The sequence below is a fragment of the Quercus suber genome, unplaced genomic scaffold, assembly GCF_002906115.3.
Source record: "Quercus suber isolate HL8 unplaced genomic scaffold, Cork oak 2.0 scaffold_365, whole genome shotgun sequence".
NCBI lineage: Eukaryota > Viridiplantae > Streptophyta > Magnoliopsida > Fagales > Fagaceae > Quercus > Quercus suber.
The window spans coordinates 612,852-684,940 of NW_027069817.1; the positions used below are offsets into that span (position 1 = coordinate 612,852).

General features: G+C 34.9%; 3 protein-coding genes and 1 long non-coding RNA gene across 6 annotated transcripts; 3 read left to right on the top strand and 1 right to left on the bottom strand.

Moving 5' to 3' along the window:
* The first annotated feature begins 11,203 nt into the window (after positions 1–11,203).
* Positions 11,204–19,063, top strand: LOC112015376 (MLO-like protein 12). Of its 2 annotated transcripts, none has more exons than XM_024047779.2 (14): positions 11,204–11,320; positions 11,417–11,474; positions 11,657–11,877; positions 12,097–12,213; positions 14,364–14,424; positions 15,037–15,125; positions 15,681–15,755; positions 16,006–16,094; positions 16,249–16,298; positions 16,430–16,470; positions 16,595–16,768; positions 17,465–17,500; positions 17,566–17,694; positions 18,608–19,063. In XM_024047779.2, the coding sequence occupies exons 1-14, from the start codon at positions 11,204–11,206 to the stop codon at positions 19,061–19,063; spliced, it is 1,713 nt and encodes a 570-aa protein (XP_023903547.1). The 2 variants fall into 2 exon arrangements, with proteins under 2 accessions (XP_023903547.1, XP_023903548.1); XM_024047780.2 differs by having other exon boundaries at positions 17,602–17,694.
* Positions 11,314–19,976, bottom strand: LOC136061937 (uncharacterized). 2 transcript variants are annotated; one of them, XR_010623785.1, is made up of 4 exons: positions 19,833–19,976; positions 17,628–19,043; positions 15,059–16,759; positions 11,513–11,767 (listed from the first exon to the last, which is right to left on the bottom strand). It is a non-coding gene; the product is annotated as an uncharacterized LOC136061937 (long non-coding RNA). The 2 variants fall into 2 exon arrangements; XR_010623784.1 differs by lacking the exons at positions 11,513–11,767; positions 19,833–19,976 and adding an exon at positions 11,314–11,494 and having other exon boundaries at positions 17,628–17,715.
* Positions 19,977–23,826: 3,850 nt separating this feature from the next.
* Positions 23,827–24,775, top strand: LOC112015374 (fasciclin-like arabinogalactan protein 13). Its single transcript, XM_024047777.2, is given in 2 exon segments — positions 23,827–24,213; positions 24,216–24,775. Coding segments are annotated over 2 exon segments (798 nt in total). The 5' UTR covers positions 23,827–23,912; the 3' UTR covers positions 24,713–24,775.
* A 22,175-nt stretch (positions 24,776–46,950) lies between these two features.
* LOC112015378 (MLO-like protein 12) lies at positions 46,951–54,711 on the top strand. The gene is made up of 14 exons (XM_065760412.1): positions 46,951–47,131; positions 47,231–47,288; positions 47,477–47,697; positions 47,914–48,030; positions 50,047–50,107; positions 50,735–50,823; positions 51,206–51,280; positions 51,534–51,622; positions 51,781–51,830; positions 51,961–52,001; positions 52,126–52,299; positions 52,992–53,027; positions 53,093–53,221; positions 54,144–54,711. Exons 1-14 carry the CDS (start codon positions 47,015–47,017, stop codon positions 54,642–54,644), a joined length of 1,758 nt encoding a protein of 585 aa, XP_065616484.1. The 5' UTR covers positions 46,951–47,014; the 3' UTR covers positions 54,645–54,711.
* The last annotated feature ends 17,378 nt before the right edge of the window (positions 54,712–72,089 follow it).

Below are 72,089 nucleotides of genomic sequence, written 5' to 3' on the forward strand. Positions count from 1 at the left end.
CAGTTTTTGAAAAGTTTTTTCCAGTTTTCCCTCGAATTTCTGTGATTGTTCATTGTCTTCCCCAAATCTCTCTCTCAAACACTCCATGTCTCTTTTGAAAAAGCTTCCATTTTTGCATCATGTCTACTTCAAACATCAAGAAAAAGGTATGGGTTTTCCTTCTCTCACTTCAATCTTACTGTTTTGATCTTTATTTTCTTGATTTGTGAATTGCAACTGTGTTCTGCGATATAATGTGTTCGAACATAGGTTTGCCTACTATGTTGGTTATGTTTGTTTGGGTTTGATGTCTCTTGTTGCTATGTTTATTTAGTGTCTTGTTTTTGCATCTGGTTGTTAGTCTTTGTTCTGAGCATTTTTTTTGTTAGAGTTTTTACTCTTTAGGCATATGGGTTTGGGGTTTTTCAATCCTTCACTCTAAATGTGGTTTTGGGTTTATCAGAATGTATGTGTTTTACACTGTCCTTTTCTAGTTATTAAATGCTTGCTCCCGTCTGCATCTATACTAATTAAACTTGTTTGATTTGTTGTAGTTCTGATTTAATATTTCCATCCTTTGGTTATCACTGTGCTTGGTCTATGTGCTGACTTGACTCTCTGTTACTCCCTTTATAACTAACTTAATACTAATATGTGTGCATTTTCACATATTGTATTTTGCTCTTGTTGTAGATTTTTCTACTTATTTACAGATGGTTGCATCTCTTACAAAAAAGAAGACTGCTGCTAAGAAATCTAACAAAAGACTGAAAATGGACCCTAACCTATTTAGGTCGGTTCAACACTTTGAGAGATATAGAGATTCTTTCTCAAAAGGAACCATCATTCAGGAAAGATTTGTTGATTTAAGGGATTTGAAGGACACCTTCATACCAAGTTGTTTTAAGGGTAGAGGTTAGGAAAAATTGCTGAGTGACCTACCTCTTGTCTGTGAGACTCTAATCAGAGAATTCTTGGCAAATGCTGTGATAAGGGAGGAGGAGTTGAGTTGTTGAGTGAGAAGAAATGAATTCATCTTAGATGCTCATGACATTGATGAGGTTCTAGGGCTTGAAGGTTTAGAGGATTATAAATTCACTAATTACAAGGACAGAATACTCTCTCTAGAAACTGTCCAGACCAGGATTGGTAAGGTTAAAGAAAACAGATATCTCAACACTACTGATTTTTCTAAAGACATGAGGTGTCTAACCACCATAATGATGTACAACCTATATCCTATAAGGAAGATGACTACACTGACAAATGCCAAAGCTATCTTTCTCATGGAACTTAAGGAGAAAACCTTCATTGACATCAGCTCTCACATATTTGACACTATAGTGGATGATACTAGAACCACCTCAAAACCCAAGCTAATATTTCCTAGTCTTCTCATGAGGATTTTCAAAGCAAAGGGTGTTGCAATCTCTCAAGATATCAGTCCCATGGCTCCTCTATCAATCATAAACAAGTTTACTCTTACAAGGATACAAGTTCGTATTCCAGGTGATGAAGAGGAGGGTGACCAAGGAGAAGGGGATCCAATGGAGACTGAAGCAGAAGCTGCAGAACAATTAGTCACACCCAGGAGCAGAAGTAAGAGGAGTAGAGCCTCAACTTCATCAGTTGTACCTCCTGATGCATTTCAGATCATCCTGGAGATGCTTGATACACTCAGAGAGGTTTAATATCAGCATATTGAAAGGATGATAGCAATGCAGGATCAGCTTGATGTACTTTCAGCTAAGTTTGACAGCATACACACCAACCAGATGCAGTGAGCCTTTGGCCATTTCGGTCAAAAATAGGGAGAATTTTTGGGGCAGCTCTTGAGAGGGAGCTCCTATTTGAGGGGGAGCTTTCACTATCATATGTTCTTATGTTTATAGCGTTAATGCTGTGTTTTGGTTAATTGCTATTATTATAGTTTTGATGCACTATGGCTTTAGTTAATGTTTGGTTAAAACTCATATTTCATGGATAGTTTTAAAACTATGGTGGTAGTTATTTAGTATATAATATGAGCTTTTTCAGCATAATTTATTTTATGTGTTTATGGTTTGTACCTGCTACCTTTGTAGGTTTTTAAGGTTTTAGTTTTTTTTTTTTTTGTACCCATGTTGCTTTTGTAAACTTTTAGAGTTTGTTTCTATGCATACTTGTAGGCTTTTATGGTTTGTACCATGCTTATGCAGCCTGTATGCTTTGTTGTTTTGTACTTCAAGCTGAATGTTATGCATTTTCCTTAAGTACTCTCACTCTTGTGCCATTGTAGGATTTTGTTCCTAAATGCATATACTTCATGTATTGTGCATTGGTTGAGTTCTGGTCATTCAAGTGATTTGCTTTGTGCTTATCAATTTGAATGTCCTGATATTCATTCCAAGTGAGAATGAACAATGTGATCACTTTCCTACAAGTGATTGCTTGTTTGGTCAAGCCATGATTTATTACTTTATTCCATTTTTACTTGATCGCATTGTACTTGTTCCATATGCATTACAAGTTTTATACATACAATAATATTATTGTGTTATTGCGTTTCAGGAGATGTTTTGATTTTATGGTTTAAGAGCTACACCGATTCTAGAGTTAGGTGTGAGTGAGTTTTTCAACTGTTCCCAACTCACACGTTAAGTCTAAAGTTTGTTTTAGGGTTTTGTCACGGAATAGTCAAAGGGGGAGATTGTAAGGTTGAATGTAATCAACCATTTTGTTGGCTTTATTCCGTGCAAAATTTGTTTGTATTTTAGCATTTAGTAACCCTGTATTTAGGTGGGAATTTTGTAAGGGTAATGTGTGAGAGAGTGTGAAGAAATGCTCAAGATTGTGCAAAGAAACAGGGACTCACGACTGGATCTCGCAGGTGACTCGCGGCTTGTAAGTCACCAGAAGTTGCACACGTGCTAAGCATGCCAGAAGCTAAAGAGTCGCGCCAGCTGTCGCACTATAGGACAAAAGTCCCAAGCTGGCCAGGCCGTTAGCTCGCGGCTTGAACTCGCGACTCAACCAAGTCGTGAGGCCAAGTCGCCAACTTGCCCTGTTTAGCAAAAGCTGACATTTCATATTCCATTCTCACCCTAGTATAAATACCTCTCATTCCCACGAAATATAGAGAGCTTCTAGAGAGAATTTTGAAAGAAAAATCCTAGAGAAAACAAGATTGCCTCATCCATAATCTTCACCTAAGAGACTTTTCAAATTCCTCTACTCTCTTCCTCTCTATTGATACATCCTTGAGAGATTCTTAACCAAATCCTTTTCTCACCACACCCACATCTATGAGAAGGTTGTTTTAGTGCTAAGGGAAGCAGTTTGGAGGGATCAATGACTATTGGTTGATGCTATGGGTTATAGCGGAATCCAGTAAGCTAGAAAAGAAAAAGGTTCAGCGCAACCTCGTTGGAGTAGGAAGTTTGGAGCACTTAGGTACCTGGGTAGATTAGGATTGGAGGGTCTATTGCTATTCATGTATCCCAACTACATTTTCTAGTGGATTATTTACCGCTTGGAGGGCGGCGGAGAGGTTTTACGTTGAGGGCTTCGGTTTCCTTTTCGATAACACATAGTGTGTTGTCCTTGTGTTTGCATCTCTCTTCCCTTTATTTTTACCATTTAATTACTACTATGATTGTGATTATTTATGGTTTAGATTGTTTATCAATTCTGTTATAAGTTTGTTATCATTTTCCGCACATACATTGTTTGATATAAAGCTTGAATTAGTAATTTATTGTTTAGAGGTCTAAACATTTATAGTGTTTTCAACGCTATTTGAACTTTCAAACAACAACTCAAAATCGCAAATATAGTGATGAACAACTACATTTTCAAAAAAGGTAGTATATACCAGCTTAGCGTTAGAGAAATAAGGACCTGAGCCTTATCGACTAGTTGAATAATGAGTCAACCAACGGGAAGAGGAGACTCGTAAGAGAGAATACAACCATTGGTAATGAGTCCGGCAATGGCAACGCCGATGTGGTTGTCAACTGATAGGCCACAAACCAGTTAACCCTTTGTGATTCAAATTAATTGAATAATTAGCTAAGTTATTAATTAATCAAATTAACATGCAAACGCATAGCAGCACAAAAAAAAATCACCAATAAACTAATAACACAGTGGAAAATAAATAACATGGTGATTTATTTACGAACAGGGAAAACCTGGTGGCAAAAACCCCATTGGGTGATTTTCAGGTCACCACTCCCAAAATTCCACTATTATCTCAACAAGCGGTTATAAATAAATGAATCCCAAGTACCTTACCAACTTACAGTTGAACCCTTATCCCAATACCCAATTGGACTTATTCTATAGTAACAATTTTCCCTTTTGATGCACGACTCCCAAGTACATAATTAACCAATGTGCATATCCCAATACGCGACTTCAATCACCAACTAGAAAGAGTTGTTGGCTGCAAAGTTTTTCAGTTCATCTACGATGAAGATTAAGAAGATGCTTGGTCACAAAACCCAAAGGTGCACATACACAGCAACTTCTTCAGAAGAGATGAACTAGGGAAAAATTTTGTCTTCGGTCACAAATTACTTGAACAAACTTAGGTCAATATTTGTGCAACTTGTGTACTCTTTCACGGCCCTTAAAACAATCATTTTATATGTCTAGGGTTAGGAGAAAAGAAGACCCAAATACATAAACATGGATTAGAGTCAAAACAAAACTTAAATTCTGTTTTTCATAAATCTCGACAGATACCCTATATATCGAGCTACTGTCGAGCCACGGAGTTGAACAGCTCTACAGGTCTTGATAGATGCTAGCTATCGAGATTTAATGACAAACACTTTTTCAGCTTGAATCTTGGACATACTTGAAGGTTTCAACACTTGATCTTGAAATATAGTTTCTTGAAATATTTTAACACATCCTAAATCTACCCAAATACAAGTAAAATGCGTTTTCTCAAAAGATTAACCAATTACATAAAAGCATGACATATGTTCTTAACATGTGAACCACATATGTCCTAATATTAACCTTGAAGATCTTCTTCTGGTGAGAGGAGAGCTTTGAATTGGTGGCGAGTCTTCGATCACTTTAACCCATAGTGTGCTTTACCAAATCCACCATTAGAGAACCATGAAATCTACATGTAATGAAAATTTGAAGGGGAAGGGAATTTTTTTGAAATAACGGTAACAAAAATTTTGGGAAAATAAATTTGGGGAATCTAAGGGAGTGATTAGTCTATTGCAACAAATAAAATATTGTTGCAATAAATTAATATTTTTAAGTCCCTATTACAACAAAAAAAGCTTCACGGACTAAATTAGTTCCTATTGCCACTAAAGTTCCTTTTTGTTGCAATAGCTTTGTTGCTATAATTTTTTTCTTGCAGTGAGAATAAAACAAACAATATTTGCATCTGTATTTATAGAAACTGATGGAAAAGAGGAAGATTTTGATTTTTCTCGTGTGTTCTCTATAACTCACAAAAAGTGCCTATTAAAATGTGAGTCATTAGCCCCTTCTCATGCATCATATATGCATAACTGTGTGGGGGAGGATGCCCATATATCTCATGATATGGGCAGCTGTACGTAAAAGGAATTATCATGTAACTATTTGAAAATATAAAAACTTGTAAAAAGAAATTATAAACTTCATGTATTTGCTTTTTTCTTTTTTTTTTGTCGATAATTTAATATATTCAAGTTCTCTATTTATTAAATTATATTTAATTTAGGTTTCTTAATAACTCATTTAAAAAAAAAAAAAATTCTGGTGCCGTCTCACGTATAATAATATAATTATTGTTCTTATATATTTCTCGGTAGTTATTTATAGAAAAGCAAAGGAAACAATGTTTGGCACTAGTAGTTGTAGTATTTCGAAAGTCTTCAACAAAAAAATTGAAAACCAAGGACTAAGGATTAAGAAAAGCCTGCTTCGATGCCACAAATATATCAATCTTCTTCGAGATAGAATATCAAAGTTAACAGTCATTATTAATCATGTAGAGTGGTATATGGAAGAGATTGGACCATGTTTTCTAGCAATTCTGCTGCCTTCCGAGACTGAACCAGATCATGCACTGTGAAATACTCATTTGGATTGGTCCGGCCCAGAACCTCTAACAAGAGAATTTATAGATGGAATTCGAAGCTGACTTCCTATATCGGCCGTGTACGCAACAATGAGAAGCCGAAAGACAAAATTAAGGAATGAAATCGCGTTTTGAGTTTGAATTAATGGCAACGAACAGTGCCAAAAGGATCCAAAAGCCAACAGAAACTCACTTTTTTTTTTTTTTCTTTTCTTTTTTTTTCTTTTTTTAAAGGCTACCAAACAAAAAGAGGTAAAGAGAATATCAGGTGAAGATCTTGACTACCTCTTGATGGCATCATGTTGTAGAAATCAAACTTGGATTCAGAACTGATATACTATTAGCACTGATATACTATTGGTTTATTTTATTTCAAATAATTCATATTTGATCTTTTTTGTATGTTTCGAGAATAATATCATTTCCTTGTTTTATTTTCTTGAGTTTATTCTTTTCATCGATTCAGAATAACAAGATATTCTCGATTAATTGCGTTTAAACTTTAGAGCCAAAGAAAGAAAAGATGTTTGAATTTGTTGAGAGTCATTTTCAAAGCTCAACCACCAGTTGTCTGTTTTGCAATTGCATGCATCTTAGCATATTCATCATTGACCCTTATCTTCTTTTTATAATGAAATAAACTAATAATATATTAGTGCTGAAAATAGTCAAACATTAATTGGCGGCCTCCGTACATATTGAACATGTATATTCATCATTTGCATGTATTCATCATTTGCACCTCCGTAAATATTGAACATGTATATTCATCATTTGCACAAACATTAATTGGCGGCCTCCGTACATATTGAACATGTATATTCATCATTTGCATGTATTCATCATTTGCACCTCCGTAAATATTGAACATGTATATTCATCATTTGCACATGCAAATGATGAATATACATGTTCAATATTATGTACGGTGGCCGCCAATTAATGTTTGACTATTTTCAGCACTGATATACTATTAGTTTATGTCATTATAAAAAGAAGATAAAGGTAAATGATGAATATACTAAGATGCATGCAATTGCAAACAGACAAACTAGTGGTTGAGCTTTGAAAATGACTCTCAACAAATTCAAACATCTTTTCTTTCTTTGGCTTTAAAGTTTAAATGCAATTAATCGAGAATATCTTGTTATTCTGAATCCATGAAAAGAATAAACTCAAGAAAAGAAAACAAGGAAATGATATTATTCTCGAAACATACAAAAAAGATCAAATATGAATTATTTGAAATGAAAGATGAGTACAAGTATAAGGGACGTGTCTCATATTTTGAATAAGAAAGTAACATTGCTCTCTATTATAAAGGTCTCATTAGTAAGAATAATTTTAGAGAATCAATCACACACTTAATTTCATAATTTGTTAATTTATGCGATCGTAAGTACTAGATATATTCTTTCTTGTGCAACTTACTACTTTATGTTGCTTACTCACAAATTAATCACAATTACATGAGTCAGCAAGCTGTGAAATTTGATGAAAAAATAGTTGTATTCATAAGCGAACTATTAAAAACATCCAAACAAGGTTTATTAAACTCACCCCCACCATCCAAAGTCCAAACACCTTATTAATGATCTATCCTAGGAATCGATCAGGCTAAACTTTATTTACATTCATATTTAAGCCATTAGACGTAGGTGTTTAAGCAAAGACTCAGACATTTCTATTTAAAACTTTCGAACTAAATCTTGTTTTGCAAACAGCCGGTGCCGGTGTCTCCTCATCCACAAAAATATAAGGTGCGTAACGCTTCCGTTTCAAAACAGTTAAAAGAGGAAATAATTTCAACTCCACTGATCTTGTGATTTGTGACATGCTATTTCAAATTAATTAATGGACAAAACATTAAAAATCTACAAAGTTCAAATCCCAAGAACTCTTCCATTCCAACTTGACTGGCCCATATACCATCCACTTGGCACTCGTGACGTTTTCTATTCAAACTTCTAGTACTATTATTGGCAACGAGACTCACTCAATATCACCATATTTAATCTTTTATCTATGAATATTAATGCTTGGCACATCTGTTTTTTCTTCTTTTCTTTCAATGATCTATCTTCCCCCCACACAATTAGGATTATATATATATATATATATATATATAAGTAAACTGCTTCAAATCGTTACAATTCGACAAAAATGATTATAGTCAAAGATCATAAAATTTTATACTCAAAAAATTCAATTTATTAATGCATTAAATGAAAAACATACTTACCGTATAAACATTACCTAATATTTTACTATGGTGAGTTGAAGACAAGAGGTAGTAAGCACATATGATATTTGTTGGGGGAAGCATAGAAGAAATTTTGTGGTTTGTATTGAAGAAATGTCGTGGTCTTGATATATATATATCTGCATAATTTTGACCTAGTTATCCTTTATAGTATACATGATATTTTCATTTTTCTGAGGAAAATTTAAAAACTCATCGTGAAATGAAGAGACAAAAGAGTTAGCTTAAATGGAAAGTTTGGGAAAGTTTTGAGAAAGTTTTTATGGAGAACTGAAAAAACTGTCAAAAAAGTTGATTACTTTTTTGTTTTTTCATAAAAGTTTTCTAAAATGGTTTATTAATGTATGCCCTAAGAGCATTAGTAAATCCTTATATATGGAAAATTATTAAATATTTTGAGAGTACCATAAATGCGTACTCCTCCCTCTCACATGAATTGTGGGTCATACCATAAATTTAATTAATAAGACCCGTTATCTAAGAGGAGTATGTATTTTTAGTAATCCGGAAGTACCCAATAATTATCCTATATATAATCTTTGTTAAGGGCTCATATAGAAACTTATGATAAAAAATTTTATAATCCTGAAATCTAGACCTTCCGCACGGTAGCATGGAATCTATAAAATAGTTTCCTCTCCTGTAGACTCATGATAAGCCAAGTTACTTTCATCAAAAAAAGTAAAGAAGAGAAAAGAATAAGCCAAGTTACATCTTACATATTGATAAGCACATTAACTTTGATTTACGTATGCTCAAGAATTGACTTTGAGTGCAGGATTGATGTCTACTTGACATTGTTTGAATTATTGCATCTTCTTGATAAATCAAAATATAACACGTCCTCCCCATAAAAAAAAAAAAAATATATATATATATATAACACGTCCTCATTTTGGTATTCATCAATCATTATGCCCTTTAACCTTTCTTAGCCTAACATTATTAACTCATCTTCAACATGGAATTTTTTGTTGCTTTGAACTTCAAAGCAACAAAAAATTCCATATTGAAGACTTCCCACAGCGGTCAGATTGTTTTACTGTATAAAATTACAAAGTAGCATTTAGGATTACAAGAGCATATATATTGGCTTTAGATCAAATTTTAAATTCGAAAATAGTAGTGTCTTAACTATGTGAGCTCCATATTTTGTAAGTGATGGAGTCCATGTTTTTTACCTGCTATTCTGGTGATCAGTGCAGTACTCTTATAAATACCGTTGGTGGGTAATTAAGTGTGAAATCATAAACGAGATTATACATTTATACCTTTAAAACGGGCTCATAGTTGCCATTTTGTACATGTATTTAGACAATTTAAGAGTATATGACATCTTAGTCAAAAAGGTGTATATGACATCTAGGTCTAGCTATTCTACCAACCAAATTCATTACTTTGGAGTAAGGAGAGGAGTTCAAGTCTACATTACTCAGAGAAATCAAGCAATTATTTGATCAGATACACCATAGTTCCTAAATACACAACATAAGGAACCAAACATAATGAGAGTAGCTCTTCATACAGCTAAAGGGAACCGCAAAAAAGGAATGAAAAAAAAAAATTTTGAAGATAAATAAAGTTTGTTCCAACTTTCAAAGTCTCAAATATTGAGATTTTCCTACCATTGATGAGGTGAAAATTTAGGTTCACTGATGTCAAAAAAGGAAGAAAGAAAAAACTAAGTTACACTTACCAGCTACTACAGTTGTTTTGATAAGAAATTCTATATTATTTTAACCATATCTGCTGACCTTTTTTGGTTTGTTTATTTGGTGCAGTGCCAAAGTATTGCTGAATTTAGTAATTTACTTGTATAGTGACCGGGGCGGTCCAACAAATTTAGAGGTCTAAAGTGATATATTTAAATGTGACCTTTTTGTTATCACTTAAATAATATTTAAGTAGTATTTAATATCATAATTTTTTTTATAACAAAAATCTATTCCTTTTATTTTGTATAATAATATGCTTTTTTTTTTTTTTTGGGAAAAATGCTAAAGTTATAATAAATTTTACTAAAAAAAACTTTCAAACAATGTAGAAATGAATGCGATTAGTAATACTTCAAGAAGATAATAAATAAATATTTGAATAAATGATGTTAGGGATATTATAAATTTTATAACATGAGGCTTACAAAAATGTATAATTAATCACAAAAAATAATTAAAAAATGCATTTAATAGGTTATTGACGTCCACATATCATATTGATTATCACATCAATTTGTAAACTTTTCAAATAAAATTAATAATATTTTTAGTATTTTCCTATCTGAATTATTTCTTGCGATTAATGACACATATTTATAAGGAAAAATGCTAGAGATACAAATTCTTTTACAAAAACTTTTACAAACGGATGATGTAGTGAATGATTATAGATAAATAAAAAAAGTGGTGTTATCGGTGGGCCTAGATAAGAACAAGTAAGAAATTGATCACAACAACAGTTTGTAAAAATATTATAAAATAGTTTGTAAAACTATAGCATTATTCTATTTGTAAGACCCATGTATCTAAAGTTATATTGTCTCTAACAGTACTCAATACTTTGGAACTTCTTAAAAATAGAAGAAAATTATAAAACTAACTTTTTTTTTTCCTATATCTCTAAATTTGTTTTTTAGATATATCAAATTTCGCTCCAAAATTTGGGGCATCTCTTTCGTAGGAGGCCCTAGGTGGTGGCCTAGGCCTAGGCTGGCCCCGATAGTAACATGCACAACTTTTTTAAAATGCATGGCCACCGTACGGTACGGGAGTTATTCCAATCAGATTGGGATGTGTTTGACAAATCCTCTACCTAACTGATTTAAAATGCGTATATAAACTAGGTCTATATAGGCAAATGCATAGACAAAGAAGACATAGGGAGTGATGGACAGAAGGAAAGGTTCTCTTGAAGAAACACCAACATGGGCTGTCTCAACTATTTGCTTGTCCTTCTTTCTGCTATCTTTTATGATTGATGCTGGTCTCCACCATCTAACTGAGGTACAAGTATATAGTTATTTGATCATTTAATGTGTATGGGACTATGGGGTCTATAAGGGTGTACCTTAGATGATGAGATTGGTTTGCATGCTTCAGTTTCTCAGGAAAAGGAGCAGAAAAGCCCTATATAGGGCTTTGGTCAAGATCAAAACAGGTTAGTACAAGCCTAGCATCCTGGAGCAATAAGAAAAATGAAAAAAGTATAAGACTTGTCGATAGGCTTTCTATTATATTGGTTAGAGTTCAAGTTCATTTCTAGTTCTTATAAACAAATTTTGCTCTACATCAGGTTTGATTACTAATCATTTGTTCACTAATGTTTTGAACTTATCATAGAAATGATGAATTTCGGTTTCATATCATTGCTTCTCGAAATAACGGAAGAACCCATATCAAAAATTTGCATCACTCAAGCTGTGGCAAATTCTTTTCATCCATGCAAAGATCCTGTCAAGTTAGTAGAACCAGTTTTCACATCAGAGACACAAATTTCAGGATCAAATTCCAGCGCAATACTTCCTAATGAAATCATGGATGATAATTACTGTGAATCAAAGGTAAAGAATATCAATTTCTTGTACTTCATCAATCTCCAATAATCACTTATAATTTTTTTTACAAATATTTCACATGCTAAAACAATTCACTAAAAAAGACTAATTAGAGTGTCCTTTGGGACATTGATGAAGGGGCTTATGAACTTAAGATATTAATTACTATGAGTCTATGATACGAGATTCACTGCTTCTAATATTTATTTTTCTCTTATTTCATAGGGAATGGTTTCTCTGGTGTCAAGGGAAGGACTCATGCATCTAAATGTCTTCATCTCTTTCTTAGCAGTATTTCATGTTTTGTACTGCATATTAACTATGTGTCTTGGGATGGCCAAGGTATTGAAGCAATTCAATTCTTGCAAAACTTATACGTTAGCTAGTTGTTGGTACTTTTCACTGTTTCATTAAGTATATTAAAATTTTGGTTAAATGATTAAATTCACTATTTCCTAACAACTTAAAATTTTGGGACAACTAGTAATTTAATGTGGTATCAAAGCAGGAGATTCTAAGTTCAATTTCAGCCTCCACTTTACCTCACATTTAAATTGTTAAAAATCTCACGTGTTGGACCTCCCATAATAAGTTTGGGTCCACACGTGAAGGAGAGTATTAAGATTATGGTTAAATGATTAAATTCACAATTTCTTAACAATTAAGTTTTTGGAATAATAGATATTTTGTCAAAAAATATATTTTTGATCTTGAATTTTTTTTTTTTTTTTTTTTTTGGTTTTGGGGGAGTGGTTGTGTGGTTAAGAATCCCTTTGCATAGTGACATGAATTGTTCTCATCATGGAAGACAATCAATTGAAAAGCAATTCTTTCAACAAATTATCTGTCGGGCCCAACAGGAATAAATTTTGGTTGGTAAAGCTTTAATTAAGTCAAAATATAAACAACTCAAGAATCATAATCCCCAGCAATATAACAAAAAAGATAGAGAATATGAGCATATTCTTTCCTCTGCTATTGCTAGTGGCTCTATCTTTTTTAAAGCCTTAGGAGTGTCCTGATCTGTACTTTTTTTGTAATTTATCTCTTCTGATGAACAAAGACAACTGTGGAATACATGGAGGATTATAAATTGAACCTACTTTATCTTAGGAAGATAAATACAGTACTTTTTTTATTACTTGGTTTTCTGTTGAATATTTTATTTGATCAATTAATTGAATAAACCTTAATTATGCAGATCATTACATTTCCAGTTTTCCACCTTTGGAAAGGGCAAATGTATATTTTCATTATTAGGTCAATTAATTGGATAAATACAGTACTTACCATTTTACTACACCAAGACATTTGTCATTTTTTCTAACTTGACTGCAGAATTAGCTCCATTCCCTCTCAGTAAGCCTAAACCATTGTCATTTTTGTTATTTTCTTTTTTACCCCTTCTTTTTTCTTCCCTTTAGAAGAAAAAATAAGCACAAACCTAGGGCTTGGCTGGATGTGAACTAAAATTAAGCTTGAGGTATTTCATGGCCAGGCCATGGACAACAACATTCTGCTAGCCCCTCTGCTTTAGGGATGGCAATTCGTCAGATTTAATGGGTTTTCCATCGCAACCTGATCCGACCTAATGATAAGAGTTTGAGATTTTTAAATGGGTATGGAATGGGTTTGGATTCAAATGTTTTTAAGTCCACTAGGATTTGGGAACGGCTTGGATTAGTAGCTTTTTAAGTCATATGATTTCTACTGTATTGAAAGATTTTGGAGAATGGAAAGTGGAAGTGATATGCGGTTAAACAACTTAGGTGGTGTTTTGGCTTCTAATATTTAATGGACAGTTAGAACTTAATTTTATGTGATGTAAAAAAAATTAAAACGCTATATTGGATTTACAATATTTTTCTAGTGGTTTGAACATAATGAATTATGATGATGATTGAGTAGTTATAGAGCTTGATTATGTTTGGATTGTATTATTATCACTTTAGTTAGTGTAAAAGTGCTTAAATAGTATTTTAGATGTTGAATTTTAAGTTAACCCGGCCATTCAACCTGACTCATGGTAAGATATATGGACAGGTTTAGGACGGGTTTAGGTTTTTCAAATTTGAAGGGGAAGAGTTTGAGATGGAAAATTTTTAATGGGTCTGGGTTTGGAAAGGGCTTTTTTTCTCTCCCAAACCTGGCACATTCCCATTCCAACCTGCTCTGTAGCTTCTTTAATCCTATCCCGTATTTAAGTCTTGTCAGAGCTTAATCGTTATCAAGTTCATCATTTGATGGTGACATTCAACACATCACATTAATCAATTGCCCTAATCATTAATTCTTATGTCTCTCATCATTATTAATAAATACTAATCAAGTGTAGTGCCCACTTGTAAAACATAAAAAGAAAAGTAAAAATGATCATCAATTTATTTCATAATCTTATTACTATGACAGAAGATTATAAAAATAATTTCTTCAGGTAGCCATTGTATTTTATGTTGCTTTTAACTTTTTGAAAATATATATATGATAAACAGATGAGTAAATGGAAAGCATGGGAGGAAGAGACTCGGACACTTCATCATCTGATTGCTAATGGTAACCTATATTGTTTCTCTATGTTATTTTCATTGCTCTATGTATTAAGATGGCCCTCCTTAGCTACTCCAGTGAATTTTTATTGTTATAGTCACATTTGCTCCAACTGTTGTACCTATGCAATGCAAATCATAGCAGTGACTGCAGCGAAGGCTAGAATCAAATTACTGGCATTCTTAACTGTTACTGAATTTTAAAATTATGGAGCAATCTTCATTCCATATTGAACATAGGCTGCCTGATCAAGGTCTACTATCCTTTTTTACTAGAATCATGAAGACAATTTCACAAGATGCAATGAATGATCTCAAAGCCTATACTGCACAGATAATGTGACAAAAACATCAGCACAAAAATTTATTGGAACCTCATTCATCTTTACAGTTATCATTATGCATTTGATAATTTTTTTTATAAGTTTTATATCTGTATTCTGGACAGAAAGTATCACATTTATTGTTTGACCAACATCAAACTAGATGGATAAAGGAATTTATATATACAAGACATCCTACAGAAGTATAAATTCTAATCATAAACAAACATACACAGCATCAAATTCCAAAATGTATCCATAAAATATTTATTTTAATGATAATTTCATATGTACAGATGCAAGGAGATTTCGGCTTACCCGCCAAACATCTTTTGGGAGACGTCATCTGAAGTTCTGGAGTAATCACCCCCTCTTACTTTGGCTGGTAAGTGAGTAGAATATCAGCACCTAACCTGCAGCAATTAGCTCAATATATGTGTTAAATGTCATGAATAAATTCTCAAAGGTGAATGATATCTAATGATTTCAGCACATAGTTTCAATACGTTTATTCTTACATCTTCTTTCATCCCCTTCTTCTTTCGAGCGGGTGACACTATTTTGAGGTATTCAAAGGTTTCAAATGCGTAGGCAAACTATTTTGTGCAAAAATGCAGTCTGATTCATTAGTGTACATTGCAAAAGATTCTACCTCAAAAAACACAGGGGGTGGGGGGGAGGGTGGGGTGGAAAGAAGAAGAAGGAAAAAGAGACAAAGAAAAGTGCCTGAGAATAGAATGTTAAAAGGGTTTCTCTTGTGACTGTGAAAATGTACCTAATTAGTGTTTGCTAAAAATCAGGCTGCTCCTCTTCAATTTAATTGAAGCCAATTATTAAAAATTATATATATCACCAAATACAATGGTTTCATCAAGCAATTGAAAGCCACATTTCCTTGACTATGGTTCCAAAGACACTAATGACATTTTCTATTCTATAGGCTTGCTTCACTCGACAATTCAGTGGTTCAGTCTCAAAAACTGATTACTTAACTCTTCGCAATGGATTCACTATGGTAAGTCAGATCATCAAGACAATTTGGCTGAGAAGAAAGCATGTAAAGCTATGGATACAATCTTAACTATAAAAAATGTAAAAAGCCTTAGGCATTGACTTTAAAGCAGTAATAAACATGTCAAACAACACACTGAATAAGATTACAATTTCAGGCCAGAATAGAGCAAGTCTCATGAGTTCAAAAACCCAAGTGAGATGTCAATATTCCTTCAAAGCTTAGAACTGAATTTCCTTGGTTGGTTATGCAGGCCAATGTGGCTGCAGGCAGCAATTTCAACTTCCACAAACTTCTTACCAGGACTATTGATGATGATTTTGAGCAGGTTGTTGGAATCAGGTAAAGACAATTGCAAAATATAAAATTCATACCAGATTGACTAGATCCATGTACATGTATAAATTAGAAAAATATAAGAAGGAAACTAAAAATAGTGATGACAAGATATAGGACAATAATTCAAGCTATAAGATTTTTTAGTTCACTCTTGCAGGTTCTACATCTGGATCTTTTCCATACTATTCATATTTTTCAGCGCAAAGGGTAAGCAAATGAATTGAATATAGTTTTCTTATGTTTTTATAATTTTGAATGACCATATTTCAGAGGTGTAGTGGTATTTTGCAAAAATAAGTCACATTCTTTTAACACTGTTCTACCTGCCATTTTTGCAGAATTTTATAATTACTACTGGCTACCTTTTATTCCCCTAGTGGTGAGATCAATCAAAAATATTATGTAACACATTGTTAATATCATGCTTGATGAAATCACATTATTATTTTTTATTTATTTTTTTCCCTGATGTTACTTTTGTCTGCTATCATTTTTATATGAAGATTGTTCTGGTTGTGGGGACAAAGCTGGAAGTCACATTAACCAAAATGTGCATGGAGAGTTGCAAGGAGAACCCTGTGACTCGAGGAACTTTTCTTGTGAAGCCTAGTGATGATTATTTCTGGTTTGGTCGACCCAATTGGCTTCTCCATCTCCTCCAGCTCAACCTGATCCAGGTATAGAATATCATAAACATCGGTTATACACATCTAATTGAAACAAAAGCATATCAATTTTAATTTTTTCCTCTACAATCCTACATCTTAGAGATCTAGACCATCCATGCATCTCCTTATGCGAGTCCCCATGTAATCTGACAACCAGGATCCTTCCATAACAGGTGGTCCCTTTTGAATTCATAAGTATACTTGAAGTACAGAGGCATAATATATTCAACATTAATATGAATATTCATGTAGTGAAACCACACAACTAGATACTCTATCTACATTATCTTACATGCTATCTTATGTTTAAATCCAAACATCAAAATGTAATGGAGGAACCAAAATTCATAAAAAAAAAAGTTGCCATATCTTTTCCAGATCAATATAGAGAGTAATTTTCTTGCACATTTGAAATTAATGTGACTTACCCTTAATCGTAGAATGGATATTAACTTCCCCTTCAATGAAAAAAGACAGATATTATGAAAATCAATGAAGATTACCATTCCTATAATCAGCACAAATTCATGTAAAATTTTGCAATTATATATGAAAAGAAATTGAACATTTTTGGAAAGTCCACTTGAATTTGAGTGACTGCTCATAAATTAGCATATGCTTATTGAACAAAGCTAAAAGGAAGTTTATCCTAAATGGATTTCTACATACATGATAAAATCCTAAAAGCTGCTGTATTTTTTGCAGAACTCCTTTCAGCTGGCATTTTTCATCTGGACATGGGTAGGTATCTTAAGTTCGTAAACTCAAGATTTTTACATTATAAGCTGACTCATTGTCAATAACAGTATGAGTATGGCCTAAGGTCTTGCTTCAATGAAAAGACAGAGGACTTCACCATAAGAATTACCATGGGCATGGCTGTGCAGCTCATTTGTGGTTATGTCACCCTGCCTCTTTATGCACTTGTCACCCAGGTACAAACATATCCCTTCCCTACGCTAAAAGGAATACTGAAATCCAATAAATGATGGGCTGCTGTATTATAAATTTATAATGTAAAACATTTGTATTCACAAACAAGTTACTAAATATTTATTAATGAGATAGAGAGAGTTTTAAATTAAATATATAGAAGATAATGGAACCAATTCCTGAAGTCCAAAAAATAAAATAATATATATATATATATATAGAGAGAGAGAGAGAGAGATAAGCAGGCTACAAAAACAGATAGACTCTATTACCAAAAATTAGTATGAGAATTCTAATTTTAATGTATCAACAAAATGCAAACTAGTATTTCTAGCGAATGAGTTTTAAAAAATTCAAGAATCAGGGTAACATTGTAAGCAATTCCATGATTACAACATTGTAGAAACAATGTACCAGCAAAGGAATGTTAGAACCAAACTAGTAAGATTAGGAGTCTAAGATTGATGCTTCTTCCATAGAGTTAAAAACATGGGGTTTACACCCTTGATGTGTAGAAGATTTATAGAAATAACTTTAAATATTCTGGTACCGTGAAATAATAACTTTGAACAGACCAAGTTTGGCTGCTTCTTCATCAGAAAGTTATTGCTCCAGAAATCAACTAAAACAGTCCAAAATTGTGTAAAAAGTTCCTAAAGGTAAAGAAAGCTAAAGTTGTATTGAAGGCCACAGTTGAAATTCTTTAAGCATGGGCAGCTCCACAGGCTACATTACACTCATCATGTCATCTGGTGTCAAAAGTCTTTGTGTGAATACAAAGGAATGGCAACAATAGAATTAACACAATCACATATTTCACATCTTAACAGACGCTTAAAAATTGAGTTGGGTTGTAACTTGTAACTTCAATTGATTTTTTTTTTTTGTTTTAAATCTGGACAATGACTGTCACAGATGGGCTCTAGCATGAGGACTGCAGTGTTTACCGAGCGCATAGTTAGAGGTCTCAAAAATTGGCAGAAGAATGCCAGACGCAGTCTTTCCAAAAATGGATCCACTTCAAGTATACACTCATTAAATTCATTGCCTCCTGACACTGCTGACACTGCAATAACAGGAATACAAAGGAAAAATCTCCCAGACTATGAACACCGTCATCCATTAGCAGTCATGAGCCCCTCTTCCTCAGCCCCAGAAATCACAGAACAGGAAGTGCATTCCTCCAATACTCCTAACCTGGCTATAACAATCCTTTCAACTACAGAAATCACCAAAGAGGAAGCAAATCCAGCGATCATAACCAGAGGAACCGATGATGGTGAGATCTCCTTTGGGAGCAGCTGGAAAGAACCAGAAAGTAGTAGGGGCACAGGAGAAATCACTTCAATCACTGAAGAAGATGACATATAATCTGTCTTCAATCACCAGCACATTGATAATGATATATAATAATTTCTGCACCCGTTAATGTATATAATTTTACTTTCCTTATAAATTTCTTTCTCTAACTACCATTTTACAGCATCTCATCAATTTAGTGGCTTAGAAGCTCCACACTCTTAATTCTTATAGTACAGATGCAATCTATTCAAGGAACATATCACAAGCACAACACAGCAACAAAAACAACATCAACAACAACAATTTTTTTTAAATAGAAAAAAACTAATCACTCTGGTCTGACTTTCCAAGATACATAACTAACTCAAATAAATGAGGTATCAACTATCAATGTCATGCCATGTAACATTTTAATACATACATACATACATACAAGAGAGCAAATTTTGATGCATTACAGTTTCATTAATCAAATTACAAAAACACTCTAGATAACAGTTTTAACCTTTTAAGTAACATTAATATCTCATTTAAATAGACTAAATCCAAAGCCAGAACTCCAAATCGTTTTCCCAAATGCCAACATTGGGTTTGGGTTATTAAGAATATACCCATTTCAAATTTTAGAACCAAATTCAGCTTTGGACCAATTGTTGGAAGTAGGAAAAACCAAGATAATCTCATTCTAAGTTAAACCATAAATTGAATCAGAATATGCAATTTCCTAGAAAACCCACCCAAGAAAATCCACAGATACACCAATTAAGGGCTAGGATCTTAAAATATAAAACAAGACACAGAAGAACATTAACATTGAAAAAGCAATACAATGCAATACCCAAAAAAGACAGCATTTCTCAAATGGGCTTCATGAAAATTCCATATTCTCTCTCTTCAATGTGCGCACACGCCCCACTTTCAGAATTAGGGCTTATCAACCTGGTTGTGGATTGGAGTGGACGTTTTAACATCAACAAAACGACATAGTTTGGCTCATTGCCGTTTTCATTTTATTACTCAAAACGCAGCGTTGTGCTTTCTTTTCTTTTTCTTTTTTTGTTTTTGGCCTTTTTCTTCTCTTTGTAAAAAGCGGTCACAAGTACGAATACTCTCCCAAGTTTAAGGGAGCCTTAATTTTAATTTTTTTTAATTAAAAATTAGAAAGGGGACGTTTAATTTGAGTAATGCTATAAGTGTGTACAATAATAGTAAATTTCACTAATAAAATTCATAATAATAGGATCTACTAATTATCTTAACCCAAGAGATCAAAAGAATATGTCAATATTCAATCTCGGAATATTGCATAAATTTTCAAATATAAAACCTTAGATATTCTAACTAAGTTCACCTATGTGAATTTTAAAATAAAATATAAAAAAATCACTCTTATCCAAAAAAAATAAAGAGATTCACTCATATGATTGTATTGACCAATACAATTAAATCAATATTATTTTTTAATGACAATTAAATTCAACCATATGACTCATTGATATAAAAAAAAAAATTAAAACCACATGAATTTAATTGGGGACTTCATGTACAACACCTAAATAACTATACTTAAGTTATTGTATTGACCGATACATGAAATCAATGTTATCTTTTTAAGGACAGTTAAATTTTTTTTTTTTTTTTTTGAAACCAAAGTGGGAACAATTCAAACATATAGTTCATCGATCAAAGCATCTACATGGGTAAATTTAATTGGGGAACTTCACCTAAATAACTATATTTAAGTTTTTTTTCCAAATTTTCACAATAATTGAATTTGTAAGTTTTTATTATGGACTATCACCGCACACTCTTGGTGCGGTGATCACTTCATAAGTATAAGTGCTTGTAGAGTGTAGGGTGTGGAGGGAAACAGCCAAGGTTTAAGTCTCCAAGAGAGAGTTTCACACACATATACACTTAGATTAGGCTAGAGTAGAATTTCTATCTTATATAAAAATAAAAATAAAAATAAAAATTTCTTTATTAGGAAATATCATTAACATTACCTTATTATCTTCTATTAGCAATTAACCAACTCAAAAGTTGTGAAATATTTTGAAAAAATTATTGTGACTATATAGAGCTATTGCCTTAAACTAATCCTAAAACTTTGGACCAATTCTTTTTTATTTCTTAAAAAAATAGACAGCCCAAAACTTCCTAGTTATATTAGAAGAGTAAATCGTTTTAAAAAAAAAAAATTATTATTCGAAGAGTAATTAAATCCAAAGATTCTAGTTTCTTTTGAGAGAGAAAGAGAGATTATTTTCTTGCTTCTTGTAAGTCCCTCTACCATTCATTTACATAGAACATTAAAGTTTAAAATGAGTGTGAGTTAAAAGATTTAAAGTTTGTGTTGTGTATTTAAGAGTAAGGTCATTTTGAATATATATAGCTGTCAATTTTTTTAAGACTTTCTCATCTCTTCCCTGTGTGTGTTAAAAATACTTAGTGTGAGTTTTCAAAAATTATTTTTGCTAACTTATTTTACTATTCAGCTTATTTTTATTACTATTCATGAATCCTACTGCACTTTTTGATATTATTCATGGGTTTCACTGTATTATTTCAGCTAACTTTTACATTTATTTACAGTACTTTCATTAAAAAAAATTTAATTTCAGCAAAATAAGCGGATCCCAAACAGAGACCCTTAGTATTCTAAAAAAATACTTAGTCACCATGTAATCAAAGATACACGTAGATAATATAGAAAACGTCACACAATAGTTTAAATAGATTTCAAACTAATTAATTTGAAGGAAAACTTTATACTTTATTTATAAGCAAACTATTCCGAAGCAATAATTGCGTAAAAACTTCTTAATTATACGGTTAGTGATGCTTTTTCACACCAGTAAATAATCATATTGGATCATTTTAAACGTTTTAGATATTATTCAGTGGCCGGTCACACATTTTCAAATCTCTAAATTAAGTAGCTTTTCTGTACTGAAATATATTTTTTGGAGGGGGTAGGGGCGTAGGGAATTGGGAGGCCTCAGAATGATACTGGGAGACATTATTTTAGAGACATATATTATCTGTCAAAATTAGGACATACCAACAAACCCTATAATTTATGGGTTTGTTTAGGTCTCCTCATTAATATAGGACATGGACATAAAGCTAAGTGCCACTGCATAAACAACCTTGCATACATACAGCAGATCATTGGTTCTTTCCACGCTAAGGGGAAATTAATTATTAGATCTAGGCGTACAAATGATAAATACTTTGCGCTAATTTAAATGTGCAGCTTTTGATTACATGCTTTTACTCAATAAGACACATTCAGTAATACAGTAAATTACACAGATTAGATGAGCCATAATATAATTGCTCGGTTATTTTTGTGCTGAATGTTCTCCTCATAAAAACATAAATGGGTTTGCATCAATGATGTTGATGGAACTATGAACTATCAGAAGGTCCACATTGGACAATAATACAAGAACTTAACACAGTTTAATTAGATGGGACAAACACAATACAATGGGACTTACAAGAACATCTTTCTAACACGTTATGGTTCTATAATTTTGCATCATTTTAGAATAATAGAATATGTGTGTAGGGACAACAACATAGTTGTTGGGGATGCTCGCTAATATTCCACATGACAAGTTAAGCCAGGCTGCCAAATTGAGGATATATACCTTATGTTTGTCCGACTTCGATTAAAATATGTAGATTAGGTAATGTGACTTTGAATTTGTATGGGTATGTGGGGTTCAAGTCTAGCCTAATCTGGCCAAATTTCTGTTCCATTGAAATCTAGTTGGGATTGGATTCTTATCAGATTCTACTGTCGACTTGGGTTCAATGGAAAAAAGTTGAGAAAAACCTTGACATGCCATTATCAAGGACTGCAAGCTTTCTCATACACCAAACTGATTTATGCATCTGTTAATCACAAGCTAATAGGCTATAGCTCACTCTATGATAAAGATTAATTGAGACTGGTTTTTACAAAACTATGACTTGTCAAGTAAACTATGATCAAGATTCAAGAACCCACAGTTTGCCAATTCAGCCAACATATATATATTACAGCAAGTGGGGAGACAGGATCAATCGAAAATTGTAACGTCGATTGGTCAACTTGTACGGTTTTAATATTTATTTTCGTTTTTGGTGATAACATAAAAGCATGTCAGTTCAAAAACAGCAACCATATATGTATACAACCCTAGATAAGATGTTTTATGGTATAATATAATCCCAGGCAGATCTAAGTTCAAAGCTCTTAATTAACATTTTAAGGTTATTTTCAAGGAACTACTCCTTATAATTACTTGATATCGTAGGATGAAAGAATATAATTTGGTACTCGAAAACTCTGGACACCACATTAGAAAGAGAAAAGTGAAATAAATCTTTCTCATAATATATAATATATACCATCCCAGCTAATTAACGATATTAGTGTCGGTTTCTACCCAAATAGATCTACCAACTTTTCCAATACAATACTTCTCAAAAAAAAAAAAAAACTTTTCCAATACAACGGATTAAGAGGAATTGGAAGTTGGAACACACTCACGCAATGCCGCATCAAATAAGTCAACAACCAAATCGCATTGTATATTAATAAAAATTCATTTGAATTCGATTACAAATTAGTGGACTAATAACAACTAAGTTAAACAAATGTGGGTTATATTCAAGGCAACACAAAAATATATGGTTTAATTATATATCTCATAGTTTACCAAAAAAAAAAAATTATGACTCATTTTCTTTATCTTTTCATTTAAAAAATCAAATATATTCCCAAGGTTTTTTTTATGGTATTTTTGGACATAATAAGTCCACAGCCAGCTCATTCCAACAAAGCCCCACCTATACATCTAATCCCATAAATCCCCTGGCTTTTAGTCTTTACCATAAGTCCAGAACCTCTTCAACCAGCATCATGGCTTCGACAACTCTATCTCTCATTCTCATTATCCTCAATATCCAACTTCTTCTCCTCCTCCTCTCACCTCAGACTCAAGCCCAAACCTCAGCCCCAGCACCATCTCCCTCAGGCCCTCTCAACCTCACAGCAATCCTTGAAAAAAATGGCCAATACAGTACCTTAATTCGCCTCCTCCAGGAGACCCAAACAGACACCCAAATCCCGAACCAGCTCAACAACTCTGCTCAAGGCTTGTCTTTCTTTGCACCCACTGACAATGCCTTCAACAACCTCCCATCTGGTGCCTTAAATGGCCTCAAAACCAGAACAAAGTCTTACTTATTCAATACCATATAACACCTAAATACTACAGCCTAACTGATCTCCTAACAGTTATCAACCCAGTTCCTACTCAAGCCTCAGGCACAAATGGCAATTGGGGGCTTAACTTTACAGGCCAAGGCAACCAAGTGAATGTATCAACAGGGATCGATTCGACACAAATCAACAATGCACTAAGGCAACAACCTCCATTGGCGGTTTACCAAGTGGACAAGCTTAAGGTATTGTTGCCTGAGGAATTGTTTGGAGCTAAGTCTCCAGCTTCAGCTCCACCACAGGCGAAAGCCCCATCAAGCAGCTCGAATAATTCAACAAACACCTCAGCACCTTTCCCTGCTACAAGTGCAGGAGGGAGAAATGTGGTAGGTTTGGGTTTGACTCTTGGGCTAGGGTTGGCTTGCATGGGGGCTTTCTCTCGAGAAGAAGTGTTAGGAATGTCTCTTTTTCTTTTTCTTTTTCTTTTTTTGGTTTAATTTGGAATTGCCATGTATATCTACATTCATGTTATTTCTATTTCTTTCTCTCTCTCTCTTTTTCTTTTTTTTGGCTTTTGGTTTTTGCATATTTTTAATTGTAACATGAGTTTGTTGGCATACGTTTCCACTTTTTGGTTTCGAAGAATGATCGATATTGGGTATTGGTTTACCTACTTTGTAAAATTGTTATTTACAATAATATATTTTGTTGGCTTTTATTCCGTGCCAAATTTGATTATAATCATTATCAATCGTTTATACCCTGTATCTATTGTGGAATTTGTTGTAAGGGATTTGTGATAGAGAGAGAGTGTGAAGAATCAAGCATTTGAAGGCTGAAGAATTCTCGCAGGTATGTCGCGACCTAGCTTCCCGTGAAATGAATCATGTGCCATGCACATGCTGGAATGCGAAGACTCAGGCCAGGTGGAGACAGCTATGTCTCGTGAGCATCTTGCGGGTAAGGCCTTCCCGCAAGACACCCGCGAGGCAATCTATTCTACCAGCCTATACTGAATGACTCACTTTTTGTACATATCCTATATATACTCTCATTACTCACAAATGTTAAGGAATGCTTCAGAGAGAAAAACCCTAGCCAAACACATTGTGAATTAGAGATTGTCATCCCTACCTTTCTCTATACACTTGCTTGTGGTATCTCCTCGACCCTTCCCTCTCCATTTCCACATCATTGAGAGGTTGATAGCTCAAACACTTACCACACCCTTGGAGAGTGCTGTGTAACGTTTTGGTGCTGCTGGGAAGTATTGGAAGAAGCCTAGAATGGCAGATGCAACATGGAGCTTGTTGCGGGATCCGGGGTGTTAGACAAGACACGGTTCCGAGAAGTCTTGTTGGAGTAGGAGCTTGGAGGGCTTAGGTACATTGGGTAGATTAGGCTTGGAGGGTCTCTTGCTAACCCATGTATCTCAACTGATTGTCTAGTGGATCGATTTCCGCTTGGAGGGCGGTGGAGAGGTTTTTCGCCGAGTTCTTCAGTTTTCTCTTCGAAAACACGTCTCGGTGTTTTCTATGTTTGCATCCTTCTTCCCTACTCTTTTATATTCCATTATACTGCTGTGTTGCTTAGTTTATGGATTAAAGTAGCTTATTTGTTCATTCGCTCGCATTTACACTATTCCACACTTAGTATTAAGTTAGTGTAAAATCTATCGAACCGTAATTTTAATTGGGGGTCTAAATTGCTCTTGTGTTTTCAACACATTTTTCGAGCTTTCATACTTGATTAAAAACATTGTGTTTGGTGATCTATCCATACAAATTAAAAAGTGATTTTAGCTACTTATTTGATTAAAGTTTAGTATTAGTTTAGTTTTTTAATAGCCAAATTACTTATGAACATAGAGAAAAAATAATCAAATTTGATACACCAAAATGAAAATTCTCAAAATGAAGACATCGAAATGAAAAATAAGCACAAACTTTAAAAGTCAAAAATAGTAATATAAACTTATTTCTAAAATCATTTTTTAAGACTTGAAATCACTTTTCAGAATTCTCAACTTCTTATTTTATCAAGAACTTTATAGCTTAAATGGCATCTTATATATGGTGTTTTTCATGGAGACATCCAAAGTCAAAACCTCTATTTCCTATTGCAATCATTGAATACTTGAATTTATACTTGGGAAAAAAAATTCTCAATCTAAAATTAAGAAAAAATGGATCTTTCTTTTTTTGTGGTAATAAGAGAGTCTATTAAACAAAGCTAAAGGGGAAGCCCGAATAGATCAGGGAGTAGGCACCGAATTACAATCCGAAAGCAAAGCCTCTAATACAATAGGAAGAGGCTAAGAAAATACAATAAAATGTTCTACTTGTGAACATCCATATTTAGCAAAAGAATCTGCCACTTTGTTAGCCTCTCTGAAGCAATGCTCAATTTTCACCTAGTGGCGGCTCCACATTGACTTTAGGGGGTTCAATTGAACCCTTTGACTTGGGACAATTTTTTTTTTCTTTTTTTTTTTTTATTTTAGAAACAAACACATACACACACAATAGAGAGGGAAAATGGCTCTAGCACAAAGGGAGATGAATGATTCTAACACAAAAGCACACTAAAAACCTCACTCAAAAGTCATGGTAACTTTTAAGTGAGGGGTAAATTATACTACACACAACACACTCTCTTAAGCAATGTGAGACAATTACCCATTCTTTTTTTTTTTTTCTTTTTTTTTTTAGAAACAAACACACACATAAGGGAGAGGGAAAGAGGGGACAAAAAACTTTTTATATAATAATTATATATATATATATATATGTCATGACCATCCTAAGAGAGGGAAAGAGGGGACAAAAAACTTTTTATATAATAATTATATATATATATATATATGTCATGACCATCCTAAAATAAAAATTTGAACCCTTTAAAAGAAGCCCAATAATAAAATAATTCAACACAAACCTTCATCTTGACATTTTTAAACAAAAAGAAAAACAAAATCTAATAACAAACCAATTTGATTTAAAATTTGGGGGAAAAAACATAGCAAGTCCAACAACAAAAATTAGTAATTTGTTGATCTTAAATCTCATAAAAAGATAATTAAGTGAGCAATAAAGTATAAATGATATAAAACAATTAAGTTGAGGTAGTGGAAGTGAGTTGTGGGACAATGGGGAGTGAAGATATATTTTTTTTTTTTAAATGATAATTACATAGTTGTGTTGAATTTTTAATAAAGTAATATAAAAGACACAACAAAAAATTCTTCCTAATCAATTACAAAGACTAATAAGTTTTCAAAGTTGAGTTGAATCGTTAAATAAAAGAATTGAAAAGAGTAAAGATAAAAACTAATGGATAAGAAACTGAAGTACTCTAAGTAACAATAATTAAAGTTTACTTAACAAAAATAATTAATAACTTTATTACTGTACTTTATAGGCGAAAACATCATTTTGGTCCTTACATTTTGAGGTCACAGTCAATTTGGTCCATACATTTTGAAAACAGTCATTTTGGTTCCTGCTATTTTCAAGTCACAACCAATTTCGTCCCTATTGTTAGATGACTAACAGAACTTGCTTACATCGTAGACGGAATATACATATGGCAAAAATTTAATTAAAATATAAATACTCATCATATGTGTCTTAATTTAAATCCTCAAATTGAAATTCCAAACCCCAACCCACGTTGAGATCCCTATTCACACGTCACAACCACATCTTCTCTCACCTATTTCTCACGAACAATCAAAGCTCCTCTCATCTTGCTCGACTCCATTCTGAAACCATTGATGAATAGTTCTGTAACTCACTCCATACTGTAATGCTACTGCCTACTACTACTACTTCATTATAATGATGATGTCTATAAAAGTTTCAAATTCAATACAACACCGCACAGTCACTGACTCCCTTTTGTACTGAGAATGAATAAGTAATAACAATGAAGCAACTCAATAACAATCCAAAACAAAAAGAACACACAAAATCAAAAATAAATCCAAACCACACCACCCATTTTTAACTCTCTGTCATGAATCAAACAATAGCTCGTAAGCTAAAAACTGAATAAGATAGAGTAGCCAGTTTTAGCAATCGGGGACCCTTCACAGATCACATGCTTATTAAATTAGCTTTGGTTGCAGTGCCTACATTATTCTAATTAACTTTCTTTCTTTCAATGTAATTGAATCTTTTTTCTTCTTCTTTAGATTTGCTCTTCCTCTTTGCTTAAGTTCGTTCTATCTCTACGTTTAATTTGTGGTTGGTTGGGTTAGTTTCAGAGCTATTTGAAATGGTTTTGGAATGGAGTCAACGAGATGAGAGGAGCTTTAATCGTTCGTGAGGAATAAGTGAGAGAAGAGATGTGGTTGTGACCTGAAGATGATAAAATTTAAGGTTGATGGACCCATTCAAACAAATCTGCCATAGGTGACGGTACTGAGATAATGGGTAATCAAAAATAAGAAGACGGATTGAGGTACTGAACAGAGAGATCACATGACGAATGGTTCCCCGTAGTGGACGAATGATCCTCCATGTTGGACGGATTCTAGATACACGAGCACAAGACTGACGGGTATCAAGGCCACGTGGCACCCACTCAGCTTAAGTGAGCTCCAAGGAATCCTAAATGGAAATATCTTGCACCCTACGATTGACCCTGGTCAATAGAATCCTTATATGGGAAGAATCCGCAAAATACGTACATTTATTAGAATCTTCCCCATAAGGAAATACATTCTTGCCCGAGAAATAGAAGTCAGTTCTATACCACTATAAAACCCCTAAGCCCTCAAAAAATAAGGTACGCATAATTTACCCTAGTTCTAACACTTTAGAATTGTGAAAGTTCTCTAACTTAACCTTCAAAGGGTCTTTGGCCGGTACCATACCGGTGCTCTCTGTAGGGTTTTTCTTCTTCTTTGTTGTACAAGTTTTGTCTAGAGCACGTAAGGATTGTGCGGCATACTGATGATTTTCGCATCATCAATTGGCGCCATCTATGGGAAAAGAATAGGAAGTAAGTCATACTATCGCTTCCCGGACAAAAAGTTGCACTCTGTAGGGTTTTTCTTCTTCTTTGTTGTACAAGTTTTGTCTAGAGCACATGAGGACTGTGCGGCATACTGATGATTTTCGCATCATCAATTGGCGCCATCTATGAGAAAAGAATAGGAAGTAAGTCATACTATCGCTTCCGGACAAAAAGTTGCATGGTACTTATTCACTTGATAGTGACCACCAATAACAATCAAGGGGACGAACTATGCACCACCACCCTCGAGAGACAAGTTCAGACTCTTGTAATAGTAGTAGAACGCCTCACCAAGCAAAATCATGACCTAAAGGAGTAGCTGCACCAAAAGAACGTGGCACTTAACGCCCAGGAGTAGGACCAGAAAGGTACCAGCATTAAGAGAAGGAACCAAGAGGGGTTAAAAGGCAGCAATGTCCCAAGCAGACAAGAGCGACAAGATACAAGTCGTCCATCCGCCATGGATACTGCTCCACCCTATATGGTCGCGGAGATTCTGATGATGAAGGAAAGGATGAACTTCATAATGAACGCCCTCAGAGGACGAGTGTCAAGCGACCGCGACGAGTTAGTCCATTGGATGGACTTGCCTTTTACCGCACTCGTTACGTCATTGCCCCATCCACCAAAGTTCTGTATACCACAGGTAGAAGCCTACGACAGGTCAAAGGATCCCTTAGATCATCTGGAGTCATTCAAGCCTTCCTTACTACACTGAAGGGTCCTATGAGGGAATGGTTCAGTAAGCTGATGCCTAACTCCATCAGTACCTTCAAGAAGCTGAGCACGCAGTTTGCCTTGCACTTTATAGGAGGCACAGGTATAAGAAGTCTACTGCATGCCTAATGAGCATCAAGCAATGGGAGGAGGAAGCGCTGAGATTCTACATAACCTACTTTAACAAGGAGGCCCTCTTGATTGACGAAGCTGACGACAAAATACTAGTGGCTGCCTTTACCAATGGGTTATGGAAGGGGAAGTTTCTGTTTTTCTTATACAAAAACGACCCAAAAACCATGTCGAATGTACTTTACAGGGCTACTAAGTACATAAACACAGAAGACGCATTGCTAGCCCAAGAAGAGAAGCCCAAAAAGAGGGAAAGACAATAGGACGCACGGCAAGATAGGGGACGAAAAATGGCTAGGATCGGAGACAAGAGGACGCACGGCAAGATAGAAGACAGGTTCCAACTTCAGGTACCAAGTTTAGAGGTCCCAAGTTTAGGTTCCAATTTCTAGGTCCAAATTTCCACAAGATAGTTCTCTCCCTCCAAAAAGACTTTTGTAATCCTTTCTCTTGTAATCCTATAACCCTTCCCTTCAGACAGATATAATCTTGTAACCCTTTGCAGATTTTACTTTGTAATCTTGTAACTCTTTAGACAGTGTTTTATTTTCAAGTTTGTATCAAAGACAACAGTTTTCAATTTTAATCAAAGACAGAAGTTTTTATTCAAGTAAGATTTTATAGTTTCTGTTTTCATATTCTATATTCTGTTTTAACTTATTTTTGAATATATCTATTTTGCTATTTTCTTCTTTATCATCTATTTTATCATTGTTTATGCTTCTGTATTATTGCTGTCCTCTCTCCTAGGTAGTTAATGGTATCAGAAGCATAGCAGTAATATAGAAGCATAAACAATGATAAAATAGATGATAAAGAAGAAAATAGCTAAATACATATATTCAAAAATAAGTTAAAACGAAATATGGAATATGAAAACAGAAACTATAAAATCTTACTTGAATAAAAACTTCTGTCTTTGATTAAAACTGAAAACTGTTGTCTTTGATACAAGTTTGAAAATAAAACACTGTCTAAAGAGTTACAAGATTACAAAGTAAAATCTATAAAGGGTTACAAGATCATATCTGTTTGAAGGGAAGGGTTATAGGATTACAAGAGAAAGGATTACAAAAGTCTTTCTGGAGGGAGAGTGATAGGCTAAAAATGAATTGACCTCTTGTGATAAATTAACCAATTAATTTAGCCAAGTGAATTAATTAAGTTAATTAACATACAAATGCATGGTAGCACAAACAAATCATCAAATAACTAAATATGCTGCGGAAATTAAATGACACGGTGATTTGTTTACGAATGGAAAAAACCTGACAGCAAAAATCCCAACGGGTGATTTTCAGGTCACCACTCCCGAAACTCTACTATTATCACAATAAGCGGTTACAAGTAAAGGAATCCCAAGTACCTTACCAACCCACAATTGAACTCTTACCTCAATACCTAATTGGATTTGTTCTGTAGTGACAATTCCCCCTTTTGATGCACGGCTCCCAAGTATGTGACTAACCAATGCACGGATCCCAGTACATGACTTCAACACCAACTGAAAGAAAGGTTGGCTGCAAAGTTCTTCAGTTCATCCTACACGATGAAGATCAAGAAGATGCTTGGTCACAAAACCCAAAGGTACACATACACAGCAACTTCTTCAGAAGAGATGAACTAGGGCAAGAACTTTGTCTCTGGTCACAATTTGCTTCAACAGAGTTTTCTCAATGCTTGTGCAACTTATGTACTTTTGACCGTCCTTAAAACAATCCTTTTATATGTCTAGGGTTATGAGAAAAGAAGGCCCAAAGACACATTCACGGATCCCAAGAAATCAGATCAGAATTTTGATTTTTATAAACCTCGACAGATAGAAGCTGTTGAGAAAGTGTCGAGCTTATGGGCTAGAATAGCTTTCTAAACCTCGACACATACTAGCTGTCGAGCTTTGATAACCTTGCACTTTCAGCTTGTTTTCTTGGACAGATTTGAAGGCTTCCACACTTGATCTTAAAACATTGTTTCTTGAAGTATTTCAACACATCCTAGATCTACCTAAGTATTTCAGCACTATCTTGTGGAAATTTGGACCTGAAAATTGGAACCTAAACTTGGGACCTCTAAACTTGGAAGCTGAAGTTGGAACTTGTCTTCTATCTTTGAAGTCTATCCTTTTATAGATGAAGTGAACCATCGTAAGCCTTTAAAAGTAAATTGAGTTAGGTAAAGTAAACTCAAGTTAATATGTCGGTAGAAGCTTGAACGGTAAAAGTTTTACTATTCATGAATAGTAGACTGTCTAGGTATCTGTCAGGAAACGCGTGCTAGTGAACAATATTGATTGTATTTGTCTGGACTATATTGGATCTGTCTAGAAGCTATTCACGTATGCTGGTGAATAGTGATCTGTCGTTAGTAAATAGTAATTTGTTTGGTGAATAGTGATCTGTCTCCTGTCCGGGAGAGCATTAATTCTGTCTATCAATCTCTATCCGCATAGTTATCATAATCTAGCGAATCAGAGTTATCCTCATACTGCTCATGCTCATGGAGCACTCCATAATCATTACATAGAGAGCAATATGAAATAGGAAGGTAAATAGGAACACGAGATCCTTTGCTGTCATCTGTCTAGGATCCTTAGCAATCCTTCTTTTCCCAATAAGCCTTCTTGCTAAAGGTCTTGGTCCATACACAGCTATTCTGTTGGTGTATCCATATAAGTGGAAGTCTTCATCTAATTCTTTCTATACTTCATAAATCTTGTTACTCATAAAATTAGACCATTCTTGACCCAGAGCACTTGGATCATCAAGTGATAAATAAGTATCTCCTGTATACCAATTGTATTCAGGGATCCAACCCCAATCATGGATAAGGACCAAAATATGTGCTGGCTGAGCTTCGGTGTAATAGCTAGTGTCACAAACTGGAAGAGTACTCCAGATTACCATCTTCATATAATTAAGTCCTTCAATCTGTGCAGCTGCTTCTTGGATGACTTTGGAGAATAGAATAATTTGAATTGTAGAAGTATGATTAATTTGCTAATAAACCTTGCTTCCAGCATTTCAAATAACCATAAAGGATCACAGATTACTGGATTCTCTATCTCTGTATTGATAAGTAATCCTGGATAGGGATTGTATCTGTCAAAAGTTCCTTCATAAGTTTTATCTGAAAAAATTCCTTCATAAACCCTGTCTGAATCTCCAAAACTCTCATACCATATGGCTTTATGAGATAACCATGGATGGTAGATGTATGAGTTTTATTTCTTTGCAATTAAGAAGTTACTAGGAACTCATATTACTATATAGCCACTACTTGCTCCTTGATAGCGTTGGTTAGCCTCAGACTCGTTGGCAAACCATAGTTTCGCGTTGGTTAGCCCGTTTTGTTAGCCGACGAACTGGCATTGTTTGGGTGGTCCCACAATGGAGTTTCCCTAGGAGGTGGCCCTGATAGCAAAGATACCAGTGGTTAGTAATAGTTTCGCCAGTAATTATTAATTGCTTAGAAAGAGAACAAATACATTTATCAGTTCATCATTTGTTTGCTTGTTCACACTTAGGTTAGGCACACACTAATTTGAAACATGGACTATGATGATATAAATTATGATGAAGGTTATAGCATAAAAGATATAGACAATAATTGGTCAAACAGTAATATGAATTATGAAACAGATTCTGATTCTGACAGTGATATTGATGATTATAACTATAATAATAATACAAATAATTGGAATATATTAACAGAAGATAAAATCAACCAACAGACTAATAGACATAGTAATAGCTTCTTAGATATGATTAATAAAAAATTAGAATCTTTAGAGAAAGTTGAAAGATCTACTACATGTACTAAAGTAGAAAGAAAAAATGATAATTTTTTTCACCTTTATGAAAGATTGAAAGTTTTAAATTCAAGTTCACAAAAAGAAAAAAAATTTGAACCCCATCATAGATCACCTTTAACCAATATTATGATAGATAATTGGTATAATAGGAAAAAGGATAATTCGACAAGTAGCGACACATCAATGAATATGATAAATATTTCAAAAGCAACTGACAGAGCTATATCTATAACATATAAAGACAAAGAAAAGGATGAACTACTAGTCTGATAGGAATTATGCATGAAGAAAGTGAAAGACAAAAGACTAATAACATGAAAGATGGCCTTGCTCACGAAAGAATAACACGTATAGAAGATAAAGGAATGGTAAAAGAAATGATAGAAAAAATGGAAAAACAAAATAGCAAGAAAGATGACATAGTAATAGACCAAGACAAAGCAAAAGAGATGATTGAAAGGCAGAATAGTGAAAAGATAAAGACAAAAGAAGAAGTAGGGAAAGTTGTAAAAAAAGACATGTTAAAAGAAAATAGTGCTTTTAAAGAATCTCTACATAGGAAGATAGAAGTAGAAGAAAAACAAGAAAAATCAAAAGTTAAAGAAATAGTCAACAAAGAAAGGAAAACTAATAATAATGAAGAAAAGGAAAATAGTGATAGTGTAGTAAAAGCAAAAGTAGTCAACAATAGATGGAAAATTGATAATAATGATAGTTTAACAGAAAAAAAAAATTTTGATGAAAGATTAAAATCAATTGAAAGATCCATAATATACACTCAAAATGATAGTTTGGTAGAATTAAATTAATGAAGAATATCTTGTTATTCTGAATCCATGAAGAGAATAAACTCAAAAAAAGAAAACAAGGAAATGATATTATTCTGGAAACACACAAAAAAGATCAAATATGAATGATTTGAAATGAAAGATGAGTACAAGAATAAGAGACTTGTCTAATATTTTAAATAAGAAAGTAATATTTCTCTCTATTATAGAGGTCTCATTAGTAAGAATAATTTTAGAGAATTAATCACACATTCAATTTTATAATTTGTTGATTTATGCGATAATAAGTATTAGATATGTTCTTTCTTGTGCAACTTACTACTTTATCTTGCCTACTCATAAATCACAATTACATGAGTTAACAAGCTGTGAAATTTGATGAAAAAATGATTGTATTCATAAGCAGATTGTTAAAAACATCCAAAGAAGGTTTATTAAACTCACCCCCACCATCCAAAGTCCAAACACCTTATTAATGATCTATCCTAGGAATCAATCAGGCTAAACTTTATTTACATTCATATTTAAACTAGCCATTAGACGCAGGTGTTTAAGCAAAGACTCAAATTTCTATTTAAAACTTTCGAACTAAATCTTGTTTTGCAACAGCCGGCGTCTCCTCATCCACAAAAATATATGGTGCGTAACGCCTCCGTTTCTAAACAGCTAAAAGAGCAAATAATTTCGACTCCACTGATCTTGTGATTTGTGACATGCTATTTTAAATTAATTAATGGGCAAAATATTAAAATTCTTCAAAGTTCAAACCCCAAGAACTCTTCCATTCCAACTTGACTGGCCCATACCACCCACTTGGCACTCATGACGTTGACTGGCCCATACCACCCACATGGCGCTCATGACGTTTTCTATTCAAACTTCTAGTACTATTATTGGCAATGAGACTCAAACTCAATATCGCTATGTTTAATCTTTTATCTATTAATATTTATGCTTGGCATATCTGTTTTTTTCAATGCTCTATCTCCTCCCCTCCACACACCCCCCCCCCCCCGGCCGCCGCTATGTTTAATCTTTTATCTATGAATATTTATGCTTGGCATATCTGTTTTTTTCAATGCTCTATCTCCTCCCCTCCACCCCCCCCCCCCAAAACACACACACACACACAAAAATCATTAGGATTTTATATATATAAATATATATATATATATGTATATTGTCAATAAATATAAGTAAACTGCTTCAAATCGTTACAATTCGACTAAAATGATTAAGTCAAAGATCACAAAATTTTATACTAAAAAAATTCAATTTATTAATGCATTAAATGAAAAACATACTTATTGTATAAACATTACCTAATATTTTACTATGGTGAGTTGAAGACAAGAGTTAGTAAGCGCACATGATATTTGTTGGGGAAGCATCAAAGAAATTTTGTGGCCTGTATTGAAGAAATGTCGTGGTCTTGTGATATATATATATATATATATACACTAGTTATAGATGTACGTTGCACGGTTTTATAAAAAAAACTTATAAAATAAATATATATATATATATAAATAATTATATATTTTAATAGATTCAATAAAGATAAAAGAAAAAATTATCAAGTATAAATAATTATCTCACTAAAATAAAGGGTAAGATTTCTTCCTAAAACTAAATTAAATTGATAATTCCAAATTAAATTTTAAATTGATAATTATTTAAAAAAAAACGTACTAAACAATTGATAAATCTAAAATTAATATAATCTTGATAATATTATAAATTAAATTAAAGTTGATAATTCAAGAATACACATGTAGAACATCTTGATAATTTGATGTAACATAAAAATCAAATAAGAAAACTGTTAAACTTAATCTATTAATTGTAACCATATTTAATCATTGATTCTATGACCCTAACCCTAAGCATTAAATTAGATCAAAGCTAAGAAAATTAGTTTAAACAAAATGCAACCAATACACAAAACCTAATCAATTTAATAAAAACAAAATACAAAAACAAAGGAGCCTTTAGAAACTTGACAATGTTTTCGAATATTTTGAATTCATTAATTAAAATCACATAAAGACGAAAAAAAAAAACACTAAAGATAATAAACAAAATGAAAATAATAATAATAAAAGAAGAAAGAATGCATACCTACATTGTCATGGGATTTAGGCATTCACATATTGAAATAAGTTTTACTCCAAAAAGGATATATAGGGTTATATATATTTGGTAGAGTTCCATTTGAAATATAATTCATTTAAATCTTATTGAAATTAAAGATATCTAATCAATGTGTTTGTTTTTATCCCATAAAAATTGGAATTAAAAAAAAAAGGTCATATGAAAAAAAGAAGAAGAAGAAGAAGAAGAAGAAGAGTTGATTCAACATAACGTAACATATAAAAAATTAAAAATTAAAAAAAAAAAAAAGAGAGAGAGAGAAAGAGAATTTGGTTAATAGCTATAAGGAATTTTGATATATATATATATATATATTAAATGTCATCAACATAGAAATTATCATATTAATGGAGATATATATTATGTTTTAGGATAAATAGAGATTATCAAATCATTGGAGATATATACTGTTTCTTGGGATAGATTTATATTAATCACCTCTTGAAGAGTTTGGATTGTGCTTATCCCTTAATAATCAAGTTTTGTAGCTTGATATTCTGATAAAATAATATTAATTTAGTAATATTAAATTTTGAAAATTTAGATGATAAATATTATCTATATTAAATTTTGTATGTTAAATATTATTCCCTAATTTAAGAAATATATCCTAACAAATAAAAAATAATGTTAATTAGATGATAAATATTATCTAAATTAAATTTTTGTATGTTAAATATTATCCCTTAATTTAAGAAATATATCCTAACAAATAAAAAATAACGTTAATCTAATTTTATTTAATGATAAGAATAAATTAGAGTCCACGTAGTATACTATTCTTTTTTAGTTATTTAAAAATTTAATAAAATTTTTGCAATTTCGTGAAGTCACGTGGCGCAACCACAACGTCTAAGCCCAACTTTTATTATATATAATATAATCTAATATGATGATATGATATAATATAATATGATATAGAGATTCGATATCATCAAAGGTAGCCAGTTCACATTTAATTCAAATTCATACGAGAACTTCTAATAATAACATAAAGTATGCATCTATAACCTCAAAAACCAATTTTCTTTTAGATGCAAAGGTGAACTTTCCATTAATTGATACAACCTTTTTTTATTAGACCTTTTCCAATTAACCTAACCCCACTTGCATTATTGGCATTAGTACTGATCATCTTCAAAATTTTGTAGTGGATAAAATTTGTTTGTTAATCGTGGTGATCAGAAATCCCATTGTGCAACCAGCGGCTGTAGCTTTTTTTTTCCCCCATCTGCCAACAACTTGGTTGTGGAGGTGGAAGAGCAGTGGAGGAGAAAGAAAGAGAGAGAAACATGTAGTTGAGGAGAAGGAGAGAGATGTATAACTCTTTTTTAGGTTAAGAGATAGATATGAAATATAATAAATAAGGGATAATTAATAAGATCCTAATTAGAATATTACCAATGAGTTTCTTTTTTGACCATTAGATCTACTTAAATCTAATGGTTTAGAAAATGTGTAACTCTAAAAAGTTACACTAGGTGTAACTAGAACACATCTCATATATATATATATATATATATACACACACTAGCATTGTGCCCGTGCAATGCACGGCTTAATCAAAATTCATATGTAAATAGTTTTTTTTTTTTGGTTAATTTACTTTAAATTAGGTAATAAAAATAAATAAATATTTTACTTTTAAGTTATATAATAAATTCATATTGGTGAAACTAAGGTATTATGAAATGCACGCACGCACACACACACATATATAAGTAATAACTTATTAAAAGAGTGCATATATAATATATATATATATATTTGGATTGTAAAAAAAATAGATATACTTTTTTTTCTTATCTTCTTCTCCTATAATTTCTAAAAGTTGATAAAAATCTTAATTTAATTGCAATCTAAATCATTTTCTTCATCTATTTCTTCTTAATTTGATTACAATCCAAAATCTTCATGTTCATCTAATCTTTCTTTCTTTTTCTTTTCTTCTTTTTTTTTTTTATTTTTTTGTTTTATTTATTTATTTAGGTTATATTACTACACCTATTAGCTACAATTTGTTTTGGATTAAAAAAAGAAAAAGAACAGCTTGAGTTGAACTAACCTTTTTAAATTTTGCAATATTGATTAGACTTTTATTAGTAATATATAGCCTTTTTATATAAAAATTTTCCTTTTATAATACACCACGTAAAAAAATAAGGATTACATCGATAATAAGGATTACATAGATAAGATGAAGAATTTGAATTGTAATCAAATTAATATTTTTATCAATTTAGAAATTATAGGAGAAGAAAAATTATATATATATTTTTTAAAAATCTAAAAATCTAAAAAAATTTCTACAATATAGTAAAACCACTTGGAGCAACCACAACATCTAAGCCCAATTTTTATTATATAGTATATGATATATATATATATATATCCCTGCATAATTTTGACCTGGTTATCCTTTAAACTATACATGATATTTTAATTTTTCTGAGGAAAAATTAAAGACTCATCGCGAAATGAAGAGATAGAAGAGTTAGCCTAAATGGAAAGTTCGGGAAAGTTTTGAGAAAGTTTTTATGGAGAATTGAAAAAACTATCAAAAGAGTTAATTACTTTTTCATTTTTTTTATAAAAAGTTTCCTAAAACGGTTTATTAATGTATGCCCTAAGAGTATTAGTAAATCCTTATATACGGAAAATTATTAAATACTCTGAGAGTATCATAAATGCGTACTCCTCCCTCTCACATGAATTGTGGATCCCACCATAAATTTAATTAATAGGACCCACAGTTATGTAAGAGAGGAAGTATGCATTTATAATACTCTGGGAATATCCAATAATTACCCTATACATAATCTTTGTTAAGGGCTCATTAGAAACTTACGATAATTTTTTTTTTTTTTTTTTTTTATAGGAAACTCATTGCTTTATTCAAAATTAACTAGAAGTGAATACATCCTGGGAACATGCACATGCTATTGGACTAGGACATTCCTCTAGCCAAGCCACATAATCCTCAAGATGAACAGCATGCTGAGCTAATAAGTGGGTAGAGATATTTCCTTGCCTTTTTACATGGGACACCTCCGCTACTCTAAAAGATGCCAGCTGGGAGATAATATCGTCCACCACATTCTAGATGGATGACTAAGCCTCAGTGGAGCATTGGATCATTTTACAGATTCTCAGAGAGTCTCTTTCAAAGACGACTTCACAGATCCCAATATCTACGGCAAATTGCACCGATGTTTCCATGGCTTTTGCCTCTGTTTCTAACGCCCCCATTAAGCCTCTCCCTTGCTGTTATGGACTGCCACCCCAAATCCCACCCATTTACGTTTGGTAAACACAACTCCATCCGTGTTTACTTTGTATTGTCCCTATTAGGGCGGCATCCATTTAACCACTTCTGACTTGTGGGGTCCAAGCATCATTTGTTTAACAATTGCTGCCTGAAATTCGTCCAGTAACGTAATGGAGCTTTTTACTATGGCAGTACCCCTCCTGTCTTTTCCACTGTGTCGTATTTCGTTCCTATTCTTCCATATCCCCCAACAAATCATGACCACACATTCCAGAAGGCCAAGTAAAGTTTCAGACCGCCCTAACAGCTGTCCCATGACATCCAGGAATTACCACTCAGGAGATATTTGAAACGAGATGACCAGCTTGCTGTGGGACCAGACCTTTCTCGCCTTTTGATAGAACCAAAATAAATGGTCCGTTGACTCAATGGCCTGTCCACATCCATCACAGACCCCATCACGTGTAATTTTCCTTTTCCACAGATTTTCCTTCACAGTAAGAATATTTCTGCAGGCTTTCCAAGCGAAGTGTTTCACCTTATTTGGTACGTCCATACCCCAAAGGCCACTCCAAATCTATTTAGCTAGCGTAGGGTTCGAACATTCAGCTCTGTCCACACCTCCACTGTCTAGTAGGGCCAGCCAATACGCATTCTTGACAGAAAACTTCCCATACTTGTTCTCAACCCATACAACTCTATCTTGAGCCCCACGAGCACTTAGTGGAATACTCAGAATAGCATCGGCATCTTGAGGCACGAATGTCTACCTAATAAAGTTATCGTTCCATTCTTTGCTATCACTTTTTATGAGGTTTTTTACCCATGGCCCTTGTGGAAGCTGCTTCTCTAGAGTGGTAATCTTGTAAGTGCATGGACTTGGGATCCATTTGTCACTCCAGATGTGAATCCTTTCTCCATCACCTACCTACCAGTGCATACCACGTCTCACTATTGACTAGGCTGCCATTATGCTACGCCCAGTATAGGATGGTTGACTTCCTAAGTTTGCCTCCATAAAATCATAACCAGGGAAGTACTTCACCTTATACACCTTATAAAAGAGAGATGATGCGTTGGTCTGCAGTCTCCACCCCTGCTTCGCCAAAAGAGCTAGATTGAAACTTTTCAGGTCTCTGAAACCCATCACTCCCTTTTCCTTTGGAAGACACATATTCTCCCAACTTATCGAAGCGAGCCTCCTTTCATCCTTCCTTTGTTCCTACCAAAATTGTCGAACCATTCCAATGAGCTCATCATATAAAGCAGTGGCCAATCTGAAACAACTCATAGTATACGACGGTATGGCCTGAGTGACTGCTTTTATCAATATCTCCTTCCCTGCATTGGAGAGTAGCTTTTCTTTCCAACCCACTAACTTTTTAGCTACTCTTTCTTTAAGCTGGGCAAATGTATTTCTTTTTGAATGTCCCACCAATGACGAGAGACCAAAGTATGATTCATGTGGCTTAATAATTTGAGCACTAAGACTAGCTCTTATGGCTTCCTTAGCAGCATGGTCTGTGTTGCAGCTGAAGAAGATAAAGGTGTTGTTCCTGTTCAACTATTATCCGGATGATTCCTCATAAACCTACAGCACCTTTAGTATCTCACCACACTTCTGAGTAGTTGCTTTACCGAAGATCAAATTGTCATTCGCGAAAAATAGGTGTGAAATTTTTGGGCCTCTAGCTGATGCCACCACCCCATGTATGAGCCTGTTTTGAACTAGCTTATTGATTAGAGTGGATAAGCCTTCCGCATATAGGAGGAATAAGTAAGGCAACAAAGGATCACCTTGTCGTAGACCCCGAGTAGGCTTGATAACTCCCCGAGGAACCCTGTTGATCCGAACTGCATATGTTACCGATGATACACATTGCATAATTATATGAACCCAATTCTCATGGAAACCCAACTTGAGCATGATCTTCTACAGGCATTCCCATTCCACCCGATCATACGCTTTGCTCATATCCAGTTTCAAAGCCATCTCACCCCATTTTCCTTTCCTCTTCCTATTTATGTGGTTCATAACTTCATGAGCTACTAACACATTATCTATAATGAGTCTTTCAGCTACAAAGGCACTCTAATTCTCCCCCACTATGTCTTGCAGCAACCTTCTCATTCTATTAGCCACTACCTTGGAAGCTAGCTTATATGCAACATTGCACAAGCTTATTGGTCTGTAGTTTGTCACTCTCTTTGGATTTTTGTTCTTTGGAATTAGAACAATATGAGTTTCATGAAACTTTGGCGGAGCTACACCATGGTTAAGAAAATCTAGGACAGTGTGTATAACAACAGAATTAACAGTGGACCAAAAGTGTTAATAAAATAAAGGAGGCATACCGTTAGAGCCAGGAGCCTTAAGAGGGTGCATTTGCTTTAGTGCTGTCTCAATCTCTGTGACATGGAACACCTGTAGTAGTGCCACATTCATTACGTCAGTCACCTTAGGATGCACCGCATCAAGCAATTCCGCACTGATCGCTGGATGTGAGGATGAAAATAGTTCCTCATAATAGTCAATGAATATCCTGCCAATTTGCTCCTCCTCTTCCTGCCAAGTACCATTAGAATCCATTATCTTCACTATAGCATTTTGTTGGTGTCTGTTGGATGCTTTTGTATGAAAGAAAGATGTATTCTGATCTCCTGATTTTAGCCAACAGTTTATGGACCTTTGGTTCCACATATCCTCTTCCTCCAGTAATAGTTTGTTCAGTTCCAGTTTTGTCTCCTGCATCACCTCCATGTTAGTCCCAGATGCAACTGAGTTATCCAACTCCTAGAGTTTTTGTCTTAAAGCTGTGATTTTCCTCCCCACATGTCCAAAGGTGGATTTGTTCCATTGGGTAAGAGACACCCGACATTCCTCCATGCATGCATTGAACGGGCATGGGTCCTCCTTATTTTTGCCTCTACCCCATGCATTTTGAACAATATCCTCACACTAGTTATCTCTCAACCACATTGATTCGAATCTGAATAGCTTCAGTTTACGCTAGGCTTACCTCCTTTGCTAGGCATCTTTGAGGACCAACATACAGTGGTCCGAGGTTGAAGTCACCACATGGTGTATTCAAGAAGGTGAAAAGTTGGCTACCCAGTTGGTGGATACGAAAGCACGATCCAACCTCTCTCAGATCCATCTCCTTAACCCCCATCTTCTGCACCATGTGAAGTTAGACCCTATATAGTCCAAGTCCCTAAGGTTACACCGGTTGATTACGTCACAAAAGTGCCTCATTTGACTTGCTGGTCTTTGGCTGCCACCCACTTTTTCTCCCTCATGCAAAATCTCATTAAAATCTCCCATAATAACCCAAGGAAGATTCATCTTTCCACTTAGCTATTCTAACAATGTCCATGATTCCTCCCTTTTGCATGTCTTTGGATGGCTATAAAAGCCCATAAACCTCCATCTCATGGAATTTTGATCTTTAGTGACAATGGCATCAATATGACGAGGCGAGTAAGTTTGAACGTCCACCCTCATCGAATCTTTCCACAATAATGCAAGTCCCCCAGTCCGTTTCACGCTGGCCACTACCAAACCTTGATGTCTTTCTAGTTTCTTCTTAATACGCACCATCTCTGACCCCTCGAACTTAGTCTCAATAAGGAAGACTAAGGTGGGATCTTCCTCCTTAACCAGCTTCTGGAGGTTGTTAACTGTGCAAGGGATTCCAAGCCCAAGACAATTCTAGGCTATGGCACTCATTGCTCCTGCATTGCTCCTGGCGGTGCTGCCATGTAGCCACCGCCGATCCTAGCTAATGTTGAGCCATAATCTGACCAAGAACCTATACCTCATTTTCAACCTTTGGTTTTTTGTTATTCTCCATCAATTGTGACACCTCTACCATTGTTAAGCGCTTCTTACGCTTCTCCTTTGCCTCAAAGGTTTCCAGTACTACTTTAGTTACATCAATTAGTTACCCAGCTTCTTTTGAGTTCCCTTCCTTTTTGTCTATATTTTCCTTGCCGAATACCTCACATACCGGTTTCAGCTTCTTATGACATCCACTTTGGTCTTTTTTCATTCTACCTACTCTCTTTGGACGTGGAGACGTCAGCCCAATCGTGAAAGATTTGGCTTTCGTGCTACTCTTCTTAGAAAAGCCCACAGTTACATAGTCCCCATTTTATGGCTTGTCTGTATATTCACCTGGATTTTAGCCCATATTCTAATCCGCCCACCATACACATGTTATCCTCTCCCTGAGATAGTGCATGTTTCAAAATATCCTGTGATCCCGCCTTGAAATTTGTTTTTTCCTTCAATGCTGTATCCAAGCCCGTATTCTTCTCACCAAACCCGATAGCTTCGTCAATATCTCTTAGCCGTTCCTCAAAATTCGTGATCTGCATTATTTTTGGGATAGTTTCCTCACCAGGCGTACTTACCATGGTCAACCCCTCCACGTGTATCGCACGTGTGTCCACATCACCATCCACATTTGCTACACCCAGGCCGCCTTCATCCTTTCCCTATCCACCGGTGGATGGACTACACCACCCTTCTTACCAAGATCCACCACCGTCGGCTTACTACCTGCACCCTCATTCCTCACCGCCATGACCATTTGTGGCCTTTGAAGTTGTTCTTGGGAAGCCCTCAGCCACAGTCCATACTGCTTCTCATCAACCCTGAGCGCTTCTTTGCTTTTAATCCACAACATGCAGTCTCGTTCATCGTGATCCACCTTTCCACACCAATAGCAAAATATTGGGAGGCGTTCATACTTAAACTCAACCCACGCCGCGAAGGGACCACCTACTCTAACCATTCGCCCCCTGCAGAGAGGCTTTGTAATGTCCAGAGATACTCAGATACGAAGATATTCGCCCAAACTAAAACCTTCCCCACCCACATCCACCTTCTCCACCACCCCTAATGTACTCCCAATGCAGATACTAGCATCCTTAGTCTGACTCTTAGTTGATAGGCCATGTATCTGGACCTAGAACGATGCTTTATCGAACTGGATCGGATTTGCAGCATCACCCACTCCTAGTTTATGGAGGATCACCAAGTATTTGTCAAACGACTAAGGACTTAACAGCAACACCCTGTCCATATCTTCCTTTTTCTCAAACTTGAACAAGACCTTATTCTCCCCCATATCACAGACCTCAAAATTCCTCTTTGTTTTCCACACCAATTTCAGGGCATGGGCTACTGACTCCAAATTCACCCGCCTTTTCATGCAGAATTTTCCTGCCACAACAAGCTCGTTTTCCTCCACTGGTGACAAGATATCAACCTATTGCCTTCTAACTTCAACAACCTTAAGCCAACACACCTTGTTGTAATGTTCTCCATCACTCACATCCACAGTCCGAGAGCTAATAGACCACCTTCTACTGCCTAGACGGAGAGACATTGTTTGCCAACAGGCAGAACCTATATTTCACCTCTAGGGTTTCATGGGACACCTAGAGATATCTAGACCTTCCGTACGGTAGCATAGAATCAATAAAATAGTTTCCTCTCCTATAGACTCATAATAAGCCAAGTTACTTTCATCAAAAAAAAAAAAAAAAAAAAGAAGCCAAGTTACATCTTACATATTGATAAGCACATTACCTTTGATTTACGTATGCTCAAGCATTGACTTTGAGTGCAGGATTGATGTCCACTTGACATTGTTTGAATTATTGATAAGCACATTAACTTTGATTTACGTATGCTCAAGAATTGACTTTGAGTGCAGGATTGATGTCCACTTGACATTGTTTGAATTATTGCATCTTCTTGATAAATCAAAATATAACACGTCCTCATTTCGGTATTCATCAATCATTATGCCCTTTAACCTTTCTTAGCCTAACATTAACTCACCTTCAACATGGAATTTTTTGTTTCTTTGAACTTCAAAGCAACAAAAAATTCCATATTGAAGACTTCCCACAGCGGTCAGATTGTTTTACAGTAAAAATTACAAAGTAGCATTTAGGATTACAGGAACGTATATATTGGCTATAGATCAAATTTTAAACTCGAAAATAGTGTCTTAACTATGTGAGCCCCATATTTTGTAAGTGATGAAGTCCATGTTTTTTACCTGCTATTCTGGTGATCAGTGCAGTACTCTTATAAATACCGTTGGTGGGTCATTAAGTGCGAAATCATAAACGAGATTATACATTTATACCTTTAAAACGAGCTCATAGATGACATTTTGTACATGTATTTAGACAATTTAAGAGTATATGACATATTAGTCAAAAAGGTGTATATGACATCTAGGTCTAGCTATTCTACCAACCAAATTCATTCCTTTGGAGTCAGGAGAGGAGTTCAAGTCTACATTACTCAGAGAAATCAAGCAATTATTTGATCAGATACACCATAGTTCCTAAATACACAACATAAGGAACCAAACATAATGAGAGTAGCTCTTCATACAGCCAAAGGGAACCGCAAAAAAGGAATGAAAAAATAAAAATCAAGATAAATAAAGTTTGTTCCAACTTTCAAAGTCTCAAATATTGAGATTTTCCTACCATTTATGAGGAGAAAATTTGGGTTCACTGATGTCAAAAAAGGAAGAAAGAAAAAACTAAGTTACGCTTACCAGCTACTACAGTTGTTTTGATAAGAAATTCTATATTATTTTAACCATATCTGCTGACTTTTTTTGGTTTGTTTATTTGGTGCAGTGCCGAAGTATTGCTGAATTTAGTAATTTACTTGCATAGTGACATGCACAACTTTTTCAAAATGCATGGAGAAGGAAAGTAAAGGAAACCATTCACCGTACCGTATGGGAGTTATTCCAATCAGATTGGGATGTTTTTGACAAATCCTCTACCTTGGTATTACTTATTCAAAATGTGTATATAAACTAAGTCTATGTAGGCAAATGCATAGACAAAGAAGACATAGGGAGAGATGGACCGAGGGAAAGGTTCTCTTGAAGAAACACCAACATGGGCTGTCTCAACTATTTGTTTGTCCTTCTTTCTGCTATCTTTTATGATTGATGCTGGTCTCAACCATCTAACTGAGGTACAAGTTGTATATAGTTATTTGATCATTTAATTTGTATGGAACTATGGGCTCTATAAGGGTGTGCCTTAGATGATGAGGTTGGTTTGCATGCTTCAGTTTCTCAGGAAAAGAAGCAGAAAAGCCCTATATAGGGCTTTGGTCAAGATCAAAACAGGTTAGTACTAGTACAAGCCTAGCATCCTGCAGCAATAAGAAAAATGAAAAAAGTATAAGACTTGTTGATAGGCTTTCTATTATACTGGTGAGAGTTCAAGTTCATTTCTAGTTCTTATAAACTAATTTTGCTCTATAACAGGTTTGATTACTAATCATTTGGTCACTAATGTTTTGAACTTATCATAGAAATGATGAATTTCGGTTTCATATCATTGCTTCTTAAAATAACGGAAGTACCCATATCAAAAATTTGCATCACTCAAGCTGTGGCGAATTCTTTTCATCCATGCAAAGATCATGTCAAGTTAGTAGAACCAGTTTTCTCATCAGAGACACAAATTTCAGGATCAAATTCCAGTGCAATACTTTCTAATGAAATCATGGATGATAATTACTGTGAATCAAAGGTAAAGAATATCAATTTTTTGTAGTTCATCAATCTCCAATAATCACTTATAATTTTTTTTACGAATATTTCACATGCTAAAACAATTCACTAACAAAGACTAATTGGGTCCTTTGGGACATTGATGAAGGGGCTTATGAACTTATGATATTAATTACTATGAGTCTATGATATGAGATTCACTGCTTCTAATATTTATTTTTCTCTTATTTCATAGGGAATGGTTTCTCTGGTGTCAAGGGAAGGAGTCATGCATCTAAATGTCTTCATCTCTTTCTTAGCAGTGTTTCATGTTTTGTACTGCATATTAACTATGTGTCTTGGGGTGGCCAAGGTATTGAAGCAATTCAATTCTTGCAAAACTGATACGTTAGCTAGTTGTTGGTACTTTTCACTGTTTCATTAAATATATTAGAATTTTGGTTAAATGATTAAATTCACTACTTCCTGACAACTTAAACTTTTGGAACAATTGGTAATTTAATGTGGTATCAAAGCAGGATATTTTAAGTTAAAATTATGGTTAAATGATTAAATTCACAATTTCCTAAGTTTTTGGGATAACAAATATTTTTCAAAATATATATTTTTGATCTTGAATCTTTTTTTTTTTTTTTTGGGAGTGGTTGTTTGGTTAAGAATCTCTTTGCATAGTGACATGAATTGTTCGCATCATGGAAGGCAATCAATTGAAAAGCAATTCTTTCAACAAAATTATCTGTCGGGCCCGACAGGAATAAATTTTGGTTGGTAAAGCTTTAAATCAAAATATAAACAACTCAAGTATCATAATCCCCAGCAATATAACAAAAAAGATAGAGAATATGAGGATATTCTTTCCTCTGCTATTGCTAGTGGCTCTATTTTTTTTAAAGCCTTAGGAGTATCCTGATCTATACTTTTTTTGTAATTTATCTCTTCTGATGAACAAAGACAACTGTGGAATACATGAAGGATCATAAATTGAACCTACTTTATCTTAGGAAGATAAATAAAGTACTTTTTTTATTACTTGGTTTTCTGTTGAATATTTTATTTGGTCAATTAATTGAATAAACCTTAATTATGCAGATCATTACATTTCCAGTATTCCACCTTTGGAAAGGGCAAGTGTATATTTTCATTATTAGGTCGATTAATTGGATAAATACAGTACTTTCCATTTTACAATAGCAAGACATTTGTCATTTATTCTAACTTGACTGCAGAATTAGCTCCATTCCCTGTCTTTTTTGTTATTTTCTTTTTTACCCCTTCTTTTTTCTTCCCTTTAGAAGAAAAAATACGCACAAACCTAGGGCTTGGCTGGATGTGAACTAAAATTAAGCTTGAGGTATTTCATGGCCAGGCCATGGACAAACAATATTCTGCTAGCCCCTCTGCTTTAGGGATGGCATTGTGTCAGATTTAATGGGTTTTCCATCGCAACCTGATCCAACCTAATGATAAGAGTTTGAGATTTTTAAATGGGTATGGAATGGGTTTGGATTCAAATTTTTTAAGTCCACTAGGATTTGGGAAGGCCTTGGATTGGTAGCTTTTTAAGTCATATAATTCCTTAATCATACTGTATTTAAAGATTTTGGAGAATGAAAAGTGGAAGTGATATGTGGCTAAACAACTTAGGTGGTGTTTTGGCTTCTAATATATAATGGACAGTTAGAACTTAAATTAATGTGATGTAAAAAAAATTGAAACGCTATTTTGGATTTACAATATTTTTCTAGTGGTTTGAACATAATGAGTTATGATGATAACTGAGTAGTTATAGAGCTCGATTATGTTTGGATTGTATTATAAATATCACTTAAGTTTGTGTAAAGTGCTAAAATATTATTTTAGATGTTGAATTTGAAGTTAACCCAGCCATTCGACCTAACTCATGGTAAGATATATGGACAGGTTCAGGACGGGTTTAGGTTTTTCAAATTTAAAGGGGAAGAGTTTGAGATGGAAAATTTTTAATGGGTCTAGGTTTGTAACGGCTTTTTTTCTCTCCCAAACCTGGCACATTCCCATTCTGACCTGCTCTCCAGCATCTTTAATCCGATCCCATATTTAAGTCTCGTTAGAGCTTAATCATTAAAAAGTTCATCATTTGATGTTGACATTCAACACATCACATTAATCAATAGCCCTAATCATTAATTCTTATGTCTCTCATTATTATTACTAAATACTAATCAAGTGCAGTGCCCACTTGTAAGACATTAAAAGAAAAGTAAAAATGATCATCAATTTATTTCATATTCTTATTACTAAGACAGAAGATTATAAAAATAATTTCTTCAGGTAGCCATTGTATTTTATGCTGCTTTTAACTTTTTGAAAATATATATATGATAAACAGATGAGTAAATGGAAAGCATGGGAGGAAGAGACTCGGACACTTCATCATCAGATTGCCAATGGTAACCTATATTGTTTTTCTATGTTATTTTCATTGCGCTATGTATTAAGATGGCCCTCCTTAGCTACTCCAGTGATTTGTTATTGTTATAGTCACATTTGCTCCAACTATTGTACCTATGCAATGCAAGTCATAGCAGTGACTGCAGCGAAGGCTAGAATGAAATTACTGGCATTCTTAACTGTTACTGAATTTTAAAATAATGGAGCAATCTTCATTCCATATTGAATATAGGCTGCCTGATCAAGGTCTACTATCCTTTTTTACTAGACTCATGAAGACAATTCCACAAGATGCAATGAATGATCTCAAAGCCTATACTGCACAGATAATGTGACAAAAACATCAGCACAAAAAATTATTGGAACCTCATTCATCTTTACAGTTATCATTATGCATTTGATAATTTTTTTATAAGTTTTATATCTGTATTCCAGACAGAAAGTATCACGTTTATTTTTTGACCAACATCAAACTACAGTTTCATCAAACTAGATGGTTAAAGGAATTTATATATGCAAGACATCCTACAGAAGTATAAATTCTAATCATAAACAAACAGACACAGCATCAAATTCCAAAATGTATCTATATAATATTTATTTTAATGATAATTTCATATGTACAGATGCTAGGAGGTTTCGGCTTACCCACCAAACATCTTTTGGGAGACGTCATCTTAAGTTCTGGAGTAATCACCCCCTCTTACTTTGGCTGGTGAGTAGAATATCAGCACCTAACCTGCAGCAATTAGCTCAATATAAGTGCCAAATGACATGAATAAATTCTCAAAGGTGAATGAAATCTAATGAATTTCAGCGCATAGTTTCAATACGTCTATTTTTACATCTTCTTTCATCCCCTTCTTCTTTCAAGCATGTGACACTATTTTGAGGAATTCAAAAGTTTCAAATGCATAGGCAAACTACTTTGTGCCAAAATGCAGTCTGATTCATTAGCGTAAATTGCAAAAGATTCTACCTCAAAAAACATGGGGGGTGCCCGCGCGGGGTGGTTGGGGGCGGGGGGGGGTGTGGGTGGGGTGGGGGNTATGGTTCCAAAGACACTAATGACATTTTCTATTCTTTCTATTCTTTAGGCTTGCTTTGCTCGACAATTCAGTGGTTCAGTCTCAAAAACTGATTACTTAACTCTTCGCAATGGGTTCATTATGGTAAGTCAGATCATCAAGACAATTTAGCTGAGAAGAAAGCATGTAAAGCTATGGATACAATCTTAACTATAAGAAATGTAAAAAGCTTTAGGCATTGACCTTTTGGCAGTAATAAACATGTCAAACAAAACACTGAATCTGTTCACAATGTGGTCAGGCCAGAATAGAGCAAGCCTTATGAGTTCAAAAACCCAAGTGAGATGTCAATATTCCTTCAAAGCTTAGAACTGAATTTCCTTGGTTGGTTATGCAGGCCAATGTGGCTGCAGGCAGCGATTTCAACTTCCACAAACTTCTTACCAGGACTTTTGATGATGATTTTGAGCAGGTTGTTGGAATCAGGTAAAGACAATTGCAAAATATAAAATTCATACCAGATTGACTAGATCCGTGTACATGACAAGTATAAATTACAAAAATATAAGAAGCAAACTAAAATAGTGATGACAAGATATAGGACAATAATTCAAGCTATAAGATTTTTTAGTTCACTCTTGCAGATTCTACATCTGGATCTTTCCCATACTATTCATATTTTTCAGCGCAAATGGTAAGCAAATGAATCGAATATAGTTTTCTTATGTTTTTATAATTTTGAATGACCATATTTCAGAGGTGTAGTGGTATTTTGCAAAAATAAGTCACATTCTTTTAACACTGTTCTACTTCCGTTTTTGCAGAATTTTATAATTACTATTGGCTACCTTTTATTCCCCTAGTGGTGAGATCAATCAACAATATTATGTAACACTTTGTTAATATCATGCTTGATGAAATCAAATTATTATTTTTTATTTATTTTTTTACCTGATGTTGCTTTTGTCCGCTATCAATTTTATATGAAGATTGTTCTGGTTGTGGGGACAAAGCTGGAAGTCACAATAACCAAAATGTGTATGGAGAGTTGCAAGGAGAACCCTGTGACTCGAGGAACTTTTCTTGTGAAGCCTAGTGATGATTATTTCTGGTTTGGTCGACCCAATTGGCTTCTCCATCTCCTCCAGCTCAACCTGATCCAGGTATAGAATATCATAAACATTGGTTATACACATCTAATTGAAACAAAGGCATATCAATTTTAATTTTTCCCCCTAGAATCCTACAACTTAGAGATCTAGACCATCCATGCATCTCCTTATGCGAGTCCCCATGTAATCTGACAGCCAGAATCCTTCCATAACAGGTGGTCCCTTTTGAACTCATAAGTAGACTTGAAGTACAGAGGCATAATATATTCAACATTAATATGAATATTCATGTAGTGAAACAACACAACTAGAGACTCTATCTACATTATCTTATATCCTACCTTTTCTTTAAATCCAAACATCAAAGTGTAATGAAGGAACCAAAATTCATAAAATAAGTTGCCATATCTTTTCCAGATCAATATAGAGAGTAGTCTTCTTGCACATTGAAATTAATGCGACTTACCCTTAATCGTAGAATGGATATTAACTTCCCCTTCAATGAAAAAAGACAGGTATTATGAAAATCAATGAAGATTAACCATTCCTATATCAGCACAAATTCATGTAAAATTTTGCAATTATATATGAACAGAAATTGAACATTTTTGGAAAGTCCACTTGACTTTGAATGAGTGCTCATAAATTAGCATATGCTTCTTGAACATAGACAAAGGGAAGTTTATCCTTAATGGATTTCTACATACGTGATAAAATCCTAAAAGCTGATGTATTTTTTGCAGAACTCCTTTCAGTTGGCATTTTTCATCTGGACATGGGTAGGTATCTTAAGTTTGTAAACTCAAGATTTTTACATCCTAAGCTGACTCATTGCCAATAACAGTACGAGTATGGCCTAAGGTCTTGCTTCAATGAAAAAACGGAGGACTTCACCATAAGAATTACCATGGGCATGGCTGTGCAGCTCATTTGTGGTTATGTCACCCTGCCTCTTTACGCACTTGTTACCCAGGTACAAACATATCCCTTCCCTATGCTAACAGGAATACTGGAATCCAATAGATGATGGGCTGCTGTATTATAAATTTATAATGTAAAACATTTGTATTCACAAACAAGTTACTAAATATTTATTAATGAGATAGAGAGAGTTTTAAATTGAATATATAGAAGATAATGGAACCAATTCCTAAAGTCCAAAAAAATGAAATAATATATATATATATATAGATAGTTAGATAGATAGATAGATGGATAGATATGCAGGCTACAAAAACAGACAGACTCTATTACCAAAAATTAGTATGAGAATTCTAATTTTAATGTATCAACAAAATGCAAACTAGTATTTCTAGTGAATGAGGTTTAAAAAAATCTAGAATCAGGGTAACATTGTAAGCAATTCCATGATTACAACAATAGTAGAAACAATGTACCAGCAAAGGAATGTTAGAACCAAACTAGTAAGATTCGGAGCCTAAGATTGACACTTTTCCATAGAGTCAAAAACAAGGGGTTTACACCCTTGATGTGTAGAAGATTTATAGAACTAACTTTAAAATTTTCTGGTGCCATGAAATAATAACTTTGAACAGACCAAGTTTGGTTGCTCCTTCATCAGAAAGTTATTGCTCCAGTAATCAACTAAAACAGTCCAAAATTGTGTCAAAAGGTTCCTAAAGGTAAAGAAAGCTAAAGTTGTATTGAAGGCCGCAGTTAAAATTCTTTAAGCATGGGCAGCTCCACAGGCTACATTACACTTATCATGTCATCTGGTGTCAAAAGGCTTTGTGTGAATACAAAGGAATGACAACAATAGAATTAACACACACGCACATATTTCACATCTTAACAGACACATAAAGATTGAGTTGGGTTGTAACTTGTAACTTCAATTGATTTTTTTTTTGGAATGTGGTTAATGACTGTCACAGATGGGCTCTAGCATGAAGACCGCAGTGTTTACCGAGCGCATAGTTAGAGGTCTCAAAAATTGGCAGAAGAATGCCAGACGCAGTCTTTCCAAAAATGGATCCACTTCAAGTATACACTCATTAAATTCATTGCCTCCTGACACTGCTGACACTTCAATAACAGGAATACAAAGGAAAAATCTCCCAGACTATGAACACCGTCCTCCATTAGCAGTCATGAGCCCTTCTTCCTCAGCCCCAGAAATCACAGAACAGGAAGTGCATTCCTCCAATACTCCTAACCCGGCTATAACAATCCTTACAACTACAGAAATCACTAAAGAGGAAGCAAATCCAGTGATCATAACCAGAGGAACCTATGATGGTGAAATCTCCTTTGGGAGCAGCTGGAAAGAACTAGAAATTAGTAGGGACACTGGAGAAATCACTTCCATCACTGAAGAAGATGCCTCTGGCATATTATCTGTCTTCAATCACCAGCACATTGATAATGACATATAATAATTTCTGCACCCGCTAATGTATATAACTTTACTTTCCAAGAAATTTATAAATATTCTTTCTCCAACTCCCATTTTGCAGCATCTCATAAATTAGGGACTTAGAAGCGCCACAATCCTATAGTGCGAGATGCAATTTATTCAAGGAACATACCACAATCACAACACAGCAACGAAAAAACAACAACAATTTTTTAGTTAAAAAAAAAAAAAAAACTAGCCACTCTGGTCTGATTTTCCAAGATGCATAATTAACTCAAATGAATGAGGTCTCAGCAATGTCATGTCATGTAACATTCTAGTACATACATACATGCAAATAAGAGAGCCAATTATGATGCATTACCGTTTAATTAATCAATTACAAAAGCACCCCAGATAGCAGTTTTAACTTTTAAGTAACCTTAATATCACATTTAAATAGACTAAATCCAAAGCCAGAACTCCAAATCATTTTCCCAAATGCCAACATTGGGTTTGGGTTATTAAGAATATACCCATTTCAAATTTTAGAACCAAATTCAGCTTTGGACCAATTGTTGGAAGTAGGAAAAACCAAGATAATCTCATTCTATGTTAAACCATAAATTGAATCAGAATTTCCAATTTCCTAGAAAACCCACCCAAGAAAATCCACAGATACAGGGGGTGTTTGGTAGAGTAATTTGAAAATTGTTGTTTATTATTTTTTGAAATACGTGTGGGTAAAAAAGTGTGTTGAAATGCGTGAAATGCTGTTTAAAAACTAAAAAATGTTGTTTAAAATGGCAAACCAAACGGGGCCACAACATTCAAGGGCTAGAATCTTAAAATATAAAACAAGACACAGAATAACATTAACAATGGAAAAGCAATGCAATGCAATACCCAAAAAAGATAGCATTTCTCAAATGGGCTTCATGAAATTCCATATTCTCTCTCTTCAATGTGCACGCACACCCAACTTTCAGAATTAGGGCTTATCAACCTGGTTGTGGATTGGAGTGGATGTTTTAACTAGGGGTGTCAATGTTCGAACCAACCCGCGAACACGACACGAACCCGACACGGGTTTTTTCGGGTTAGGGTTAGGCCTTAATGGGTTTGGGTCATAAACAGGTCGACCCGAAAGTAACACGATAAGAAACGGGTCATAAACGGGTTAACCCGCGTAACCCACAATAGACATGTTTGACATGTCAATTATTTGTATCAACTCAAAATAACTCACTTAACACAAACCGTTTAACTCATATAACAAATAAATATTTATTTTATTTTAGATTTGTCAAATACCTTTTATATCGAACATATATTTTAAATTTAAAAAGAAAAGTAAGTAATTATAAAAATTTACAAGGGATATAATTTGAAATTGAAACTTTACAGACCTTAGAATTACTAATACTTTTTTTTTTTGGTGGCATAGAACTTACACGAATGAAATTGGATGAGCTTGTGGAAGATGTTATGAATTTGGACATCTAAAATTTTGCAAGCATGTAGAATATAATAAGAACATGTAATCCAACAATTAAATTTTCAAAATTCATACTTAATATAAAAATATATGATAAGTTTGTAAAGTTACTCTCCTTTATTCAGTTTATGGGAGCCTTCTTTTCTTTTCTTTTTTTTATTAAAATATAGAAAGGGGACGTAAAATTTGAGTAACGTTATAAGTACAATAATAGTGAATCTCACTAATAAAATTCATAATAATAGGATCTACTATTTGTCTTAAATAAGAGATCAAAAGAATATGTCACTATTCAATCTTGGAATATTGCGTAATTTTTCAAATATAAAACCTTAGATATTCTAACTAAGTTCACCTATGTGAATTACAATTTTTTTTTTTTAAAAAAAAAAATCAATAAAATTTTGCAAGCATGTAGAATATAATAAGAACATGTAATCCAACAATTAAATTTTCAAAATTCATACTTAATATAAAAATATATGATAAGTTTGTAAAGTTACTCTCCTTTATTCAGTTTATGGGAGCCTTCTTTTCTTTTCTTTTTTTTATTAAAATATAGAAAGGGGACGTAAAATTTGAGTAACGTTATAAGTACAATAATAGTGAATCTCACTAATAAAATTCATAATAATAGGATCTACTATTTGTCTTAAATAAGAGATCAAAAGAATATGTCACTATTCAATCTTGGAATATTGCGTAATTTTTCAAATATAAAACCTTAGATATTCTAACTAAGTTCACCTATGTGAATTACAATTTTTTTTAAAAAAAAAAAAAATCACTCCTATCCAAAAAATAAAGAGATTTACTCATATGATTGTATTGACCAAAACAATTAAATCAATATTATTTTTTAATGACAATTAAATTCAACCATATGGCTCATTGATGTGGGTTCCAATTAGCTCAACTGGTAAAGTCTTTGATGGTTGTATAAAAGATTTGAGGTTCAATCATCGCCTACACCAAAATTGATTAGTGTCTTAGTCTAATAATAAACAGCTATTATCAAGAGCGGACATCATAGGTTGAAACTCTCTCTCAATATATATATATATATATATATATGTGGCTCATTGAAAAATAAAAATAAAAAATACCACATGGGTGAATTTAATTGGGGACTTCACGTACAACACCTTAATAACTATACTTAAGTTATTGGATTGACTGATACATGAAATCAATGTTATCTTTTTAAGGACAATTAAATTCAAACATATAGTTTTTTTTTTTTTTTTTGTATGGGAAATACTGTAAACTTTTATTAAACCATAGAAAAACTATTTACATCTTGTAGAAGAGCTTGTACAATGAAACAAGGATCCTCTTCTAACCAAATTCAAAAGTCATCTATGCCTTGGGCATATTTTGCTAATAATTGAGCCAGCTTATTTCCTTGCATACGAACATGGGAGAACTCAACCTGTCGAAACTCCTTAAAAGCTGATAAGGAGTTGTATACGATGGCAGCCACAAACAAGGGAGGAGCAGAGAGTTCCTTTAAAGCATTGGTCACTAGCAGAGAATCACTTTCGAGAATAAAGTCTTAAATGAGGAGGTCTTTCGCAAATTGTAGTCCAGTCTCCACAGCCTTCGTTTCTACTTCTACAACTTTAAGAGGGGCCCAAATCTTCTTACTAAGAGCACCAATAGTGTTACCATCCACATCTCGAGCCAAGACACACACACACACACCAGCAACTTTTTGTGAAGCAAACACAGCCCCATTAATATTAATTTTGAACTTATTCCATGGTGGTGGCTTCCAGAACGCAGGCTGAACATTATGTGGCTTTTTAGGGTCTTTAACACATGCCTGATACTCAGCTAGGTACTCCAAAGCATCATTAACAATCTTATTTGTGCTTTTCTTCACACCTCCAGTTCGAACTTCATTTCGAGTTGTCTATAGAGCCCATGCCACAATGACCAATCTTTCTATCTGCAAGGCGTTCCAATTTGCCTCAAAGACTCCATACCATAACATATCCATGAAAGAGTGGAACTGGATGTTTGTATGAGTTAGGAAGATCTAGAACAGGGCCCAAGCTTCGCGCACCCATTCACACTCCCAAAACAGATGACTAGACGTCTCTAAACCTAATTGGCAAATCTCACAAGTACCTTCAACAAACACTTTCCTCCTTACTAAGTTTTCTTTGGTGGGAAGAATATCTTTGCATGCCCTCTAAGCAAAGTGACGGACCTTGTGAGGGGTGTTAATCTTCCACAGGAGCTTCCAAAATTTCCTTTGTCTACTATCATTTGAAGTAGCCCCATCCATACTTTCAGAGGCCAAGTCCATCGCAATTTTATAGGCACTTCAAACACTGAACCTGCTATTATTTGTTTAAGCCCATTCATGCTTATCTTCAGGTAGCTTAGAGCTTAGGGCAATGTTAAAAATCTCATCAGCTTTATGTGGAAGGAAAATGCTTCAGACAAGCTCTATTCTCCATGTCCTAGAATTTGGTTCAATTAACTCCCTAACCCGAGCCTCCATAGGTAGACCAACAGGGGGGAGACTACCTTATACGTGGAGGGAGTGGGGATCCACTTGTCCATCCAAATCCGGATGCTGTCACCATTGCCTACCTGCCACCGTATTCCTATTTTTACTATATTCTGCCCAACCATAATGCTCCTCCAAGAAAACGAAGGGTTTGCACCCAAACTAGCTTGAAGAAAGTCACATCTAGGGAAATACTTAGCCTTGAAAACTTGATATAGCAGTGAATCTCCACCCAGTTGTAACCTCCAACCTTGTTTTGCTAACAAAGCAACGTTGAACTGCTTTAGTTGTTTAAACCCCATACCACCTTGAGATTTGGGGTGCAAAGTTTGTCTCAACTAATCCAGACAATCTTCCTCTCCTCCTTCTATTGCCCCTACCAAAAATTCCTCATAAGGCTAGTCATTTCCTCATAAAGTGAATCTGGGATCTTGAAATAACTCATAGCATATGTCGGAATTGCCTAAGCCACCGCTTTAATCAAAATTTCCTTCCTTGCTTTTGAAAGTAGTTTTTTCTTCCAACCAACCAGTTTTTTGGCCAGTTTTTCCTTGATCTCCTTGAAAGAGTTCTTATTCTTCCCCACCAGAGAAGGCAAACCCAAATATTTTTCATGTTGCTTTATAACTTGTGCCCCATATCTAGCCTTTATCTTTTCTTGGACTTCTTTAGCTGTATTATTGCTAAAATAGAGCGAAGTCTTCGCCTTATTTAATTGTTGCCCTGACGCTTCTTTATAGACCTTCAGAATTCTCTAGAGTGCATCATATTCACCAATGGTAGTTTGGCAAAAAATAACACTATCATCTGCAAAAAATAGGTGAGATAGACAAGGACCATTTCTGCATACAGAGATGCCTTCCATGGACCCATTGGCAACAACTTTCTTAATCAAGGTTGATAAACCCTCAACACAAAGAAGGAAGCCATAAGGAAAAAGTGGATCACCTTGTCTAAGACCTCTCGTTGGGGAGATGTGGCCTTTGGGCTTACCATTGATTCTGATAGAGTAAGTCACAGAGGAGACACATTACAGCATAAGATTCTGTCATCTTAGATGAAAACCCAATTTCTCCATAATTTTATCCAAACACACCCATTTCACCCTATCATAAACTTTGCTCATGTCTAGTTTTAGACCCATCTTCCCCTTCTACCCCGTTTTCCTTTGGCTGATATGATGCATTGTTTCAAAAACAACTAATATATTGTCAGTGATGAGTCTGCCATTGACAAAAGCACTTAGAGTATCACTAATGATAGCTGGGATAATTTTCTTCAACCTGTTAGCAAGAGTCTTGGCAACCATTTTATACACCATATTACATAAACTGATATGTCTATATTTAGTTACTCTCTAAGGCCTATTTACTTTAAGGATTAAAACAATTTGAGTTTCATTGAAATTAGGAGGAATAACACCAAAATTAAGGAAATCAAGGATAGTTTTAGTTACTACATTACTCACAGTCAGCCAAAAATGTTGGTAGAACAGGGGTGGCATGCCATCAGGTCCTAGGACTTTTAGAGGGTACATCTGCTTCAGTGCTTGGAAGACCTCACTAGGTTGAAACTCCTTTATCAATTGATCATTCATGTGCCTAGACACTTTCGATTAGACTACTTCCAAAATCTCATTGAAGTCTGTGGGGTTGGTTGAGGAGAAAAGTTTTGAATAATACACCACAAGTACCTTCTCAATTTCAATTTCGGCCTCCTCTTCTTGCCAAACATCATTTGAATCCAGAATCCCTTCAATTAAGTTTTTTTGTAAACGAGAAGATGCCTTTGCATGGAAGAAGCTTGTATTGCGATCCCCTTCTTTAAACCAGTCTACTCGAGATCTTTGTTTCCACATGATAGCCTCTTTCTCAAGCCAAGAATTGAGCTCCACTCTGGTCTCCCTCATATTTTTTATTACATCTGAACTAGTTGGCTGCATCTCTAAACATTCCAAGAGCTTTTGAAGCTGACCTATTTCCTTTCCCACGTGCCTAAACTCATCCCGATTCCATGCCTGTAATCTATTCTTGCATGAATTCAAACACGACAACAAGGGATGTGAAGAAGCAACCACCAATCCCTCATTCCATGCTTTTAACACAATTTCCTCACACTTGGAGTCTTTCAACCACATGGACTCAAATCTAAAACACCTTATAGATTTAGCCCGTTTCCTTTCAGCCACCATCTATAGAATCAGAGGACAATAATCCGATGTAGATGAGGACTTATGTAATAGCTTTGCCGAAGGAAACTTTGAAGCCCAGTCTGAACTCACCAATGATCTATCTAGTCTTTCTCTTATCTGATAACCATCACTTCTTTGATAGATCCAAGTGAATTTAGGCCCAATATACTCCACCTCATTAAGCCCACAAGAATTAATAACATTATTGAAGCGGGCCATTTGTTGTTTGGGCCATGAAGCACCACCTTCGTTTTCTAAAGCCCTCCTAATTTCATTAAAATCCCCAATAATTAACCAAGGCAAGGGAGACACACCAGAGAGAGAAGTGAGGAGTTGCCATGATTCCACCCTTCTTGAAGTATCCAAATTGCCATAAAACCCTGTCATATGCCATTTTGTGGAAGTACTTTCCTCGTTAACAATACCATCAATATGGGACAAAGAAGAGCTCAGGATCTACATCTTATTTTATGAATTCCAAAATAAAATGTCAGTCCACCACTTGAACCATCACTAGGAACTACATGACTCTCTTTAAAACCACACCAATCTCTAATCACCTTCATCCAATCTACATCTGACTTTGTTTCCATTAAGAAAACAATTTTGGGCTTCTCTAACCTAATAACCTTCTTCAAGACACTAACTGTCTGAGGGTTCCCAAGCCCTCAACAGTTCTAGCTTAAGAGATTCATTAGGCTCGGTGGGGTTGCTTAGCAACCTCCGCTGCTCCTAAATGTGTAGCAAAGAGAGAACTCAGGATTTTAGTCTCCTCTTTTAATTTCATCTTCTTTTCCTTTTCGTTCACATCTCCATCCAGATTGTTCACTGTAGAGTTCTTCCTTTTAGGCCCTAAATCAGTCTCACCCATGTCATAATCTCTAGCAATAGTCTAGTACCCTTTTTCGTTTCTTTGTTAGCATCTTGTCCACATATATCTTTCCTTCCCTCTGTCAACATCCCCTCGCCTATCTCTTTTGGTTTTTTTGGGCTTTTATTCTTATCCTTTGGTTCAGCCCAACCCATTGTGAAGCTCACACTACCTACTCCATTGACTTTGAAATTGGACACATGATTGTCTTCTAGCTCTAGACACTTACCCACATTTTCTACGTTCAAAACAACACTACCACTGTTATACAGTTTAGTGCCGCCCCCCTTAATCTCCTTAATGATCTCGGTGACAACAGGATCAAATACATTCCCAACATTCAAAATCTCCTTATCAATATCCTTTATCAGTGCCTCAAAATCCATACCTGTTTCTATTCAAAATTGAGTTTCCATTGATCTCAGGATCACATAGATTTGAATTTGTGAACACCGAAGAACTCACCCTCAGCACCACTATACTTCCTTGCCTTTCCAACATCATCTCCACCATTCCACCCTCCCTTGTCAACCATGGATAAGTATCATGTTTCACCTATTAAGTCCTACTCTCTGACTACCCAGCCCTAGACGAAGTTTGTGACCCTTTCTGTTCATAACCCTTAACCTTATTGTATTGACGGCGCACTGGACTAAATTGGGAGGCCCGTATCCAATGCCCGTACTGTTGGTGCTCCACTGTAAGGGAACTTTTACTCTTCAGCCACACTTCGCAATCTTTGTTGTCGTGCAATAACATTCCACACCAAAAGCAAATGTTTGGCAGCCGTTCATATAGGAAAGCCACCCACCCTTCAGCCTCTTCATCAACACTAATCTTTCTTCCTTGACAAAGGGGGCAGGTAACATCAACCTTAACCCTAACCCGCATGAAGGTACCTTCTTTCATCTCTATTGGATCGTTGGACTTGATAATTGGACTGATAGTTTCGCCAGTAAACTCCAACATCTCTGGAGTCATGAACTTAAAGGGAAGATCATGAATCTAAACCCAAAAATCATAGACTTTATACTCCAACTCTTTTATAGCCTTGCTACCATTAAACCATTGTAGAATCACTAGATGTCAATCAAATGACCAAGGTTCACCCTGAAGGACCTTTTCTGCATCGACTTCTAATTCAAACTCAAAAAGTAGAATATTATTCCTAGCATTACTAACACAAAAGCTCTCCTTTGTTCTCCACAATGGTCGAAATGTACGTGCCACCGCTTCCACATTCAAAGTTCTCTTCGTAAGGAATTTCGCAGCCAACACATATTCCTCCTTGGTTAGTTTCTTCAGCAACACCACCCTCTCTCCTTCCTTCGCCAATAGAGACAGACCGTCACACTTCCTTGTTAGCTTCTCCATACCCACGCTCAAGAGTAATAACTCTTACAAGAAGGAAAACCTCAATAGAACCCTACTAGCACACGAGATGCTATAGGGAAAACTGTCTTTCTCAAGGAGAAAGGGAACTAGGGATACTACAGTCTAGGGTTAGAGAGAAACCCTAGGCCGAGAACTTTCGAACTTAGGCGTCCCATTAAGGAGAAATTTAATAAGCACCATTGCATTAAACATATAGTTCATCGATCAAAGCATCTACACAGGTAAATTTAATTGGGAACTTCAACTAAATAACTATATATAAGTTTTTCCAAATTTTCATAATAATTGAATTTGTAAGTTTTTATCAGGGACTATCATTAACATTACCTTATTATTTTCTACTAGTAATTAACCAACTCAAAAGTTGTGAAATATTTTGAGAAATTTATTGTGACTATATAGAGCTATTGCCTTAAACTTATCCCAAAACTTTGGACCAATTCTTTTTATTTCTTAAAAAAAAAAAAATGACAACCCAAAACTTCCTAGTTATATTAGAAGAGTAAATCGTATTTAAAAATATATATATATATATATTATTAGAAGAGTAATTAAATCCAAAGATATAGTTTAAATAGACCATAAATTATAGGGGTGTTGGTATGTCCTAATTTTGACAGATAATATATGTCTCTAAAATAATGTCTCCCAGTATCATTCTGAGGCCTCCCAAGTCCCTACCCCACTACCCCCAAAAAATATATTTCACAAAAAAGCTACTTAATTTAGAGACTTGAAAATGTGTGACCACTGAATAATATCTAAAAGTTTCTATAAAAAAAAAAAAAAAAAAAAAAGAAAAATATCTAAAACGTTTAAAATGATCCAATATGATTATTTACTGGTGTGAAAAAGATTTTTTTTTTCTTGGTGTGAAAAAGCATCACTAACTGTATAATTAAGAAATTTTTACGCAATTATTGCTTTCGAATAGTTTACTTATAAATAAAGTATAAAATTTTCCTTCAAATTAGTTAGTTTGAAATCTATTTTAACTATTGTGTGACGTTTTCTATGATTATCTACATGTATCTTGATTACATGATGAGTAAGTTATCTAAATTAGTTATGTGACAGTTAAATATATTATAGGGTTAAGAAAAAGCATATGATCAATTTAATTGTAATGTGAAAGGTTGAATGAATTTTCCTTTGAACCCATTTGAAAATTTCTTTATAAGCAATCTTAATTATGACATCTGAACCAAAATTTTAAACAAATTATGTACTTTCATGTTCTATGTAAACGAATGGTAGAGGGACTTACAACTCTCTCTCTCTCTCTCTCTCTCAAAAGAAACTAGAATCAAGTTGTTAAAAAAAAAAAAAAATATTGGACTATTCCCTTTTTTCTCTGCTCTCGTCTCCCTAACCTAGCTTAGGGTGGCGAGACTGTAGAACCTTTTATCTTCCATTAGGAGTGATAATCTTTCCCTCCATTGACACTGTTGATAGTAGGGCTAGTGGTCTCTTTTCTTGGGGTGGGGAGATAGCAATCTTTTCTTGTTTTTTCGCTTTGTTCAACTGTTGATCTTTGTGTAATAGAGGAAATTCTGAACGACTGGAAACGATTCTCCCTTTTGGAGGAAGAAGACAGCAATGTTACACTGGATGATGCAAACAATGATGCCAAAGAAGTGATACTAGCAGGGAAGTTTATGACAAGAAGGGCGCTGAGTATCGAGGCGGTTGGAAGAACTCTCAAGCCGCTGTGGAAAACAATTAAACGGCTTCGAAATTCGAGATGTAGGAAATCATGTACTGCTTTTTGTGTTTGATAATGAGAATGAGGCTGAAAGGGTTTTAGCAACTGAACTGTGGACTTATGATAAACATCTCATTATTTTATCTTGCTATGATGGATCCTGCCCCATTCAGAGAATTAGATTCCATACAGTCAAATTCTGGGTTTAACTCCATGGTCTCCCAGTGAACAAACTAAATGAGAGGACAACCTATGGGATAGGGAGAAGTATTGGGGAAGTATCAAGAGCCTCATAGCCCGGTGAGTTAATTGGAGGTAGCATTTTAAGAACCAGGGTAGGTATTAATGTCACGAGACCCCTTAGCAGAGGACGTAAAGTTCTTCTTGGCTATGAAAGAGAGGTTTGGGTGAATTTTAAGTATAAGAAGATCCCAAAATTTTGTTACTGGTGTGGAATGGTGTCCCACGATGCAAAGGAATGTAATGTTTGGCTATTCAATAAGGGTTCGTTGTCATTGGATCAGCAAGAATATGGTACATGGCTTTGGGCCGATCCTTTTTCAGTAGGGTAGAAGTCTTTCATGTTTATACCAGGCACAAGCGGTGATTTTGGTGGGGAAGATATCCTTGGGAAGACCGGACGTGATACTGAAGAGAGGTCATAAGGGGCGGTGCCGTCGTAGGAGGTTGTCACAAACTTGGTTGACCTCGAACCTTCCGAGGATAATCAAAATTCAGAAAATCCGGGTATTGCGGCTACTTTCAATCAAACTTCCCATGTAGGAAGTGATTAAGCAAATGGCTCCTCTAAAAGCTCCCGTTCTGGATGATGACAGTCTTCTCTTTTGCAGGGCCACATAACAGGAATGCAATAATATTTTGGAGATACTAGATGTGTATAGGAGGTGTTCTGGACAACAGATCAACGGGAATAAAACCACCATCTTCTTTAGTAAGTTTACTTCTGAAGAAGCTAGAGTGCACATCAAACAAGCCTTGGGGGTGTTGGAGATCAAGCAGTATGAGAAATATCTAGGGCTACCATCTTTTGTGGGGAGAAGAAAGAAAGCCAGTTTCAACTTTATCAAGGAGAAGATTTGGAGAAAATTGCAAGGATGGGAGGAAAATTACTCTTACAGGCCGGGAGAGAGATCTTGATCAAAGTAGTAGTGCAAGCAATACCCACTTACACCATGAGTTGCTTCAAACTTCCCCTTGGTCTTTGCAATGAATTGGAGAGTCTAATAAGAAAATTTTGGTGGGGTCAACGAGGAGACAGGCGCAAGATTCATTGGGTAAAATGGGAGACTCTTACTCAACCCAAGTTTGCAGGGGGCATGGGGTTTAAAGATTTGGCCCTTTTTAATGTGCTTTGTTAGCCAAACAAGCTTGGCGTCTTCTTCACAATAAGGAATCGCTTTTGCATAAAGTTTTCAAAAGTAAATTTTTCCCTACTTGTTCATTTATGGAAGCCTCAGATAATTCAAGCGGCTCATATGCTTGGTGTAGTCTTTTCAAGGGTAGGGAAGTGTTGTGGAGAGGGGCTCGATGGAGAGTGGGCATTGGAGAGACCATCAAGATTTGGGATTATCTGTGGCTACCTAGCTTGGAGCACCCACGAATATTATCCCCAGTCATAGATGGTTTACAGGAAGCTACAGTAGATTGTCTCATCAACCCCACATCTAGAAGCTGGGATAAGGATATATTGTTTGGCTATTTTGCTCCCATGGAAGCTGACCTGATCTTAGAAATTCCACTCAGCCCAACCAATGTTGAGGATAACCTTATTTGGCCTCATGTACCTAACGGTGTCTATTTTGTAAAGTCCGGCTACAGGTTTCTTGCCAAAGAAAAAACAACCCCTTTGCTAGCTCATTACTCCCACAGTGAAGCCACAAGTATTTGGAGTTGTATATGGAGGCTTTCGGTTTCAAACAAAGTCAAAAACTTTCTTTGGAGGGCTTGCAGGGAAGCTCTGCCAGTCAAGAAGAATCTGGTCCGTAGAAGAGTCCTCGATGAAGACATTTGCTGCCATTGTAATATGAAGGCCAAGGATGGTTACCATGCTTTGTGGGACTGTTCTGAGCTTCCGGCCATTTGGGAAACTGACGTTATGTGGCTGTTTTACAGGTCAAAGAAGTTCTCTAATTTTTTCGAGCTTGCAAGATTCGTGTTGGAGAAAGACAAACAATTTGAGCTGTTTGCGTCGATCACGTGGACAATCTGGTCTCGACGGAACCAAATTCGAACTAGCAATAAGCCATTCCCGTTATCTCAGGTTATATCTTCAGCTAAGCAAATGCTCCAGGAGTTTATCGAGGTGCATCTAGTAGCTCTAGTGTAGGCTTCATCCACTCAATAGTCTCGGCCAAAGTGGGAGCCTCCTCCACCATCGCTCCTTAAGATTAATTTCGATGGTGCGATCTTCAAAGAAACAGAGGAAGCTGGGTTAGGAGTGGTTGTCTGGGATTCTCACGGTTTGGTGCTTGCGTCCTTGGCAGAGAAGATCAAGCTTCCATTATCCTCAAACGAAGTCGAAGCTCTAGCAGCTGTTCGAGCTATCACCCTTGCTATGGACCTCAACCTACCCTCTTTTATTGTCGAGGGAGACTCGGAGGTGGTTATTTTAGCCTTAAGAAGGGAAGAGGAATCTCTAGCATCTTTTGGTCATCTTATTTCTTCAATTAAGCACTATTTAATTTCTTGTAATTGCATTTCTTTCTCTCACACCCAGAGGACGGGGAATTCAGTCGCTCACTTTTTAGCAAAACTTGCGAAAACTATTGATGGTGTTTCTGTGTGGATGGAGGATGTTCCACCACAAGTTGCTGATGTACTTTTAACTGATTGTGGCTGATTTCAATTTGTACAATTTGGAGCCGGATTCTCAAAAAAAAAAAAAAAAAAAAAAACTAGAGTCTTTGGATTTAATTACTCTTCTAATAATATATATATATATATATTTTTAAATACGATTTACTCTTCTAATATAACTAGGAAGTTTTGGGTTGTCATTTTTTTTTTTTTAAGAAATAAAAAGAATTGGTCCAAAGTTTTGGGATAAGTTTAAGGCAATAGCTCTATATAGTCACAATAAATTTCTCAAAATATTTCACAACTTTTGAGTTGGTTAATTACTAGTAGAAAATAATAAGGTAATGTTAATGATAGTCCCTGATAAAAACTTACAAATTCAATTATTATGAAAATTTGGAAAAACTTATATATAGTTATTTAGTTGAAGTTCCCAATTAAATTTACCTGTGTAGATGCTTTGATCGATGAACTATATGTTTAATGCAATGGTGCTTATTAAATTTCTCCTTAATGGGACGCCTAAGTTCGAAAGTTCTCGGCCTAGGGTTTCTCTCTAACCCTAGACTGTAGTATCCCTAGTTCCCTTTCTCCTTGAGAAAGACAGTTTTCCCTATAGCATCTCGTGTGCTAGTAGGGTTCTATTGAGGTTTTCCTTCTTGTAAGAGTTATTACTCTTGAGCGTGGGTATGGAGAAGCTAACAAGGAAGTGTGACGGTCTGTCTCTATTGGCGAAGGAAGGAGAGAGGGTGGTGTTGCTGAAGAAACTAACCAAGGAGGAATATGTGTTGGCTGCGAAATTCCTTACGAAGAGAACTTTGAATGTGGAAGCGGTGGCACGTACATTTCGACCATTGTGGAGAACAAAGGAGAGCTTTTGTGTTAGTAATGCTAGGAATAATATTCTACTTTTTGAGTTTGAATTAGAAGTCGATGCAGAAAAGGTCCTTCAGGGTGAACCTTGGTCATTTGATTGACATCTAGTGATTCTACAATGGTTTAATGGTAGCAAGGCTATAAAAGAGTTGGAGTATAAAGTCTATGATTTTTGGGTTTAGATTCATGATCTTCCCTTTAAGTTCATGACTCCAGAGATGTTGGAGTTTACTGGCGAAACTATCAGTCCAATTATCAAGTCCAACGATCCAATAGAGATGAAAGAAGGTACCTTCATGCGGGTTAGGGTTAAGGTTGATGTTACCTGCCCCCTTTGTCAAGGAAGAAAGATTAGTGTTGATGAAGAGGCTGAAGGGTGGGTGGCTTTCCTATATGAACGGCTGCCAAACATTTGCTTTTGGTGTGGAATGTTATTGCACGACAACAAAGATTGCGAAGTGTGGCTGAAGAGTAAAAGTTCCCTTACAGTGGAGCACCAACAGTACGGGCATTGGATACGGGCCTCCCAATTTAGTCCAGTGCGCCGTCAATACAATAAGGTTAAGGGTTATGAACAGAAAGGGTCACAAACTTCGTCTAGGGCTGGGTAGTCAGAGAGTAGGACTTAATAGGTGAAACATGATACTTATCCATGGTTGACAAGGGAGGGTGGAATGGTGGAGATGATGTTGGAAAGGCAAGGAAGTATAGTGGTGCTGAGGGTGAGTTCTTCGGTGTTCACAAATTCAAATCTATGTGATCCTGAGATCAATGGAAACTCAATTTTGAATAGAAACAGGTATGGATTTTGAGGCACTGATAAAGGATATTGATAAGGAGATTTTGAATGTTGGGAATGTATTTGATCCTGTTGTCACCGAGATCATTAAGGAGATTAAGGGGGGCGGCACTAAACTGTATAACAGTGGTAGTGTTGTTTTGAACGTAGAAAATGTGGGTAAGTGTCTAGAGCTAGAAGACAATCATGTGTCCAATTTCAAAGTCAATGGAGTAGGTAGTGTGAGCTTCACAATGGGTTGGGCTGAACCAAAGGATAAGAATAAAAGCCCAAAAAAACCAAAAGAGATAGGCGAGGGGATGTTGACAGAGGGAAGGAAAGATATATGTGGACAAGATGCTAACAAAGAAACGAAAAAGGGTACTAGACTATTGCTAGAGATTATGACATGGGTGAGACTGATTTAGGGCCTAAAAGGAAGAACTCTACAGTGAACAATCTGGATGGAGATGTGAACGAAAAGGAAAAGAAGATGAAATTAAAAGAGGAGACTAAAATCCTGAGTTCTCTCTTTGCTACACATTTAGGAGCAGCGGAGGTTGCTAAGCAACCCCACCGAGCCTAATGAATCTCTTAAGCTAGAACTGTTGAGGGCTTGGGAACCCTCAGACAGTTAGTGTCTTGAAGAAGGTTATTAGGTTAGAGAAGCCCAAAATTGTTTTCTTAATGGAAACAAAGTCAGATGTAGATTGGATGAAGGTGATTAGAGATTGGTGTGGTTTTAAAGAGAGTCATGTAGTTCCTAGTGATGGTTCAAGTGGTGGACTGACATTTTATTTTGGAATTCATAAAATAAGATGTAGATCCTGAGCTCTTCTTTGTCCCATATTGATGGTATTGTTAACGAGGAAAGTACTTCNAAAAAAATGATAATGATGAGTTTGAGTTTAAGTTAGACTTGTTAGAGAGATAGAGTTTCACTCTTTGTTAAGTTTGGACTAAAAAAAAATAATTTTATTTTAAAAAAATGATAATGATATGACAAGCTCTGGAAATGTCAATAAAAAAGCAAAGGTTTAGGTTTATATATATATGTATGTATGTATGTATGTATGTATGTATAGATGTTAATAATAATAATAAAATTTTGATAATAAGAGTATAAGACTCTTAAGAGTAAGGCTGTCCAACCCACCCGGCCACCTGCCCAACTCGCCTGAGCTCAACTCACCGCCACTTGATTTGACGTCTTTGGCGGTCGGACACAGGTCTGAACTCTCTAACCCGACCCCATGCGGGTCGGTTGCCGATTTTACGTTTCAAAACCCGTGACACTCGACCCGAACCGAAACAGTCATCCTCTCCGGCGAAATATTACGAATTTTGGACCAAATTCGGCAAGTCCTTCAAGATCTAGTGACGTTCTGGTGTTCTTTAGCTCCGATCCGGCCATCCTTGGTCTTCCTTCGCTCAGATCCGGTGTTCCTCAGCGCCGATCCGGCCATCCTTGCTCAAGATCTACTCTCCTCCTTCACTCAGATTAGCTCAAATCTGGCGGTATTGGGTTAGATCTGACTTAGATCTACACAAATCCGGCTATTCTTGGTTAGATTAGGCTCCGATCTACTCAAATCAGGCGATAATTCGTTAGATCTAATCGACCTTTAACTCAGATTAATGAAGAGAGATCTTTTCCTTCGCTCGCCGTCACTCATCATTAGACTCGACTGACCCGACCGTTCGCTCCCCTGAGCCCGCGCTGACTCGACCCGTGGTCGTCGGCGATCAGTTGCGAGTCTGTCTTTGTTCCACCCGACCTGAGCGGGTTAGTTCCGGGTTGGGCACAAACCCGACCCGGACCGACCCGTGGACACCCCTACATAAGAGCACGGCAGGAGTTGCCCTTGCTTAATTACATTATTGTTTTTAAATTTTTTATTATTATTTTGGATTAATTATACTTCTACGTTTCTTTCTTTTGCCACTAACTCCAATATTTATCTTCCTCATTTATTTAATAAAGTTGATATAAAAAAAACTCTTTGTATATATTATATCCTAAAAATTAATAAACAGTAAAGTAAAAGTTGATAATTACCACTCTTCCACCATCACAGATTATTTCTCCCCATCTCCGTGGAGTGAGATTTCTTAAAACAAAAAAGTTAAAGATGATGTGGGAAACTTACTGACTTCTTTCTACTTAAAAAAAAGAAAAAGAAAAAAAAGACTTAACTAAAATTGAAAGAATTAAATGGAATTAAATCAAATTGAAAAATATAAATAAAAAATACTGATATCAAAAATTGTGGAGAGGTCAACAAAAAGTCAAAGGCTTCGGTTATATATATATATATATATAGATTATGATATTTCTAATTAATGTTTTATAGTTTCCAATAAATCGACCTATAATCAAATATATCTAAGTCATATCATTTTTCACTTTTTAGTTTTTTTTCATATGATTTTTGCAACATTTTCAATATTTCTAATATTTTTTTTAAATATATATATTATTTAAAAAAATAATAATAAATACAATATATTGACCAATATATTTCTAAATGACATTTTAAGATATTGTTATTATAGCTTTTAAATAGATACCAAGATGTCACTGGAAACACAAAATTTGAAAATTTTCATAGTGCTTGTAAATTTGTATTTATAAAATGACTGAGTACAATTCTCTGTTAATATAAATTTGTATTTATAAAATGAGTGAGTGCAATTCTCTATTTTGATTTATTTATTTTTTATTATAAAAATTCTACTATAGTATAATCTAAGTATATATGTGCGTAAAGTTTTTCCTAAAAACTTGAAACTCGGCTTTATCCTCCAAATCCCACAAGCACTTATACTTGTG

Coding starts and splice junctions, on each gene's coding strand:
- LOC112015376 (XM_024047779.2), top strand. CDS start 11,204: ATGGACAGAAGGAAAGGTTCTCTTGAAGAAACACCAACATGGGCTGTC. Junction 11,878..12,096: donor ATAATTACTGTGAATCAAAG/GTAAAGAATATC, acceptor CTTATTTCATAG/GGAATGGTTTCTCTGGTGTC. Junction 16,471..16,594: donor TACCTTTTATTCCCCTAGTG/GTGAGATCAATC, acceptor TTTTATATGAAG/ATTGTTCTGGTTGTGGGGAC.
- LOC112015378 (XM_065760412.1), top strand. CDS start 47,015: ATGGACCGAGGGAAAGGTTCTCTTGAAGAAACACCAACATGGGCTGTC. Junction 48,031..50,046: donor TGTGTCTTGGGGTGGCCAAG/GTATTGAAGCAA, acceptor TATGATAAACAG/ATGAGTAAATGGAAAGCATG. Junction 50,108..50,734: donor TCATCATCAGATTGCCAATG/GTAACCTATATT, acceptor TCATATGTACAG/ATGCTAGGAGGTTTCGGCTT.